The sequence below is a fragment of the Chenopodium quinoa genome, unplaced genomic scaffold (assembly GCF_001683475.1).
Source record: "Chenopodium quinoa cultivar QQ74 unplaced genomic scaffold, ASM168347v1, whole genome shotgun sequence".
Classification (NCBI taxonomy): Eukaryota; Viridiplantae; Streptophyta; class Magnoliopsida; order Caryophyllales; family Amaranthaceae; genus Chenopodium; species Chenopodium quinoa.
The window spans coordinates 9,493,707-9,565,795 of NW_018744239.1; the positions used below are offsets into that span (position 1 = coordinate 9,493,707).

General features: G+C 40.1%; 1 pseudogene; it reads left to right on the forward strand.

Moving 5' to 3' along the window:
- Window positions 1-30,678: 30,678 nt before the first annotated feature.
- On the forward strand, window positions 30,679-39,256 carry LOC110694473 (annotated as a pseudogene).
- The last annotated feature ends 32,833 nt before the right edge of the window (window positions 39,257-72,089 follow it).

Genomic DNA, 72,089 nt, shown 5'->3' on the forward strand with positions numbered 1-72,089 from the left:
TGCTAGCCCTCCCCGCACCAACGTGCTCGCAGCCACACTATCACATGCACACACGCACGCACCAAGCCTCGGCAGCAACATGTCGGGCTGTGCTGGTAGCCCATGCTAGCCGAGCTTGGTGCTCGAAGCTTAAAGCTTCGATTTTTTGTGCTCGTGCTTTGAAATTTTATTCTGATTTTTGTGTGACTCTAAATTAATTCTAAATTGGATTTTAGAACTAATATTCCAGAAATATTGAAATTAAAACAAGTGTAACTTAATTAAATTCAATTTTAGTGCACAAAACCGAAATTAATTCAAGAACCATTCTTTTAATTTTTTTGGCTCAACTTGATGCAATAAAAATTGAGGGCTAGTCTCATAATTAATTTAACCAACATAAATTAATAATGAGATTTGACAAAATTAGTTGAATAAAATAATCAATCATCCAATGAAATAATTTACCCAACACTTACTTATGCAATTTTTGACTATTACAACCTTCCAATATGAAGAATATTATTTCAAGCACAAGTATGAACATTTAAGATTTTAATCAACTTCCAAAATTATTAAAACCAAAATTTGTTCATTATGGATTTTAGCAAGTTAAGATTCAACCATTTAAACCATTAAAGATTGAATCTTTAACTCTTCTAGGGCTTCAAGAATCATATTCACCCTAAACTTTCACACTTCAAGCAATTTATTTGCAAGAATGAGAAACTCCAAGTTTATGTGAAATTAAGAGCTATCCAAATTAAGCAACCAATTTACAACATAAACATTCTTCGAAAGGAGTAAAATTGCAGAAGATTAATGGTATAATCAAACACATAATCCAACCATTGCATGCCATAATTAATCAAGGTTTAAAGATTTAAAAAATTTCGTTCCAAACGAAAAACCCCTCGAAAAACCACTTTCTAGACAGATTTTGGCCTTTGGAAGCCATTTTTTAACACTTCATGTGTAAAGGTTGATGTAGAACATCGATTCCACCCAAAATCCATTATTTTTGAGTCAAAATCTAGGTTTGAGTCATAAATTAGCAATAATACGATTTTAATCCAATTAAAACCGAGGTCCTAATCTAATTAGGTTGCTAATATAGAAATTTAAATCCATTTTAAATCACCTTAATTAATTTTTAGTTGTAAAAATTAAATGCAAGAAGCTCTTATACCGCTGTAGGGTTTTGCGTTGTCCTACACCGCACAAAAATAAAACCTGCAAAAGGATCGCAAGCATAATAATTACAACATAATAACATATCATGCAATTAAAGAAAGCATAAACACATAAAGGGAAGAGATCAGAGAAAGAAAGGATAAGAGTAGCTCACCCTTAACGCGTGCTTCGCTCGTATCACGAGCTCAGACTTGGAAAACTTCGAGACACGCAAGTGCAAGCTCTCCAACGTCTCACACCCCCGCGAACAAAACCGGCCCCTACCTTGTAGCTAAGACAAGGCTAGACCAAATAAAACTAAAGTTTTACGAACTAAAAGGCTTTCTCACTTTAGGGAGATACTTTATTGAGTTCAACTCAAGTGAGAAATCCCAATACCCAAGGTGGGTGTTTATAGGGAAATGCTCCCTAAAGTTTCCATCAACTTTCCATGTAGGAGAGTTGTAGAAATGAGAAAATGATGGATTAATTTAATTCCAAATTAAATTAACAATTACAATTAAATTAGCAATCAACAAGTCTCACAAGGAGAAGAGGAGGGTAGGTGAGGAATACAAGGCCTCCTTGTTCCCCAAGCCACCAAACCCACCAATCACAACAAGCCAAGATCGGTCAACATCCTTGAGCAACAAGGAAAAGGCCGGTTAAGGCCTTGTGGCTTCGGCATGGGCCTTCCAGTCGTACCAAGCCCACGCGGCCAGACGCTTGCTGCGAGCTCGGTGGGCTGGGCCAAAGCAAAATCACGCTAGCTTTTGCTTGATGTTGTGCCGCGGCTTGCTGCTGCTATTCCGCGCAAGGCCCATCGAGCTTCGCATGCTACTGGCCTTGCTTACGGGGTTGGCTGGTGCGTGCGGGCTGGTGCTGGCCCTTGCTAGCATGCATGCTTGCGGAGCTAGTGTTGCTAGCATGCGCGCTCGACCAACTCGCCCAACCAGCACACTGGCGTGGCTGTTGGGCTTGCGGCCAAGACATGCACATGGCTAGTAGCCTTGCTAGCCTAGCCTGCCTAGCCCTTGCATGGCTAGGCCATTGCGAGGCTAGGACTTTCGATCGTTGACTTATTCATTGACTAATTTTCTTGTCTCGTCGATTGCATTAATTGACTCGACTTTCGACGCTCTAAGCTCAGAATCCGACGTCTTAGTTCGTAAAATCTCTATTGACTCATTTAATCCTTCGGATTAATACGTCACCTTGGTTCGGTTACACGATTAGGTGTGACCTGAAGGGCTCAGTCAAGAGCAAGCTGTAATATTAATTATACATTAATATTACTGATCGGAAGCGGCCTCCTGCTAGGCATTCCGATCACTTGACCTCACTGAATAATTAGCTTTCCTAATTAATTCCGAACCCCCTATCGGAATAATACACTTGTTCGAAGGACACCATTCCTTTTACCTCCAAGCACAAGTTTTGAAGTTGCACGCGACTTTACCGCGCAACTCTGATTCTTGCTCGCGCCCATTGTTTGATGTTGACTTTGACTCGTTGTGAGCAATGTTATACGGAGAGAACGATAATACCGTTTCAAGGTTAATCATTAAGTAGGTACTAATAATATCTCTTTGGCTAACAAAGTTGTCTAACTTAGTTGGTTTTAGTTTGTTCATCTTTTCCTTTTAAAAAAAAATCCAAAAACATGCCTTTTTATCGTTCTCTTATTTTATTTTCGCAAAAAAAAAAAAAAAAAAAGAAAAAAAAATAAATAAATTAAAAAAAAATAAAATAAAAACTGCATGTGGTAGATGCAACTCCCAAATTGCACTCTCTACCTTAGCGCAAGACTGAAAATTGCACGCGATACTATTTTTTATTATGATGACTCGTTTACGTACTTTTTAATCGAACTAATGATATTACCTCTTATACGGTTCGTCATTAGAAGTTTGCATCCCCTAATAGGACGTCATCAATATTCCTATTCCTAAACGTGCCTATTTTCATGGTCATCATCTTTTAGTTATACTTAATTAACCTTGATTTAAAAATATAATTTATTTAACTCTTCTATGGTTTAAAAAAGAAAATCCCGAGAACCTTACATGGGATAATTGCCTCAAAAAAATAATAAAAAAAAGGAGGGAGAAAAAAAAATCGAGAAACCTTTTAAAAAAAGAGTATGATACCAAAAGAAAAACTCAAAAAATAAGAGGGAATAATGAATGATAAATCCGAGAAAATGATTTAATTATTTCTTGGATTTTACGTTTGGAGGCAACCATTCTATTTAAACCAATAGTAATTATCCTTTAAGGATGAGCAATATGAGAATCTTACAAAAAAATTAATAAATAAACATCTCTATTGAAATCTAAATGATCAACAAATACCACATTTTAGTATATTTGATCATTTTAAGGGGTTTATTTGGGTTGATCAATATTTCTAAAAATTTGATAAGCATTTTCAATCCAACTTTCCTTTTCTTCTCTTCTACCCTTTTCAAAAACAGTTCACCTAAAGTAAAATCCTTAGATGACTACCTTGTTAAAGTCAACACAAATCATGACATTCCATTAATGGTTGTTCGTGAATTTTCTGACATTTTTCATCAACTAACTTGCTTAAAGTGAATTCGTATTACAAGAATTAAAAAAACCAATCATTTTGACTTTTGTTCATTGTTTGAATGCTTGGCGGAATAGGTTTTAAGTGAATGCGCTCAATTTCTCGTGATACACATTACTAGATCCTATTCCACATTTGCATCCTAGTCCAATCATGGGTGACAAAGAAGCATTGGAGAAACTTAGAGAGGAACTCCAAAACCTAAAGGCCTTACGAGAAGAAGACGCCCAAATGAAGGATCATTAAAAAGCAGAAAAGGCTAAAATAAAAGCAGAGAAAGAAAAACAAAACATTTTTCAAGAAAAAGCAAGAGCCGAAAGATTAGAGGCCTTGGAGAAACTTGTCCTTCGAGCTAGCTCAAGGACTAAGTTCTTTGATTATGAGCTTGCACCACAACCTAGTGGCAAGACTAACCTAGAAAAGTTCTTAACTACGGATTTACCAACCTTTAAGGTTACGGATAATCCAAGGACTAAGTTCTTTGATTATGAGCTTTCTTGGAATGATGGCATTGAAAGGGGTCGAGCATAGCTTATATGCATGTACTTTCCCTCTTTCATTGGACCCAACTGCTAGATCATGGTTTTATAACCTCGATGCAAAACAAATTTCCACTTGGGAGGACATTGTAAAAGCGTTTCTAGCCCAATATGGAGATAACATCGAGCTCACAACTACCTTGCGCGATCTTGAATTACTCAAGCATGGGGATGAAGAAGGCTTTATTGACTTCTTTCCAAGTTGCGATCAAAGGTTGCTCTTCTTTCACAAAGACTTCTGGATCATGAACTTGTCCCAAAGTTAATAGACAATATGTCTCCACCATACAAGTGCTATTTACGATACCTTGGTTTAGATACATTTCGTAAAATCTATATTACGGGAACATTAATTGAAAAGGACTTGATAAATGAAACCATGAATCATATCAACGTACTAAATTTTTAGAGAGGATCTCACCTACATTGGAAACGGATAAAGCTCGAAGATGCGATATTAAGAAGTTGTCAATAATTCAAGATGTAGCACCCTAGGTCTTGTTTTGTTTTTTTCCTTTTTGTTTTCTCTATGATAGACTAAGAGATTCATGCTGTCAAATCTACTTATTATGTACTCTCATTAATTAATGAATAAAATTGTTTCTTTCCTTTTTGTTTTCTCTATGATAGACTAAGAGATTCATGGTGTCAAATCTACTTATTATGTAATCTCATTAATTAATGAATAAAAATTCTATTTTCAAGTATGTCTATCTTGTTTTCTTTTCAATCACTTTTTTGTTATTAGCTCGAATTAATTGAAATACACATACAAACAGGCAACATCAAAAAAAGGCATACGTATTCAACACTTTAAGAATCTTGATGAGCTTTGGCTTACAAGATTTATCGAATGAAAAAAGGCCTATCTTTTGGCCCACAAAGAAGGGATATGATGAATACACCAACACAGGATGCAACTTGAAACTCCGCGAAAATGATCCCATGTCTTTAACCTTAGAACAAATCCATCTTTTTGGCAGCCCTTTTGAGCCTTGTCAATTGAGCCTTACTTATTCAACCTACATTATTCCAAACCTTGGGATGGGAATGGTGCAAAGATATACAAATGAAAATTGGGGGAACGAAACATAAGAGTTGGACACAAAGTTAGTCTAAACCCAAAAAGGAAAAATCCAATTCGAAAGCAAAAAAAAAAATCGTTCTAAACCCAAAACCAAACTTGTCAAAAAAATAAAAGAAAGGAAAAAAAGAAAAAGCAAGAGAAAATCACCTAATGTAGAAGTGGTCAAACAGACTAGGGAGGTTTTAATTAGAGAAGCACCAAAAGTAAGGGATTAAGGGAGTATACTTTAGCCTGCCCATTTTTTTCAAACCCCGAGTCTAGCCACGTTACAACCTTCGAAAGGCCCTCCTTGAGGTAGACCATAACCATGTGCCACGAAAAATCATCATTCTACAAAAACATGGCCCACCTTAGGCCTTTTTGAACATATGGACCTACTGTTGAGTAGTTATGCCCATACATAAAGTGCATGAAGTGTTGAGCAATAATTACAAAATAAATAAAAAAAGAATGGGATGATTTGATAGCCATTGGCTTGATTACATCATTTTAGTAGAGTAATCGAATCAAATTTATTCGATATTTTCCATATCTTTTGCCAAGAAAATTAAGATGACTATCACTTTCAAAATAATCATCTTATTTTCTATTAATAATAGGGTTGTTTATTACCAAGGTATTCAAGTCCTATATACATTGCCTAGAAAGAAAACGAGTGAATACTGTTAATTGATTTGATGATATATTGACAGCCTCGATGTCAAATTTAGATGTCTCTTACAACTCTTGATAATTAGCCATCTCGTTTATCAGGGCCGCCTGCGTGGGATATATTTATCCTCTCTAAGTGAGAAACATTGATTGAACATAATCGCTACATAAAAAAATGATCGTTATTGCTATTATACATATACCTCACTACCAAGTCATCACGATAATTCAACTATTAAATCAATAATCCTTTCTTTTTGAAAACATGTCTAATTCTCTTTCTTTATTCTTCTATGGGAAAGTTGGATTCCTCTTCCCTTTTATGCAAATCCGTCTTTTTTGTTCATTTCTTTTTTAGGGGGTAAGTTGGGATGATCCCTCCCATTTTAACAATTAAAATACCCCAAAGATGGTATATTTCTTTCCCTCTTTGCCTCAAACTGGGGCTGACTATAGACATTTACCTTTGGTCCCCTATCCCGACCGGAAGTGCTATGACAATAAATAATTCCATCTTTGTGCTGGATTGGAGTAAGGAATGCTTATCGGCTCTTGATTAAAGCCTAAATGCATAAAAGTAGCTAGCTTGACCCAAACAAAATGAACTAAAGCTCATTAACACTAAGCCCGATCTGAAATTAAGCCTAATCATGAGATTAAACCTAATTTCGGACAGATTTAGAGCGCCTAGGATAAAATCAAGGGCTTTCAAAAGAAAATTCGTGCGCAACTCATGAAGTCGCACAGGCCTAGCGCACGTAATTCATAAGGTTGCGCGCAGCAGCCAGCGCAACCTTCAGAGATGCGCTTATGGAAGATTCAGAATTTCAAAAATATACTGAATCAAATCTTACCATAGATCCACGTGCAAGACTAAAGATCGCGTTGGCCAAGGCAGCGCAACTCTTTCACTTGCGAGCGGAAGCTGCGCGCAACCCTAACAGTTGCGCGCGCCACCTGCTGCGGAAAAATCTCTGAAACCCTAATCTTACCCATTCCCTGTAAATAGAGGTTCAATATGAGGTCAAAACAGACAAAAAAACAGCCTAAAGGTCAGCAGTAACATCTTTGTGAACTTATGCAATATTCAACCCTCTTGTCTTAAACACTCACCCTTTTAATTATTTTGTTCTTACGATGGAGGTTCCCCAACAAGAAGGTGTCCATAAACATTCCAAGCAAAGATCTATCAAGGAAACGTGGTAATTCCCAAGCGCTTAGATAAATCACAATACTTTTCTTGTCCTAAATCACTTAAATTAATTAGTGTTGTTTGACCACATTAAAATAAACATTTAATTAATTAATTTGACATAGTATTCTTTCATTAAAACAAAACCAGAATCGGACAAATTAATTGATTGTTTCATCGCTTAAGCCAAGGCGAATCTTGTTTACTTTTGTTCTTTCACGAATTTGGACTAAATAAGAATACCGACATTCGTGTAATGTTATCCTTATATGATTAACGTGTGTAGATAAAATAAAACTTAATTTTAGGTATCACGTTGCATATATTGTTTGGTGATGAAATTGTGAAAAAGGAAGAACTAGTAGAGGTCGTACTAGGGCTAGGATGGCAATTCCACCCTAAAGGAAACGTTATTTTTGTACCCTCGCTCCCGAACTCATTTCTGGTACAAGTAGACCAATTTGGGCATGGGTAAATTTATGATTCGTGCTAAATATCCCTTGAACTCTACTTGGGAGAAAGGCATGAACAAGGTTTATGAGTTTTCCTAAAACTCATTGGTGACTCTCTATTGGTTTCTTATAAAAAAAACGTAACGATAGAATCAATTCTAATTCAAGGTCCCCCATACAGTCAGGAATTCAAATCCTAATACACCTTCAAAAGTGTAAATTCCTAGGATTTTAAAGGGCCATGGGCATACAGGAAGTGGGATCCCCAACGACAGGCTACCCTCCTCACACTGAAAAAGCCAGGACATCCCCATTTCCCTCTATCTACATATTTGAACACGCTAACTGATTGCTAACTTGTATATTGCGAAATCAATGTCATGCAAAGGTTATTATGAACCATCTTAATGACTTTAAATGACAAAGGGAAGAGTTCTAATTCCTATTATTTGACCAAGATAATTATATTACTTGATCAAACAGTAATTCATGATAAACATATGCAAAATACCACAAATGGGAAACATAAATTTCAAGGGCATCGAATATGAGAAACATCCCCTAACATGTATACAAAGATATAGGTATATTCTAACTTTCGTTTTGTGCTAAGACCATAAATTGGACCCTCTCCAAATTTTAAATTCTAGTTTGAAATAACGTGTTTTCAACTCTCTCAAAAAATAATCTTCAAAATTCCCTTTTTGAATTTTGTTTCATTTTCTCAAAATAAATGAATTTTCAGATTTTCCATAACCTTTTGGGTAATACATGCATATACATATAAATTTCCAAAAGGGAAGAACTAAGATTCGACTTCTTCTTAACTCGAACTTGTTCTCGCCTAATCATCCTATGAATATTGGCTTAAGGATGGTAAATGAACCACCTACAAGACCAAAATCAAAGATTGATAAGAACGAAGAAAATATTTGATGTTCTAAATCAACTTTGAGAATAATATCACTGCAACGATCTCTACGAACGTTTTGACATTAGGTAAAGATTACTAAACCTTAACTACAAATGTTTTTGGTTTTTAAACTAGCAAAGAACTAACTTGCTTCCTTAAACATGACTTTAGCTAAAAATGCGTAAGCCATGTCATTATCCTAAAATATTCTCAAAATGCAAAACATGGGATACATAGGCCTATTCCCACATCACGATGATTCGAATGCCTTTAACAATAGCAAGTCATTAGAACTACCCCAAATTGGGGGCTCCAAGACTTGAGAAATAGCAAGAATGCACACAACCCAACACATGGGTGCTCCAATATCCATAACAAACAAAATGAAATATTCATGCCATTAAAGCTACTTTCGAGAATCGCCTAAACTATAAATGGTTTACATAGATCTCGAGCCTTACAATTTTCAAATGCATCACTATGATTTCATAATCATTTTGTTCCTTTGAAAACTAAGTTTGCAACCGAACTTGGCCATTGAACAAGCTACAAACACGAACATATCACATATTCGAGGCATTTGCAAGTTCAAATTCAAAAACTAATCTTAGTGCATAATTGTTATTTCAATACTTAAATTTACTCTAAAGATTATAGAGTATGACTAGTATAAGCAAAAGAAACAAAATCATGAGTATCAAAATAATTAAGAACTCAAATGCATACGACATGCTTACTCATACGAAAGTTTAATACTCAACCATTAATCATGAAAATAGTATTGAGACACTTCATTAACGTAAGACAATCATTTCATGAGTTAAAACACGAATCAAAGACTCCTAAGTTCAAAATTAAGGGGTCTTCATTTAAAATTCCCTATTGTCGCACGAATAATAAAATTGAAAACATTGGAATTTCGCAAAAGGGATGATATCTACTTTCTCAATTTCAATTGGTAACGAAATTTGAGCTCTAACGAAAGAACTCGAAAGTAGCGAGAATAGAGGAAAAATTTGAACAACTACATTTCATTTTCCCTTTTAATTTTTCTACAAATGACCAAAATTACTAGACTGAACAAGTTTTCTTTGTTAAAACTATAAATGGTCAAAAACGATTTAAATACACTCGTTTAATCGTCCTAAGATCCTAGTTGTTATCATAATAAGAAGAAACACAGGATTTCTAGACCCACTTCAGCAACATGAATGAAAGGGTCTAATGTTAAAAAAAATTAATTAGTCATCCAATATTGGGGGCTACAACACTCGAAAATATAAAATAGGGGCTCAAAAGCCCAAAATATAGCCAAACTATACTAGTTGGATGATGTCTTCAAGAATTTCCTAAACTAACTAGTTGTAGGGAATTTTTCAACTCTTTGAGCCCTACTGGGATTCATGCTTTTAGGCATGGCGGCATTCCAAGGAAAAGAAGCTAGAGAAAAAGAGTCGCTAACAAGTTTTAGGAACTTGTAAACCGTTAGCGGGTGTGAAGGTTACACCCCATTCACGATCACGGAGATCGCTAACTCCATAGTGGTCCGAACCATGACTGGATGTTTGAGGATGATGGTACGAATCCAACTTAAAAGTGATTGAACCCGCTCTAAATAGGCCTCTACTCAATTCTTAGGATATTCATGCGCGCTTTTCGATCAACATACATACATCAAGTTAATCCTAAACCTGTTTAATCTACGTTGGTTGATTATTAATGCACAATCAAATCTGTTATTGGTGATAACTTGAATTAAAATCATATTAAGCCTAAAATAAATTATTAATTATCTTATTAGGCGTGATTTCAAGTACAAATTCCCTTTGAACCTACAAGAAGGGCGTGATCAAGCAATAACAATAAATCAAGAATAATCAAGCAACATATGATTAATATAACAATCATCATCATAACAACATCATCAAAACATCGTTAATAGTAAGATCCTAGGCATGATACTTAATAACAAATTCTAGCATGTCACTAATAATGAGATCAAAGCGCTATCCTAAACATGATACTAGAAATCATAATAAAACATCCTAAACATTATTTCTACTCCCAAATAAAAAGAACAATTAAATAAGGATAATTAAATTACTCACTTGATGCATCAATCTTCTTGCTATTAAAACAATACGCACGTTAGTAAACTTCAAGAATGATTAAATCAATAAAGTAAATAAATCAAATATGAATTGAAATATAGATTTAGGACCAAATCCTCAAAACTATCAACCTTTCACGTCGAGGTCGAAGGCAACGTCGATGATGGCTTGGAGTATTCGAACCTCGTGAATAAGGTATTGTGACTGATTTGGGAGAGTATCGAGATATGTTTAGGTAAGGCTAAGAACATGGGAATTAAAGAATTCTGGGTTATGATGATGGGATTATGATGATTATGATGATTGTTGGTGATCTAAAACGGTGGAAAATGACATCTATTTATAGGGAAAAAAAAGAGTCGAAGCGATTAGAAAAGATCAGAATCCAAATTGGAATAAAGTAGCTCTTAACGCGGGGTGATAGACTTATCGCGGTGCGCCAATGTCCATCGCGACGCGTTGATTCTGTCGTTCTGCGATGATTTCTAAAGATAAAAAGTCGCACGGAGTTTGATCTCCAATAGAATTGGGTTAACGAAATATATCCGAACGTCTTTCAATTTGGACGGGATAAAGACTATCATATGAGAAGTTTTATTTGGCTCGAACTCTTTTGATCTATATCTTTTTCGAAAAGGATAAATTAGAACCTTCTAGAGACTTCTAGAAGCTCCTAAGAAATCCTAATGGGTTTAGGATTAGGAATATGGTGTTTAGACCCTCGCATGATCATTGGGTCGTAGTTAAGGTGGGCCTAGGCTTAGTTTGGGCTCGATTTAGTATTTTGGCCATAACTTATTCGTTTTAAGTTGGGTTTGGGCTTATAATATATCGTTAGAAATCTCTTTTCAAGCCTCATCCATCTAAACAATAATTGGACCAGGAATATGGACCAAAATAATCAAGTTTGGGCGTTTTTATGAGTTGGACACGAAATGAATGATTTTGGGTTTAAGGACACGAAATTAACGATTTTGGATTAAAAATTTTTAGGAAAGGTTAGAAATATGGTCAAGGCTAAAGGGAATTTCACGAGACTCTTCAACTCTTTACCGAACTCGTTAATCAAAGACATGAAAGGTACTCATCACTAGGTTTGGTTTTTAATAAGACACAATCAAGTGTCTACACTAGCTTTATACAAATCTTGAAATCATAGTTTTATAAGTGAATAATAATAACTATCGATTATTGTAATCATTGATAAAACCATTTTCACAACTTAAGCATGGCAAAAATAAACATGATTCGCAAGAACAGTTTCATGTCATTATCAAGTTCAAAATTTCAATCCTAATTTTAATGCATAGTTGTTGTACTAACACTTCAATTTACATTTAAATTAACAAGTATAGTCCATGTGAGCAAAAAAAAAAAAAAAAAAAAAAAAAAAAAAAAAAAAAAGCGAAATCAAATGAAGGAAAACACATATATGCTTGTATATGCTCAAACCAGACTCGATACTTGACCATTTCACATGAAATTTGTTGCAAGATATTCCTTAAACTTGTCACAATAACATAGAACAAACAAATTCATGAAAACAAGTCGAATTAAATACCCCCAATTTCAAAAATTAGGGTTCTTCTTTCGATTCCCCCATTTTGATGACCAAATTCAAAGTTTGGCACAATAAACAAGGAGCAAGATTTACTTTCCTAAGCTTCAAACGACAACGAAAATGGAGCTCTAGAGAAAGAGATCGAAAATGGAAAATGACGAAGAAAAGCACGAGCCGCGGATCGTGTTTCATCCAAAATTGTTCGTTGTTTAAGTTCAGCGTGCAACTCACAAAGTTGTGTGAGACAACTACGCGCAACTTCTAATATCACGCGCGAAACCCCAGTGCAACCCTCGAGGTTTCGCACAGATACTGGTCAGTTAAATGACAATTTCTCGATTTTTGTTTTGTCTTTCAAACCAAACGTTTTAGCTCGTTGAATTCGCGCCTCGACAGGCTTTCTCACGATGTTTTTAAAACCTTCAAAAACATTTTATTGCTTTGCATCTAGTAGTTTATTTCTTCTCTGATATTTTTTTGCATCATCCTGCATGCACACCGTGCTTGGTGCCTTCCTAAGCATACGTTTTGGATATTTTCTTGGAAGACGATGGAAAAATATCACGTAGTGGTGCTTTACGTAAAAGCTCTCATAGACAGTTTGACATTTTTCCTACACTTCCCTTTAAGAAATGCCACGTTTTTCGTATTTTTATCGTTACTTAACAAAAATTCCGCGTATATACAACGTAAAATTGTATAGCGTACATACCGCGTAAAATTGTATGGTGCACGTGCTGTGTAAAATTGCACTAGCAACGTGATTAGCCTCTCGTAAAAAACGGTAGAACCATTTTTTAGGCGTTAGCTTAACGAGTCGACAAAGCGCGCCGACCATCGGGGCATTGACTACCCCTGTTGGATGCAAATACGGTTAGCTTAAAAAAAGTCATGCTTTATCGGACAGTTAGGGTGTTCGTCCACCCCCAGTATAAAGAGCGGCCCTAACTAAAGCTGCGCCCCATTTAGACACGTGCCCCTAGAGACGCGTGTTTTCATCTTTTGGACAAAACTGCTGTGAGAGTTGCTGATTACTGGATTCAGATACATGCCTCCAGTCCTGAGATATATATTTCTATCTTGTGGACATCGAATCTTTGTTTTGGCAGCGTATGTCAATCTTTTATTCATGTGTTAGGCTACGAATGTCAAAGCGCCCCTATTTATCATCTTTTCTTTTGTTAAAATCATGGACTAAAGTTTCAATGACAAATTGAGGGACTTTAGACCGTCGATGCCATATTGAGAGGCTATCATCCTCTTTTAATCTTTTTTAAACCCGGTACCTTCTCATAACATGACATCATCCAGGAAAGCCTTTACTTGTAAAAGTGTTCTATACTTGCAAAGGGTCAACCTAGATTCTTTAGCGTGCTAAGTTCAAAATTACTTTGATCTTAGTAGCTACTTATCTTGAACATTTAGCGAACTGAGAATAGTTTCGACATTCTCAACACTACTAAAACTTTTTTTTAAAGAACTTCGAAGAATGAGTCTCGAATTTATTTCCTTGACTACTTTGATCTTCGCCTATTCTAGAATTGATCAAAGTGGGGGCTAACTGTAGACACCTACTTTTGGCCTCCTGTGACGGGAAGTGTGATGATGTTACAAAAACTCATCCTTCATGCTAGATCAAAGTTGAAGTATTTATGGACTCCGAAATGCATTATGAAGTAAGTTAGAACCCGTATTTGAGACCAAATTATCTTAGATCCTAGTCGAATCACTAATTAGGCCTAAAAGGTGTTTGTTCTGGGGTTTTTTTATGTCCTCTGGGAGAGTTACAATTTCAAGACTGAATTCTGGACGCCTGTACCTGCAAAACAACGGAGACTCAGGTGGGTGGGAGCTCCGCCTCCGACGATCAAGTTAGAACGTGTATGAGGAGTAAAGTGCGGAAATTAAAGGGTCTCTCTCGGATTCCAAGAGAGAATCTGCAATGTGTAATTGCTCAGCTCGAGGTGTCAGGTGTCTGACTTTCTCTAATGGAGTGTTAATGTGAATTGAATATTTCTGAATGGATGTTCCTCCGAGGGAAATATCTCCCCTTTATAGGGTGTTAGAACACGTGCCTAATACTAGTTTTCAGTAAACCTAGGGCTGATAGGGCTTTGCCTGGAACTTTGGGCCGTAAGAGGCCAGCTTTCTTGGTTGGCTATCTGTCTGCCACGTGTCGAGGCCTGATTGGTCCACCTTGGACCTCTCACAAGGTGACACGTGGAGGACTCTGACTGGTCCATGCGGATGACACGTGGCAGGATTTGAGTGGTCCACGTGGCGGGGGAAATCCCCTAATCATTTGCCCCTCACAGGGGTGACGTGGCATGCCACGTGGCGCCTGTGACAGATGTCACGCCATGACTGGATAACGGTTTTTACCGTTTTTTTTTTACCCTTGAAATTCCCCCCTATAAATAAGAGGTGTCCAAATCATTTGGACATTCTAGAAACATTTTAAGACAGAACTTTGGACGCTTGCTTTGACTATTTGGACGAGTGCCGCTTGTTTACAGACCGCCTGTTCCCAAACCGCCTGCTTCTTCAGCTGCTTAGTTTTTCAAAGGTTCCAAGACTTCTCTACTCAAAGGTAACCGCGTGTTCCCTTTTGCACTTTCTCTTTGTTTTTTCTTTTTTCAAAAATGGTAGCCCAAAAGCACCTGGCACGACCTAGGTTAGTGATCAGCCGGTCACCAGGGACGGATGAATCTAGAACTAGGAGTGCCGCCTGCCCTATGCTAGACCACCCTTTGTGAACTACCCAGAGTCCGACTGTCTATGTGTTTGTGCTGGACACCATGGCCAGAACGAAGAGAACGGCCAAGATAACAAATTCAGACGGCTCCTCATTCTACGCGCCCATTAGCGAGATCTCGGACGTGCCGACGGGCGACCCTAGCACCCCAAGTGATTCTATTTTGGCAGAATCAGGGGAGGAGGTTTAGAATGACCCTCTTATTATTGATCTATCCAGGCAGGCGACTGCTTTGCTCGAGAACTCGAGCGATGACTCTAAGCCCAGCACCTCCAGTCGGCACTCTGGCGACTCGGAGGAGAAGCACTCTCGGCTACATACAGCGAGAGAAAGCCATGAGGTGGAAAAAGGGGAGAGATGGGCAGAGCCGGCTGCCACCAAAAGGGAAATGTATACCCCCTATTTTTGCCATGTTCTTAAAGGCAGGCGCAAGGCCATGTCTGAAAAAATTGGGAGTTTTAGGGCTGATCGTGTAATGGGTCATGGTTACATTCTAATAGTGCCGGATGCCGAGGATACGGTAGTCTGGCCAGAGTCGTCCAACCACAAGGACGAGTGTTTTGGCTGCTATGAGGTGGCCATTAAAGCTGGTTTAAGATTTCCTCTACATCTGGCTGAAGAGAGGATTTTGGATGGGTACCAGCTGGGTCTCTGGCAACTGGCCCCAAACTCATGGTTCAACATCTTGGGCTATGTTGTCGGCTGCGAGATGTACGGGGTAGAGCCAAGCTTTGAAGCTTTTGCTCACATGAACTACCTCATTCGGACCCAAAAAACAAGCGGTACCGGCTGGTACCAACTGTCTAGCCATAAAGGATACATGATGACCATGGGAAAGGAGAACAAGTGGAAGGATTGGAGGAACACCTTCTACATAGTCTCCCACCCTGATAAGGTCAAGAGCAAGAAGTGCAACAGGTGGAACAAAGATCTACCTTACCTAACAGGCAGATTTGATCTGCCGCTTGTTCCTCAACAAGCTTAAGAAGAGATCCTAGACAGAGGACTGTTCAAAGTTTACATACAGGCAAACCCCGAGACTAGGGTGAGGGAGTTCATCCCTCAAAATTACATCCCAAAGTATAAATGGTTATACGACGGGAAATACCTGGCCGCCTGCGGCCTTAGCGAGGAGATGCCGAGAGGTAGTGGACCGCCTATTTAGAGTGTCTTGCTAGACTTGACTAATTTTGTGTCTAAACATTTGATTCATCTTTTGCAGATAAAGTTATGGAAAAAATCTCGGCCTCCAAGAAAGTAGCCGCCCAACTCCACGCAGCCATTCTTGGCAAGCAGTCCACTGAGGAGTCGCCTGCCAAACAGGCGCCTAGGGTGAGCTACTTTACCTTAGCATAATTTTCTCTCTCTCTATTTTTTTTTAATTTGTAGCCTGTTTTTGATTTAATGACTTGTTGCAGAGCGACACTGTCAGACCTTCCTCCTCTACCCAGCCGGACCACAAACGACAAAAATAGACGATTAGGGATGCGTCCACTCCTGGCAGCGCCAGGAGACAGACGACCGAGAGGCAAGGAAGGACTCCCCAAAGCTGGGCAAGGACTCCGGCCACCCCTAAGAGCAGCCGGCCTCCAAGAGAAAAGGAGGCGGCGAGAGGTATGACTTGCTCAAATCTTCGAAGTTTAATCAAGCAACCGACTCCTCTGATTTCAGGCGGCTGGCTTTCTGTTTTTATGCCGCGCATTAATCAGTCTTATCTGCAGATGCCCCTCAAGAGCTGGACCTAGTTCAGATGGCCAAGGCCATGCTGAAGGCCATCCTTGCTGGGGACAGGGAATCTATTAAGGGAGTCAGCACCCTTAACCTTGAAGCCATCATGGCTCTCCTTGCCGAGGTACACTTAGTAAAAAAGTTTTCTCTTTTTACTTAAACGTTTGCCTGGTCGCCTGTAACTAACGACTGTTTTTGGTCGGCTGCAGTCTATGCTACGAGTGTATGGTCTCCGCAAACGCATCACCGAGAAGAACAAAGAGGTAAAAGCTGCGAAGGCCATGGTCGCCTCTGATTCTGATAAAGCTATGTTCCAAATAGCTCAAAATGAGATTCTAACAACTGACATACTGTATTACCAAGCGTCCGCCACTTTGCAAGTCAAGAAGGAATTGGAGGCGGCCAGGAAAAAGATCTTGAAGCTGAGAAGTCTGTAAAGGACCTCAAGGCTGAGATGGCGCCTCTAAATGAGGCTGACAAGGAGGCCGAGGGACTCCACTCTCGGGTGAATAAACTCAAGGGCCGCCTGCAGAATCAAGAGGCTGACCTCACCCAGAAACTTAACGAGAAATCTGATAAGGAGAAGATGGCCCTTGTTCAGGACATGATGGACGACTGCAGCGCCATTATGAAGATGACCTGGGCGGCCCTCCTCCCTAATACCGGCTATGAAAAATGGGAGGGCCAATTCGCCGCCTGTTCTGATCAATACAACAAGAAGATCATGGAGCAAGCAGATGGCGAGGAGGAGGCGGATGATAAGGCGTCCGACTCCACTTCCAGGGAGTTGGACTAGGAAGAGGAGGACAAGCAGGAGGCGGATGGTGATGAGGAGCCGCCGCAGGAGGAGGTGGATGCCGATAAGGAAAAGGCGCTGGTTGATGATCCAAATCAAGCGGCTGTCAACACTGTAGGTCCTCCTCCAGCTGCTTGAATTCCAATTTTTTATATGTTAACTTTCTTCGGCCTGTGTGCCGCTTGTTCTGTATCTTTACCCGACCAAGGGGTCGGGGTGTATTGACAATTTTAAATATTAACTTTTCTAGTCGGTTACCTGGCCGACTGTTTATATCAATCATCCGGCTGTTTTTGCCGGTATTCTTCAAATTCTGAAGTTTTCAAATTTTTTTCTTTTCATGAATTTTGCCAAGTGTATGTGGCTTGCCTCTTGCTTTCATGAATGCTTTATATACCGACTGTTCTTTCCCTTGGGCGACTGGCGCTTGGTTTTCAAAGGTGAGTTGATTAACTTAGAATTTTTGATACTCTTGAGTATTACTAATACTAGGTCAATCAAATCACTATGGTGATTGCCCCAAACCAGGCGGTCAATCGGCCGTAGGACAGGCGAACCGCAATGTACTAAGTTTGTAAATAGTCCGTCTGCTTGGTGGTTGTATAGAACAGGCACCAATCTGGACGTTTGTAATCAAGGTAGCTTCTATGGTGCTAGCAAAAATAGGAACAGTGGCCGAAGGCCGTCTGTTTGCCAAAAAACAGGCGGTTTCATTCGTACCTTTTAGATTCCAAGTGTAGATTGTTGACTATGAACTTTTTAGGTTGATCAATCTCCGTCACTTGTACTTGAGTAATCAAAAGAAATAGTCGGCTGTGGCCGTCTGTTGTGTTTGCAACTTAGAGGAATAGTGGCTGAATACCGTCTGTTTGCCAAAAAACAGGCGGCTTGGTTCGTACCATTTAGGTTCCATCTTAAGTTCGCCGAAGTGACTATGAGAACCCTTGGGGTTAATCAATCTCTGTCACCTATTTGAGTGAGTAGAAGAATCATGCGGCTTTAGCCGCCTAGTACCCCTTTATTTGCCAAGTTTTGCTTAGCTATTTACTCAAATTATGCCGACTGTATTGTCCCAAGCAATAACAGGCGGTTTCTGACTTAGATTTTAACTGTCTACCGCGTGTTTACAGTATAGCGGTACGTTTATCTTTGTCTCAGGTCTAACGACTGCGAGGTTTTGTTATGAAACACTCGGCAGGGCCGTTTGTTTTTGTTTTATAGAGCAATGTGCCACCCAAATGGGAGACGCTCTCTGCGACGAATTCACCCGGATGGATGTCGCCGGACGCCTGCTCAAGTTTTGGGACAGACGTATTAGTTTAATTTTAAAAGGATCATCCGGCCATGGGCCTTAAGTTGATCATCCGGCCCGTGGCCTCATTATATTGTTTAGAAAAGAACAGATTGCTAAGTCGTCTAGACTTAACGTTTTTACTCAAGTACTTAAAAGAAGTAAGGCCAACTGTGTTCTGCACAGGCGGCTTGCCCCACTGAGGAGACTTGCACAATAATTGAAATAAATTGCAAACTTTATTGTTATGTTTACAAATATTTTACAAATCTCAGAAGTAGTACTTTTTTAAGTTGTCTACATTCCAAGTTCTGGCTAGCTGCCTGCCATCTGGTGTTTCCAAGCAGTAGGTGCCGCCTCTAACTTCTTAATAGATTCGGTAGGGGCCATCCCAGTTAGGAGTGAGCTTTCCCTGCTCGTTGGCCCTACCGACCGCTTCCATCTTTCGTAACACAAAGTCCCCTACTTTTAGGGGTCGCTTGTGCACTTTTTTATTGTAAGCTCTCGTCATTCTCAGACGATAGATCTCATGGTGCAAGGCTGCATTGCCCATGCTTTCTGTAAGTGAATCTAATGCTAGTTGCATGGCTTCCCAGTTGGCCTCTTCATCATAAAGCATGACTCGAAGAGTCGGCTCATAGTGCTCAATAGGCAAAACAACCTCTGCCCCATAAACCATGAGAAAGGGAGTTTCACCAGTCGCCCCTTTTTCAATCGTCCTGATGGCCCACAGAACATGCGGTGGCTCGTCAGCCCATAGGCCGCTGGCTCTTTCAATCTTCTTTTTGATGCCATCAGAGATTAACTTGTTGAATGCTTCAACCTGGCCGTTTTCTTAGGGACGGCCGACTGATGCAAAACTATGAGAGATCCCTTGGTCTCCCAACCAGTTTTTGAGAGCAGGCGTCTCGAATTGTGGTCCATTGTCAAAAACCATTGACATGGGTACTCCATACCGAGTGATGACATTTCTCCAAACGAAAGAGATGACATCTTTGGTTTTGATGCCTTTGACTGCCTCCGCTTCTACCCACTTGGTGAAGTAGTCGACTGCTACCAAAATATATCTTTTTCCGCCTGTAGCAGGCGTATAGGGACCCAGAATGTCCATGCCCCATTAAGCGAATGGTATTGGGCTATGGATAGTCGTCATGTCAGTGGCTAGACGATGGATGAGCTTGTCAAACCTTTGACACTTGTCACATTTTTTAACCATTTCAAGGGCGTCTGCTTCAAGGGTAGGCCAGAAATAGCCTTGTCGCCTGGCTCTCTTTGCTAGTGTCCTGCCGCCTATATGAGAGGCACAGAACCCTGAATGCAAATCTTTGAGGACCTCTCGGCCCTTCTCTGGGGTAACACACTTCAAAAGAGGTTGTAGATAAACTTTCTTGAAAAGTTCTCCTTTGTGAATCTCAATGTTAGACGTACGTTTTTTCATTACAATCATCTCTGGGTAAGTATCCGGCAAGGTGTCGTCTGTTAAGTATGCCCAGATGTCATCCATCCAGGTTGAGCTTCGATCAAGGACTCCAATTGGTTCCTCCTCAATGCTCCTTTTTTCCATCACCTCCCAGAAAACAGACCTTGGTGTGTCACAGGAGGCGGATGATGCCAATTTGGAGAGGGCATCTGCCTGGTTATTCTCGGACCTAGGCACTTGACTTAGGTGGAATTCTTAAAGTGTTCCGGCCTCTTCTTTTACCGTCTGTAGATACTTGATCATAGCTGAATGTGTGGATTCATAGTCACCATGGTATTGGCTAACAATTAGTTGTGAATCTGAACAGTCGTCCACTTTCTTTGCCCCAGCCGCCTTGCACATGCGAATGCCGGCTAGTAGGGCTTCATATTTTGCCTCATTGTTTGAGGCTTGGAACTTAAAACGCAGTGCATATTCATATTTGTCCCCTTCAGAAGACTGACATATGACGTCTGCACCATAGCCGTTCATTTTGGAGCTCCCGTCCACATATACCTTCCAAACTTAGTCAGGATTTTTCGGATCAACCGGCCTAGTCATTTCAACAATGAAGTCGGCAAGTGCCTACCCCTTCACTGCTTTCCTTTGCTCAAAAGTAATTTCTAAGCTTTGCATTTCAATTGCCCATTTAATCATTCGGCCGGATGATTCCATGGTTGTCAGTGGCCGCTTGATTGGTTGGTCAGTGTAGACCACGACCGGATGTGCCAAGAAATAAGGCTTCAGCTTCTTAACTGCCATGAAGAGGGCCAAGCCAAATTTTTCTACCATGGGGTACTGTAACTCAACATTCTTCAGGACATGGCTGATGAAATAGACAGGGAGCTGACAGCCGTCTCTTTCAGCAAGAAGAACGGCACTGAGAGCATGATCAGAGATGGCCAAGTACATGTATAACACTTCCTTTGACAAAGGGCTGACGAGCCTTGGCAAAGAGTGCAAGTGTTCCTTCAACTTATGGAAGGTCGCCTCTACATCCGTCCCCCATTCAAACATAGTCTTCTTCTAGATTGCTTGGAAGAAATAGAGGTACTTGTCACCTGACCGACTGAGGAATCTCCTCAATGCCGCCAGACAGCCTGTTAATTTTTTAACTTCCTTTACAGTATGTGGAGACTGCATGTCTATGACCGCCTGTATTTTTTCTAGATTGGCCTCTATCCCCCTTTGATCAATCAGAAATCCGAGGAACTTCCCAAACTCAACACCAAAAACACATTTCTTGGGATTGAGCATGACCTGGTGCCGCCTTAGTGTGGTGAATGTTTCTCGAAGATCTGTAAGATAGTCCGTCTAGAGTTTGGATTTGACAATCATATCATCAATATACGCCTCCACATTCCTTCCTATTTGATTAACGAAGACTGTATTAATCATTCTTTGGAAGGTAGCAGGCGCATTCTTCAAACCAAACGGCAACACAGTATAGCGGAATAACCCTTGATCAGTGACGAATGACGTCTTTTCTTGATCTTTCTTCCATAAGGGTATCTGGTGAAAGCTTGAATAGGCGTCCATGAAGCTCATCAAGGCATGGCCGGCTGTAGAGTCGACCAGACTATCAATCTTTGGGAGAGGATAGTTATCCTTCGGACATGCCTTGTTCAAGTTTGTGTAGTCTACACATATGCGCTAGGTTCCATTCGGCTTTTTTACTAGGACAACATTGGCAACCCAGACAGGGAAGTAGCATTGCCGAATGAAACCAGCATCTAACAAATTTTTTCACCTCAGCGGCTGCCGTCTGGCTTCTTTCTTTACCATGATTCCTCTTCTTTGTTCTTATCGGCTTCTTTTTAGGATCCACAACAAGTTTGTGGACGGCTAGATCCGGGCTGATGCTTGGATCTCGTCCACTTCAAAGGCAAAGATGTCTTTGAATTCTTTCAACAAGTGGTGCAAGTCTGCACCGAGTTCAACAAAAGCAGTCGTCCCGACCTTAACAGTCCGGTCAGGACGAGAGTCATCTAGGACAATGTCCATGTGTTCACCAGCTGGCTGGGGACGGAGTTCATATGGCCTTTGACCGGTCAGTGATTGCTATTGCATGTCTATCTTCTCGGCTATCATTTGGTTGGCCTTTCTCTTTTTGCCGGCTACTGTTGCAGCAGGCGCGACTTCCTTGACTTGGTCAAGGTCAGTAGTTTCTCCACCGGGGCCGGCTGCGACCACAGTGGGCTTGACATCAGAGAGGTAGCACTCCCTAGCCATCTTTAGGTCTCCCCTTAGGGAGCCAACTGTTCCATCATCCCTCTCAAACTTGAGAAGCATAAGAGAAGGGATGATAACAGCTTTGGATTCATTCAGGGTAGGGCACCCCAAAATCATGTTGTAGGCCATCAGTTCTTCAACAACTAAGAACCGGACCACCATGTGGCGTCCCTCCTCTTTATCGCCTAGACGAATGGGTAAGTTTATTCGTCCTACCGGATGTACCACACTACCCCCAAATCCCACTAAGGGATGAGAGACCTGGTGCATACTCTCAGGCTTGTACTTGAGCTTGGCCAGGCACTTGTGAATGATGAGATCAGACAAGCTCCTAGTGTCAATGAGGATCCGGCCAACTCTTTGGTTGGCCACTTTGCATTCGATGACAATAGGGTCATCATCCGGCCTCTTGATTTTGCCCTTGTCCTCCTCTGTAATAACGACTTCGGGGAAGTAGTCCTTGGACGCCTCTCCCTCGTCGACTGAGATAACATCGAGGCACCTGACATAGTCTTTATTGCCCCGGATGGTAGGGCCGCCTCCAGCGAAGCCGCCTGCTATTGTATAGATCGAAGTTTTATCTGTATCCGAGCTATTAGCAGAGTGGGGCTTCTTCTTGGACGACTGTCCAGGGTTAGTCTGCAAGGTAACCTTGGACCTCAAGATATAAGACTTGAGGACTCCTTTATCAGCCAGACGGTCCAACAGCCGCTTGAGGCTATAGCATTCGTTGGTGTCGTGGCCAATATCCTCATGATAGTGGCAGTATTTGTTTTTGTTCTGATTTTTCGCGGAACCCTTCATAGGAGTCGGCTTGTCAATAGAGACCCGGTCCTTAATCTCCATGAGAATGGAGTAACAGTCTTTACTGAATTCATACTTTGAGGAGTACGTCTTCGCTTCTCTCTTTTTCTTCTAGGACGGCTGTTCAGAGGATTCAGCCACCAAGACTTGTTTTCTTTTCTTTTCTTCTTTCTTAGCCGGCCTTGATGGCCGACTCTCTTTTTTGTCAGACCTCTTTGAGTCCGACTGCTTACTGATGTTGCAGAGCTCGGTCGCCTATATATAGGCGTCCGCCTCCATCAGTGCCTCTTGGAAGGTAGCCACCCTCTTTCTGACGAGGTAGAACTTGAAGGTCGACCCATCCTTCAGACCTTTGAAAAAGTCTGTGTAAGCTACCTCATCAGACAGCCCTTGAATCTGAATTTTCATCAGATTAAAGCTCCTGATATATGAGCGCAGCCCCTCCTTCTCTCCCTGATGTATGGCTCCCAAGTTAAGACTTGTCTTCTTTGCAGGGATATTCATAAAGAAGTTTGACGCAAACAAGTATGCCAGCGTCTTAAAGTTATTGATGCATCTGGCTGGCAGGTTGCCGAACCATTGTTGGGAGATGCCCTTCAATGTAGCCGGGAAGCATCTACACCACGTGGCATCGTCCAACCCTTGAAGATACATAAGGTTGGTGTATGTCATCAAGTGGTCTTCTGGGTTGGAGGTACCATCATAAGTGCCTAACAACACATTCTTCACCTTGGCCGGCTGTGTGGCCTCAGTTATTTCCTTGGAGAAAGCTGAAGGTTGTTCCCCAAGTTTTAGCAGTCGGAGCTGCCAATCTAAAGGTTGGATATTGGGTGCCGCCTGCCCCCCAAAGAGGGTAGGCTGTATATAAGGTGGTCCATACGGCATGTATGGCTGTTGAGGCGCATACGGGGCCGCCTGGAACATCCGAGGACTAGAATGGGCGGACATGCCGCCTGTATGGTTTTCTTGGTTTGATTGAGAATACCTTAGTGAGGCATTCTAAAAATTATCATTGAAGTTCGATATGGAGGTCGACTATGAGAGTTGCATATTCTTCTTTTGCTAGATTATCATCCGAGCATCGGAATATTTTTTCTTGGAACCATCTGGCTGTATATGCCGGATGGCCTTCCTCTTCCCTGGCTCAAGGAACCGAAGTCCGGCCAAATTTAACAAGGGCTTCTGTCCCTCCCTCGGTTTAGGGTAAGGAGTGGCCTCTCGGTCTTTGACCGACTTTTTCCTCCCAGAATAAGAGGACTTCTTGGCAAACTGTTCCTTGGTAGGGACAACCGTCCGTTTATCAATAAGATCCTTTATCTCCCCTTTGAAACATGTCATGAGGATCATGAGCTCGTTTCTAGTGATGGGGGTGGATCCTTCGGCCACTTGAGACTGACCTGTCAGCTGGTCGACTGTTTCACTGGGGCCTGCCTGGTCAGTGTTACGTTCCCTCCTTTTGGTGGGATGGATGCGGCGTGTCATGAGGGACCTGTTAGGGGCCGTATGGGTGGCGACTTCATAGTCATCATCCGTATCTTGGTCTGAGAAGACCTGGACGTCGGCCATAGGCCGTTTCTCATTAAGAGGTGGTACAGGTTCTTGTGAAGTCATCTTTGAAGTACTTTCTCAGTCTCTCCATAGACGGCGGCGCCAAATGTTTCGGGGTTTTTTTATGTCCTTCGGGAGAGTTACAATTCCAAGACTGACTTCTGGACGCCTGTACCTGCAAAACAACGGAGACTCCGGTGAGTGGGAGCTCCGCCTCCGACGATCAAGTTAGAACGTGTATGAGGAGTAAAGTGCAGAAATTAAAAGGTCTCTCTCGGATTCCAAGAGAGAATCTGCAATGTGTAATTGCTCAGCTTGAGGTGTCAGGTGTCTGACTTTCTCTAATGGAGTGTTAATGTGAATTGAATATTTCTGAATGGATGTTCCTCCGAGGGAAACATCTCCCTTTTATAGGGTGTTAGAAAACGTGCCCAATACTAGTTTTTAGTAAACCTAGGGCTAATTGGGCTTTGCCTGGAACTTTGGGCCGTAAGAGGCCAACTTTCCTGGTTGGCTATCTGTCTGCCACGTGTCGAGGCCTGATTGGTCCACCTTGGACCTCTCACAAGGTGACACGTGGCGGACTCTGATCGGTCCATGCGGATGACACGTGGCAGGATTTGAGTGGTCCACGTGGCGGGGAAAAATCCCCTAATCAGTGTTCATACATGTTTAGTCTGGATTAATAACGGACTTAAATGCGTCAAATGTAGTGATTGGATCAAATGGATCTTACATTGTTGAAAACAGAGCCAATCAGAACAATTAACCACCTAATATACATTCATGTCCTATACAAATGGGTAGCCCTTTCAAAGAGCTTTCCAACGGTATATTATAAGCCCAATTCCAAGTTAAAACGAAGAAGCTATCATCAAAATACTAAACCGGGCCCTAAAACCGACACCCTTGCACTCAAACGACCATATCTTTTGATGCATAACAAATTTTATTTTTAACGGCATTGGAAAGTAGACATTTAGAGCTTTCCAATGATATCTTATTTTCCTTAATCCAATTTCGTAATCAAAATTTGTGGAAGTTGTAAAAACGCGTTTTCGTATAAGGCAAACATCACCGCGCGCCACTTCCAAAGTTGCGTGCTCCACCCGTGCGCAAGTCCCAGAGTTGCGCTCGGCTCTCCAGCGCAACTTTGAAAGTTGCACGCACCTCCTGACGCCGCGGCTCTAAAACCCTAAACCTAGATTCCTACGCCTATAAATAGGGGTCTTCGTTAGCCCTAATTACGATAGAAAAATCAGAATTAAAACCGTAGAATTTTAAAAACCCTAATCTCTCAAGTTCTCTATTACTATCATACTACTTATCCCCTCTCTTCCCAAATACTCTTTAACCCTAATCCATTCCATTGAATTCCTTGGAGGTACGAAGAAGGAGGGAAGTCCATAAACGCCTAAATGGAGATCTAGCAAAAAAGGAGAATAGTTGGTTTCCTGAGCACTTAGTTAAATCACTTTTCTGTTCTTGTTTAAATAACTTTAATCAATTAATTAGTGTTGTTTGATCACTTTAAAGTTTAAACGGTTCTCTAATTAATTAATTTCACATAGTATCTTGCGTTAATTAAAGACTAGAATCGAATAATTAAATTATTGTTTTATTACCTAAGTCAGGCGAATATTATTTATTTCTTGTTCCTTTCACGAATTTAAATAAAAAGAATAATGACATTCGTTGCAATGTAGACTTTTTGTGATTAATGCTTGTAAATAAAAACAACTAATTTAGTTTTTAGGAATCGCGTTGCATATATTATTTGGTAATGAAATTGTGAAAAAGGAAGAGCTAGTAGAGGCCGCACTAGAGCTAAGTTTGCGATTCTCAAAGAGAACATTTTTCTAGTACCCTTGCTCCCGAACTAATTTCTAGTTTAATGGACCAATTTGGGCATGGGTAAATATATGATTCATGCTAATTATCCCTTGAACACTACTTGGGAGAAAGGTATGAACGAGGTTTATGAGTTTTTTCTAAAACTCATTGGTGACTCTCTATTGGTTTCTTATAAAAAAGCGTAATGATAAAATCAATTCTAATTCAAGGTTCCCCGAATAGACAGGAATTCAAATCCTAACACACCTTATAAAGTGTAAATTCCTAGGCTTTTAAAGGGCCATGGGCATAGAGGAAGTGGGATCCCCAACGACGGGCTACCCTCCTCACACTTAGCAGCTTCGGAAGCAGCTAAGGAGGCAGTTTGGATTCGAAAGTTCGTTGATGAGCTTGGTGTTGTGCCCTCAATCAAGCGACCAATAAACCTGTTTTGATACAATAATGGGGCTATTACTCAGGCTAGGGAGCCTAGGGGACATCAGATGGTCAAATATGTAATGAGGCGATTTCACCTAATAAGGGAGTGGACTACCGGAGGTGAAATTAAGCTTTGCAAAGTCGGAATGGACGACAATGTAGTCGATCCACTTACTAAACCTTTGCCTCAAGTAAAACACAACAAGCACGTTGAGGCAATGGGAATTAGGCACGTCGGAGAATGGCTCTAATTTCCTACTATATGTGTTTTAATTAAGCTTTCGACATCTTGATGTAAAACACTAAGTTAACCATTCATATATGGAGTAATTATAATTTTTGCAAAATTATAATTCCATGTCTATTTACTTATGGTTTAGAATAAAATAATGAGTCCATTCGATTTGACGATATTTAAAATAGGGTATTAAGACAATGTCTTGGATAAAGAAACACCTATTAATTAAGTGAACATTGAATGTCATATCGAAATTATCCCTAATCGAGATCATTTAAAGGTTGGATGACTAATGACCATATGAGATTAGTGTGTGGTATATGATTTATAGCACTGTTCTTGTGCTACAGGGACATGAATGTCATTAATCATTTGCACAGGTATTAGTTTGGAACTATGCCGAATCGACCTATGAGAATACTTTAAGAGATTTAAAAATCGTCATAAGTATATTTGTCATTATGGCTATCGGTACCTTTTTCCTCAACCATGAGTATTGTAAGTTGAGTACTAGTCTGTTTTGATGTTGTCAAACGTCAGCCGTAAAAGAGGATTATAAAGGAAACACTTAGGCGACTAGGCCTCTTAGTGAGAGAAGCTTGAAAATACAAGACTGGGAATGTCCTCCTATTAACAATAGAAAATATGTCTTTGTTGTTTACAAGGCCTCTCGAAGAGCGAGATTGTGAAAAGGCATGGTCGTGCTCAGATGGATTTTAAAAATCATCTGTACTTGACAATCTAACTCGGAATTTCGGGAAACACTTCTAGACGTAATAAGGATGACGATGATCTTACCTTATAGTTCATGAAGAGGAATTAAGTGACATAGGAAAAGGGCAATACACATACAACACACTTGTTCGGAAGGACGAGAGGGAGATTGAAAAGAATGGTGTCCTTTGAACAAGTAGTGTACTCCGATAGAGGGTTTGGAATTAATTAGGAAAACTAATTATTCGGTGAAGTCAAGTGATCGGAATGTAAATAATCTTATAGCTTGCTCTTGACTGAACCCTGCGGGTCACAGTACACCCAATCGTGTAACCGAACTAAGGTGACGAATTAATCTAAAGGGTTAAATACGTCGATAAAGATTGTGAATCGTACTAAGGAAATTAAACAACAACAACAATAGAAATTATATCAACCGAAATTAAATATTGAATTATATGAACAAGTCTTTTTAAATTAGCTAAAAAGTATAAATTATATCAACAAACAACAACAATAGAAATTAATAACAGAAATTTAAAGTGTATTAAACTATTAACATGAATAATAAATAAAATCTAAAAAGCAAAACAAAACAAAAACGTATAAGAAAGATTCGAATTTAGCAAGCTACCTTAAATGGATGAAGTTTGAACACTTGCAAGTAGAACGACCTTGATGTACGATTGTTCGTCAGGGGAGGAAGGCGTGGAGAGGGAAAGGATTTTAGGTTGGTTTGATTGTTTGAATTGTTGAGAGTTGAAAGGAGAGAAAATGAATGAGAGTGATGAGGGAGAAAGAGAGCTTCTATCATGCTGTTGTAGGGAGTGAGTGAGAGGATTTTAGGGTTTTAGTTTATATAAGGACCTATATTTGGGCTTGAGCTGATTTCATTAGGTTTCTTTAGGGTTTTTTTTTCTCCATTTTAAATTTTCTATTTAACTTATATGAGTTCGGGTTATCAGGTTGGGTTCAGGTTGACCCAACCTGATTTTGACCCTAAAATTTTTTTGGATTAGAATTTCAATCTTAACCTAACCCATTTAATCATTAGGTCAAGTTCCTGTCGACCCATTTAAGTTTTCTGGTCAAAAATCTCAACCCAAACTTGCTATTTTCGGGTCGAGTTTTCGGGTTGTGTCAGCTTTTGCCAGCCCTAATATCAACCCCGTAGGGAAAGCTATTATTTCGTGGTGACATTGTAGAAGGAGGAAGAAGGAAAATTTTTGAAGCCTTAGAGCCATGGATCTACAGTTGTGAGCTAGTTTGGTAGGAGAAGGAAGAAGAAAAATAATTTGGGCCTGACTATTTTACCTACCCCTAACTTACACACCGAAATGACCTCCGTATCCCTTGAGTAACATTCATCGTAATACAAATTGAGTAACTTGTATTTCCTCGTTTTCTCAGCTTGAGGAAATTGTATCTTTCTAAACTCTTTTAACTAGAGTGCATCTGTGCTAACGCACGAGGATACGTATGTATAGTTAGAATGAAGAAAATAGTAGAAGGGAAAGTTATAGATTTTTTTTTTCTTAAATTTTTTTTTGGAGAAAGGAAGTTATTTGGAGTGCACAAAATTGCGGGATTGTAATTTTGGAGGAATTTGGTGAGAAGTTAGAGAAAAAACTTTAATTATAAAGGAAATTTTTTAAATTACCACCCAAAATGTATCTATTTTCAAAATAACCACCCGTTTAATTTTTTTTTTAAATTACCACCCCTTAAAATAAATAATCGCTCAGATTACCACCCATTTCAAAACTAATGTGGGCCCCACCTACCTTATTTCCCTCCTTTTTTTTGTTCTTTATCTCGACTTCGCTCTCTCTCTATGCTATTGAACTCAACCAAACCCCTTCCTCATTCAATTTCTTCATTAATTTTCTGAACAATCCACTTTCTTCTCCTTCTTTCTTCATAAATTCTCAACAACTCTTTAAATTAGTAAACTAAAACCCTAATTTTTTGTTTGTTTTGCAAATGAGTTACTGTTGGGTAATTGATTGCAAAGGAGTCACTTTCTCTCTGCTCCTTTTTACCTGAAACCACCATGGGAGGCAGAGGAAGGAGCCGCACTCAACGGAAACACTTCAAGCAAAGGGGAAAGAGGAAGGAACCCTAATTTCATAACAACCCCAATTTAATTGAAGTAGGAACCCTAATTCCAGAAAACCCCCAATTCAATTAAAATAGGAACCCTAATTTCAGAAAACCCCCAATTCAACTGAAGCATGAACCCTAATTTCATAAAACCCCTAATTTTACCTATTTACCCCAATTATAGTGCAATTTGGTGAAGGAAATGCAAATTGAAGTTGGGAGAGCTATTATAAAGAGAAAAATCGGGGGGGGGGGGGAATAAGTCAAAAGGGTCAAAATAGCAGTTAATAGCCGTTAGGTGGGGCTCACAGACAGAAAGCCCACCGAAATTTTGAATAGGTAGTAGTAATATGAGTAATTATTTAATTTAAGGGGTAGTAATTTAAAAAAAAATAAAAAATTAAACCGATGGTTATTTTGAAAATGGATACATTTTTGGGTGGTAATTTAAAAAATTTTCTTATACGAAGTATAAAAGATTACAAAAAGAAAAAAAAAAAAAAAAAAATCCTCGTGCATCTTCAAAGATTAAAGTAAACGAAGCAGAAGACGAGACCCTGTTATTCCATTCTTGCGAAGAATAAAAAAAATGGAGAAACGAACAATATACCTTTGGATAATTGCAGTTCTAACCTTCGTTGTGTTGATGATCGTTACCCTACGATTCCTCAATCTCAAGAGTACCACAACTTTGCTGATCAGCGTCAATTTTTGGGTCAGTCTTAATTACTTTGATTTTGTATGAATTTTAAATTAAATTATCTAATCAAACTTGCTTCATAGTTTTGAATCTATTTTAAGGGTGAAATTGCATAATTTATGCTCTTGTTATGTCTTTAAGAATTTAATTTATCCATTATTGTGATTAAGTAGTGTTAAATTGTGATTATTGTCTTTGAATAAGAACTATTAAATTTCTTGGTTTAATCAATTGGGCGAATTTTAAGGGTAATGAACATATTAGTGGGTCAGTTGACTTTAATTGCAATGATATTTCCAATAATTGTATCTACTTAATTGTCAATTTGGTCATAAGAATGGTTCTATAATGTAATATTATGGCTTTTGTACTCGACCGAATACTGATGAATATCTCAATTTAGTCGTTCAGGGGGGTTGGAGCGAGGTTCAATGACTGATGTTGATAATTATAGTGTAGTGATATGGGTAGTGTAAATATGTTGGGGACATGAAGCCATGAAGGCAGAGGAATTTAGGTTGAATAGCTTTGATTTTGTGTTTTTGGGGTTTATGTTTAAAAGTTTAAGAATGTGCTTCAATGTTATGTCGGCGAAAATTAGATTAGAAGGTGTGTGCATATTTCCTTGCTTCGAATTTTTAGTTATGGTATAGAGAGAGACAGGCCAACTTATGAGGATGACATGATATCAATTTTTCAGGTTTTAGTAGTGACATTTACGGATTACACTATTAACATGGTCATTTATTTTAAATAGAAGAAATGCAAATGTGCAAGCTGTGTGAGCTGGAGAATTGCTCGTACTATCTTAGAAACCCTTTTTTTACTACACAGATGAACATATAAGCTAAGTTGTACTGTTAGAAATCATTGTTTATCTTAAAATTCTCAAGCCCTTGGAAAAATATCCTTGTGGGACTTGAGATAAATATGGATTTAGAAGGAGTATTAAATTAAAAAAAAAAAAAAGTTATTAAGATGTAATAAGGATTTACTAGTTGAGTTTGGTACGTGGTAATTGGGTTATTGTTGTTGGTATTTCATTAATGATGTAATCTATATCGTTGCTTCTCTCAACCTTAACATGCTTGTGTGTGGGTGCTTGTTAATTTGTGTTCTTGAAACCCAAAAGATACTTTTACTCGGATAGTTGGATCATTACAACTTCCATGAAATCACATGACACTGACTTTTTTAATCTGTTACCAGGTAACTAAAATCAAGCTAAAAGATATTAATCTGTTGTATATTAGGCACAACCTTGCAATAAAAGATTCAAGTGAAATAGAACCCTTCTTGGCAATAACTAAATTCATGATCTTATCATTAGGATTTATATACTAGCCAAGTTTGCTTTAATGTTGTTTAAAAAATGCAACTTTGGTTAAACGATTATAAGGATCATCTTTCTCCTTTTTGTCGAAAATTCATGATCTTATTATTAGGATTTATATACTAGCCAAGTTTGCTTTAATGTTATTAAACAATGCAATTTCGGTTAAACGATTATAAGGATCATCTTTCTCCTTTGCTTGTCATCGTTTTTACCTTTTTACATTTTTTGATGATGTTTAATGTTTTTCATCTCAGATTCAGGGCTTCTATTATTACTTTATTATGAAATTAATCTGTTTCGGAGTACTTTCAGGAATCCCCAATATGCTCAATGTCATTTCCAATGTCCCTTTTCTTGTCATTGGCATTATAGGGCTGATACTTTGTCACTATGGAAATTATTTTAAACTGAGGTACTTGTTTGTGGCTTCTATCATGTACTTTTATTTTCTTTAATCTTGTGCTTTAAAGCTGTATTGCTATCAGATATGAATGAAGTCTTATTTTTTTAAAGCCTGCAAGGTGAAGTTTGGGGTTGGACCTTTTTCTACATTGGTGTTGCAGCTGTTGGTTTTGGTTCATCTTACTATCATCTCCAACCAAATGATGCTCGACTGGTGTGGGATCGCTTGCCAGTGAGTTTTTCTGTTTAATAATCTAGCATGATATGATCTATCCATATGGCACTTTTATGATTACTAGTACTAGTATGCTCGGCCACCCGCAATGCGCGCGATGTTGATTAGCCCTTCAGCGTGCGGATGCGTATTGATTGATTGTTCGTTATGAAATTGCAGTTGTAACTTAAACATATTTGTGTCGAAGATGTATTTTGCCATTTGTAATGTGAATTCTGGAAAATTAATGAATCTGGTGTTAAAATGGGATAAAAATGAGCCAATAAGTAATGTTGTGGTCCAAAGAGCTATTTAAGTCCAATTTACATCTACAAAAACAATAGATAAGTTTAATTAAATACAATCAGTGCAAATATGTGAAAATCGAGTTAAGAGAAATACACCCTTTTTGAGTATAGAATAAGAAAACATGGCTACATGCATAATTGAAAGTTATTAAAAATCTAATTGCAAAGCAGATTCATTTTAATCAACATATTAACTTCATTTATATGGTGTTCTGTTCTAGTGGGACCTTATTAGAGACTTAGGAGTATTTATTAAACTAATTGAGCCGTTTTTCTCATCATTTTTTACTGTTAGTTGATTTAACCACTCAGACTCCATTCAGTTCGGAGAGTGAATAAAATCTAACATGTTTAGACAAGGGTTAATAAGAGCTACCCACATTCAATTTTCAACTAAAATAAATAATACATTTAGATAAGTTTAATTCAATTCAAAAAAGTTGTGATAATTTCATGTAAACACTAATTATGAGTAAAGATTAAACTTTTGGTTTAGTTAAGTTCAAACAATATCATCTTCCAAGGAATTTGAATTAAAGCATTATCTATTTCCAAATAGGGCCTTCATCTACTGATGGTACTTTTGCTACTCAATTTCCTCGTTTCCTCGCTTCAGTAAATGAAAATCTTTCTTACCATTTTACAAAATTCCCTGCACAAGTCAATAAAAATAGCTTACATCATGCTTTTAATTGGTAATGTTTTGTAAGACCATAAGAATAATTGTCGTAGTTCACTTTTTTTTTTTTTTTTTTGAAAGAATTGTCATAGTTCACTTACTGCCACAGATCATTCTACTAGCATCATATCACCTTCACCATCGGTGAAAACAACTCACTTATTTTTGGTTATAATTGAACTTTCACTAAAGATTAAGATTACTATACCCATCTTCTCAGGAATAAATCTAGGCCAAGAATTTAAAGCTAAAATCAAACAATGCTAAAAAACGAAGGCAATGAAAAGAAATTTAGAAGCAAGTAGAAATTTTAATTAAAAAAAAGGAAATGGTGGTACCTGGGATTATTCAAGGGTCAACTTTGTTGGAAAAAATAGGGATTTGATCACCCACATTGTAGTGGTGATTGAGGGAAGAAACAGAGGGAAAACCCAGTAATTAATTACTACCTCGGTTTCTTATTATTTGCAATAAAGGAATATTTTATATATCACAAATAATACCCATTTGTTGCAAATAATAAGAAATGGAGGTAGTAATATAAATAGCAACAAATTTGAGATCTTTGACATGGCTAATTAGCTGCTTTGATCTTACTGATTTGGGGGTAACAGTAGAATGACGTTCATAGAAATAAATTTTAACTGATTTGTAGTTCAAATGTCTCAAATTTTACACTATTCAAAATCCTACACTCGTTTTCAAATTAATCTGATTTACCATTTGAAAAAGAGAGAAAACTTCTATAAAAAATTTAAAGATGACTTACTAACCAATGATGATTGAAAAAGAATATCAATATAACACTTTGTTTGGATAGAAGAAAATGGAAGGAAAAGAAGGGAAGAGAAAGAGAAGGGGGACAAACTCTCTTGTTAGGGTAAGGGATTGGGGGAAGGAAGGGAAAGGAGAGGGAGGGATCCATTTTCCTATCTCTTTAATAAGCATAATCTCTCCAAATTTGGAGAGATTTGGAGGGAAAATGGAGCTCACCTCCCCCTCCCTTTCTTTTCCCTTCCCTTCCCCCCTTTTCCCTCCCCTTCCTTTCCTTCTGTATTTACTATCCAAACAAAGCGTAAGCGATCTATAGAAAATATTATACCTTTTGATAATTTTATTAATGTTCTCGTTTTTAGTATGCTTGATCTCCGTCCTCTGTATTCCCATTTCACTTGATCCGGTGATTCCACTATCTCTAACTCCTTCCGGTTTGACTCAGAAGCTCCGGTTCCTGCCTATCATTGCGTTATGTTTGATTTTACGGCGAGGATGGTGAATCTGAAATTCAAAAACCCTAGATAATTGCTCTGCTATAAATTTTTATAAATTGAGTAACTACCATCAATAGCTGAATAATCCTCCATATTAGAACCCTAAATTGTCCATGCTTACAATTAATATAACAATAGTGTGAAATTGAACTCCCAATTCCCAAATGAAATTCATATTTGATGATAAAAACCAAAAAAAAAAAAAAAAAACACCTTACCGCAACAACGGGCTTCAATGGAGGAGAAAGAGCAAAACATGGAGAACTCAAATTTTCAATGGTGGTGATGAAAGAGGAAAGAGAAGAAAGAGGAAGGGGTAAGCAGATAATCTCACTGAAAAGAGAGGGGTAAGAGGAGGAGATGAAGTTGTCATTGTGGTGAGTACTCAGCAAACAAGAGTAGATGATCGAAGGAATGGGCAAAAATTTATTTGAACTTTTTTAGATGTATTTTCATTCGAACACTGTAGATAAGGAATTTAGGGGCAAGGTTGTGGCTTTTTAAGATTTATAGATTGTGCTCCATTTATCCTTTCTCTGACTTATTCATTACCTGTATCTTACAACTTTTTATACTCTGATGCAACTAGAGGATGCTTACATATTATGTAGAAATTAATAACTCTGAGCATATCTTTCATATTTGCATATAGATGACTGTTGCATTCACGTCACTAGTTGCAATTTTTATTATGGAGAGGATTGATGAGCAGAAGGGGACTGCATCTATTATACCTTTGCTTCTAGCAGGCATTATCAGCATACTGTATTGGCGGTGAGACCTCTTTTATTTTATTTTTTTCTTCTGTTTTTTCCAAATTAATTGATTCTGTTTTTGTGTTTTTAAGTGTTTCAACGTCAATGCTGAAATGAAGGTTAAGAGACACATTAATGGTTTCTGTAGGCAAGTGTAGACTAGGAAACAACTCTGGCAAAAAAGGTGGAGGGATTTTTTTTTTTCGCCACCTTTTTCCATCTTCATTTACAATTGTAACTGCACCTTACTAAAAAAAATTTCTAGCTTCCTCTGGTTACGTTAAGTAGTATCATAGAGTTTTAGAATGATTTTTTTTAAGCCTTAAATGTTGGATAGAGCTAACTGATCTATCATTCCTTCATTACTTTGATGAAAAAGACTTGTTTTTTCATCTGCTGTAGTTGTGGCTTCAGGCCTTCAGTAGATAGGGTAGAAGTTTACAAATTTCTAATCCTTCTTTACTCACACATCTGTACAGGTTTTTTGATGATCTTCGTCCTTATGCAGTTGTGCAGTTCGTGCCTTGCATAGCCTTGCCCTTGATGGCCATTCTATTGCCTCCCATGTACACACATTCCACTTACTGGCTTTGGGCTGCAGGTTTGTGGTATTGACCATGATGCTTTTAATTTTGTAGAGATTATATCAAGATCTATATCCTGCTTTACTTTTGCTTTTCTTTTCTATGTGCAGCTTTCTATCTGCTTGCAAAGATATTAGAAGCTGAAGATAAACCTGTTTATGAGTTGACTCATCATGTTGTCAGTGGACACACTCTGAAGCATTTATCTGCTGCTGTTGTTCCAGTGTTCCTGACACTCATGCTTGCAAAAAGAACCATTGAAACAGAGAGGTAATTTTGCTTTCGTTCAGCTAATACAAGCAGCTATCCTCTATTTTCCTTTTCTGTATCATTATTCGAAGGGGGACAAACCAGTTTTGGCAAGTTCAATTTATCATTTATACAAGCTGTATTGCTTGTGAATACACCTTTAAAAATTTAAAACTGTACAAGTCTATGGAGAAGGGAAATGCAGTACAAGGAGTTTGGTCTCCCGCTTGGTATACTAGCAGTTTAAGTAGCCGGTAGCTGTTTAATTAATGATTTATTTTCAGATAGATTTTTTAGCCGTTGAAATGTTGAATGATAAAAGTGCGAATGCTAGCTTTAAGCTGTGAAGATTTCTTTTATTGGGCATGTTCAACAATATTAGCTGTTGTAGTAGCTTGTAGCTTTGTGAGTATTTGTTAGCTTTGAGAGTAGATGTCAGGAATAAACTAGTAGCTATTAGATATTGCTAAACATTACTATTTGGATTAAGTAGTGTTTTTTACTACTACTACTAGGTCTACACTACTTGTGTGACTAAGCTCTGTTCAAGGAGTATTAATACATTAACACTTTGTTTGGATAGAAGGAAATGGAAGGAAAAGAAGGGAAGAGAAAAGGAGGGGGACAAACTCTCTTGTTTGGGTAAAGGATTGAGGTAAGGAAGGGAAAGGAGAGGGAGGGATCCATTTTCCCTCTCTCTTTAATAAGCATAATCCCTCCAAAATTGGAGAGATTTGGAGGGAAAATGGAGTTCACCTCCCCCTCCCTTTCTTCTTTCCCCTTCCCTTCCTCCTATTTCTCTCTCCTTCCTTTCCTTCCTTATTTGCTATCCAAACAAAGCGTAAGTTTTAATTGTGAGCTTTATTTTTATTTTTTTTTCATCATTTTAGCTATGATATTTAGATACATAATGTTAATCCATTCCCTTCCCTTGAAAAGTTGGAAAACAGAAAATTAAATCGGGTTATAACCTGATATGGATGAATTGAGATAGCCTTGGACCTCACCACAGTTGTCCATCAATGCACTCTCTAGTTTCCTTAGATAAATGTTCTCTTGCCTTAACTTTAATACTATGATAAAAGTCAATTGAAGCCATTAACTCTAATCCCTGATTTGATAATCAGGAAAGGGTGCAGAATCTATACAACCATAAAAAAAAGAAAATAAAGAAATAAAAAAAATTCTTTCAAAAAAAAAAAAAAAAACTTTAAAAATAAATAAAAATTTAATAACCATGGGAAAACTTACTAGCATCAGCTAGACTATTATTCCTGCTGGTTCATTTCTGGCACTACTTTGTTGTAACCATATAATTTGTAAAACATGAAGAGATTATAAATATTCTTGAATGAAAAAAGCAATGAAAAAAATGATCAAGGAGGCAAACTACATGAACATTCTTTCCTCGAGTTATCCCCCAAAGTGAGATTACCCCATTGCAAGAGTGTGAGTAGTTGGAGTTCCAAGGCCATTCACTTCCATGCTTGTGTTCTAGTGCTTTTCTCTTACATGTCAACACTAAGGATTTTTAGTGAATTTTCTGCCCAGAGAAGATGACAGCAAGGTTTTTTTTTTTTACAATCTGCTTATCTTTAACCATTAAAACATATAATGCGTCAAAAAATATAAAATTAAATTAAATAAATAAAACCATTGAAACATATAAGGTGTAGATACGAGATTTTATTTATATATTATGGGCAATCAGTTACCTGTGAACAGGTTAGCTCATGGGTTCTTTGATAGATCCTATTATCCTGATATTCATGACTGCCCATCACATGCCTTCGTAAAACTCCACTTTGCATGTCTCCCTACCCTTCATTCTCCACCATTCTTGAGACGTGGCACTGCAGTAGTACAACACGGAAGCCTTTTAGGTTGTTGGGTAGAGATTTGTTGTTTGAGGCATTTTACCTGAAATTGAGGTTGAGCAACATTTGTCCCCCATCTCCAGTAATTAGTGTTCTTTAAGCCATCTGTGAAGAAGCTGTGCAAAATAGCAACTTCACTCTTATCAGGAGAGTTTTTATCTATCTACATTGATAATTCTACTAGCTAGTTGTTTCAGTAGCATCTGCTCTCTCATGTGATTTTGTTGTAATTTTACAATGTAGGGTGAGTTTGTTCATGGTATGGAGAAGTTCATGGACTAAAGTAAGGAAAGACGAGATCAGAGTACAGAGTTCTGAATACCATGTGGTTTCAAATCAAGAATGATACTGGATTTGTTCATTATTGGACGAGTATCAACATCTGAATGCAAAGTGATGCAGAACTGGTCAACAGGTACTGCTTAATTCTATGGTGAATAAGGCTAATTGGTGATGTCTCTTATATTCGTCCTTCTGTGTAATCTCTTTCTTGTTTCTTTGCTCTAGGCCTGTATTAAAATTGTATTGTAAAATGTAAACAGAACAGTCTTTCATATAAATTGTAACGAGCTGTGCAGGAACTATTTTTCTTTTCGTTTCCAACTTTTCCTCAACTAATCAATGTTTGAGCTATGCTCAGATTTTAAATTAATACGAAATTCGGAGTACATGGTTAAATAAATTGGAATCAATACAAGTGTTGTATCCAGCTTAGGAAATCCTTTGTATAATAAAGAGAAATATATATATTTTTTAAGAAATGCTTTATAATTCTTATTATTGGTACTAATTTTACTGAAAATAGGTTAAATTTGTTAATATTTGCTTTTAATTGCTGTTTAAGAATTCATTTGATGTTTTTCTTTTTCATGAAATTTGCTTTGTTAATTTGCTCATTAATGAGTCATTAATTGTACACTGTTTGGGTATGGAAAGGTTTTTTTTTTTTGTTTTTGTTTTTGTTTTTTAATGCAGTATTTGCTATTTATTTCATTGTGTTTATTTTGTGGAATTCATGTGTTGAATTCTTGATTAAAATAGTTACCATTTCTCATATTTGACACAAAAAGCTCAGATTCTAAGCCATGAACAATACAGATTACAATGAGCCTAAGTGTAGATTCAATAAAATACAATTACATTAAGCCAGCAAACTTTATACAATACATGAGCCTCTGCCATACTAAATTGCACTCATACAATCCTGGATAGCTTCATTAACTCTTCCAATCTCCTTATATATGTATTTATCCTGTTGAGTAGCGCATTGGCGCCATCGGATCAATTGGAAGAACTTCTGTGTAGCAAGTCAGAGCATCCGCATAATTGCCTTGATGCAAAAATGGGCAGATATGAATATATAGTTTAATGACCAAAAACAAAATCCATGTGTCCCCTAAGCATCAATCTATGTCACCATGTATTATAAAGAAAAACCTTCTAGAAACTATGTTATATTATACGAAGTACTAAGAACTAGACATTAAACAGTGAAATCAACTTCATAGAAACTAAAGCAGCAGTCCCATAATGCATCACGAGAGGCAAGTAGCTAAGGTGGAAGCTTAAGCAACCTACCACTCCATATAGATGTTGCCAAGATTAGTCGGCGTTTGTGGATGGTTAGGTTGCAGTGAGAGACATTGCTGCATATATCAAACAATGCGTTAGTTTAGATGTTAACGGGATAGAAAAACATAAGGTCGTACATACAGGACACATAATTAGCACATACATGATAGTACTGAGCAGTGAGCACCATCCTCAACTCGGCCAGCATCTTTCAGTGCATTACACAAATATGGAATTCAAGAACAATCATATAGCACCAAAAAAAAAAAAAAAAAAAAAAAAGGTAACACAGCAACAATGAGAACCAATTGTGACACCAGGTTCGAGAATGAGCAAACGACTACTCAGAAATACAGTGGCAGTACCAGGCAAAGGATGAGTAGGATGAAAAGGCATTCCCCTGAAGAAAACTTTATTGTCCACCAGAAAACAGCACCAGGTTTAGGAAATAAACAATAATCTTTGATAGATCAGTTGAGCCACAACAAGGTAACATCAGAATCAGTGAAGTTATTTCTTCCAAATTAATCAATAACACTTGCCAAGGATTTGATAGAACTATAGCCCTACAAGTGTGTGGGCTCATGAAGACAGTATTAATTGGCTGAACCCAGCCTCAAAAGACAAACGCCTACTGCTCCATTTGCTGATTCATGCTGTTATTTTATTTATCAGTTGCTCACACTTACCAGCCTTCAATTTCTGTGAGCTATAGATATCCCTGGAATTTATCTTCTTAAAAACCTGACAATTCCTTAATGCTTGGAGTCTCATCTTCTTGCATACCACAAATATACATTTTAGTCTTTTATTTCTTTGGTTGCAGACCTGAAGTATCAGCAAATTATTGAAATGAATTCTTGCTGAACTTTTTTCCTATTACTCAATATTTTGCCAAATGTTGTTTATAGTATTGAATAAAAGCTTCAATGACAGCGCTCATTAGGTTCAAACTTCAGAGTACCAAGCCCCAACTATTCTGTTATGAGTTTGCCTAGCCAATAGACATTGAATTGGTGCGTGGAAAGTTTTTGTATTGCCGTCTACATCCAATGTCCAACAACATTTAGCTTTTTGCTGACGGAAACTCCCTTATTGATTATGAATTTCAATGTGATCCTGCCTTTTCAGCTTCTCAATAGTGGCTAAGTAAGGCATCTCCATGGTGTTGATGCATATACAGCTTTATGTGCAGCAAGCACACCATGCAAAGCCTTATTACCAACCCTACTAAATTGAAATTTGAATTTGTGAGTTGGTAATAACATGTTAGAAGTTAATTGATTTCAAAAGTACAAAAATATTGTCTATTCAACAACTCAAGTTCATTAATTACAAAAGATACTAGCTGTGACACTATTGCTATAGGCTTTTGCACAGATTTACAGTCTATAATCGTGACTGCAGTTCAGTTTTCCGATAGAGTTGGTTTACACCTTAACCCACCAATAGCTAGAGTTATGAAAAAGTAGATTTTTCATTTCTATGAATAAATCTTTGATCAAAGTGGTTCTTTTCAATTTTGTTATCTCACCTTCTTTTATATAGGCATAGGGCGAATACAGGGTTGGGCAGGATCAACACTGAAAGATACGATACAAACGGTAAGGATCGGATAAGAAAAGGGAGTGAGAGAGAGGGATAGGCAACTAGACAACCAATAGTTGGGTACATACACAACATAAAGCTCTAATATTGGGGGTTGTTAAATGTCGCTCCCAATTTACTAGGCGTCGCTCGCATTTTTTACATGAAATTCCGTATTTACCCCTCGTATATAAATAATCGCAACACTCACTCACGAAACTTACAACGCATTTCACGCTCTCATACTTCTCTATCTAAAATTTTATCTCTCTAAAAATCTCTCCTAAAAGTAAAAAATCAGAAATTTGTAAAAAAAAAAAAAAAAAAAAAAAAAAAAAACCAGAAAATTCAAAAGAAAAACACCCACAACCCACCACCAATCCAAGGAGGGTAAAAGAAATCCGGCGATGGCGGACCCTTGGCGAATCAGGGTGACGTACAGTGGTCGTGGCGGTGGCATTGGAGGAGGTGAACAGGTTAGTTTTCGGAAATCTGGTGGTTGAAATTGGGAAAAAAAATATTTGAAATTTGGGACATCCGCCTGAAATTTCCGGATGTCCCAAGGAGGATTCGGAAATTTCAGGCGGATCCTCCTTGGTTTTTCGGAAATTTCAGGCGGATCTAATTTTTTTTTTCGTGATTAATGTTTCGGGGTTTTCTGATGTCCTGCGGGAGAGTTACAATTCCGAGACTAGAACCGGACGCCTGTACCTGCAAAACAAACGGATGCTCCGGATGATTGGAGATCCGCCTCCGACGGTCAAGTTAGTACTTGATTAAGGAGTAATTAATGCGGAAATTAAAGTGATTGGGTCTCTCCAGGTGAGAGTGCTTAATGTGCGTAATCCCCCTTAATGAGGATTAAGGGAGGTATTTATAACCTCGGGAAACGTGCCAATCCTAGGTTTAGGTTAACCTTGGGCTGATTGGGCTTCCCTCGGAAGTTGGGCCTAGGTGGCCGGTTTCTCCATTAGGCATGGAGTATGCCACGTGTCATGACATAATAGGTCCAGGGTGGACGAATAAGCGTGTGCCACGTGGCAAGCCCTGACAGTTCCAACTGGGGGACACTTGGCAGGACCTGATTGGCCCACGTGGCGCATTCCAATTGGTGGGAGCAAAATCCCCTAATCATTTGCCCCTCACAGGTGGCACGTGACTGGTCAAGTGTTACCTGTGACAGGTGTCGCCCTGTAACAGGCGACGGCCTGCTACAGGTGTCACTCGGCGAAAGGCCGAGAGATTCTCCTGCCAAAATTTTGAATTCTGGAAGTGACCCTTTGCCTTCTCACTTCGCCTATATAAGGGAGTGTTGACTTCGGTCATTTTCACACTTGAGAACTTTTTGAGAGAACATTCGGACCCCTGAACTTGCTCTGACATTTTGGACCCTTTCTGCCTACCGCCTGCTCTGACAAGCCGACTGCAAAGGATTTTCAGAACTCCATCAACGTCACTCGTTTAGGTAACCGTCGGTTCTCTTACTCTTAATTTTCTCTTTATTTTATTCTTTTTTGAAATGGCACCACGGAAGCACACGACACGACCTAGGTTAGTGATCAGCCGGTCACCGGGGACGGCTGAATCTAGGACTAGGAGTGTCGCCTGCCCTTTTCCGGACCCATCTTTGCCCTTTATACAAAGTCCGACTGTCTCTGTGTCTATGCAGAACATGATGCCCAGAACAAAAAGAACTGCTAGGATTTCAAACTCAGACGGCTCCTCCCACAGGGTGCCGATTAGTGAAACATCTGAACAGGCGCCAGATGTGGAAGTGAACCAGAGCGGCTTGAAAGCCGACAGTTCTGAGGGAGGAGTCAAAGTGACCCCTTTCAATTTTACAGTTGACAAATCTACATTCTCTCCTGCTCCTTTTAAAGGAGAGGAGGCGGGCCCCTCTGGGAGAGGGGAGGAGTCGTCCTCTTCGGACTCGTCAGAGGACGAATCCGATTCTAGCTCTTCTAGCCATGCTTCTCTGGACACAGAAGAGAAAAACAGTCGCCTACAAGAGGCGAGGCTTTCTCACGCAGTTGAGAAGGGGGACAATTGGGCGGAGCCATCCGCCTCTTACCGAGAGCAAAATACCCCCTACTACTGCACTGTCCCTCGGGGCTGGATCACGGCCATGCAAGAGAAAGTGGGGAGCTTTATTGCAAACCATACAATGGGCCCCGGCTTTTTAGTGTTCGTGCCGGATCCAGAAGACACAGTCGTCTGGCCGGCTGGTACTAGCTATGATGGCGCCTGCTTTGGTTGCTACGAGGCGACAATCAAGGCTGGGCTGCGCTTCCCACTACATCCGGCTGTTCAGCGGATCTTGGATGGGTATGAATTGGGGTTATGGCAGTTAGCCCCGAACTCCTGGGTCAACGTACTCGACTATGTGGCCGGGTGCGAACTGCACGGGGTGGAGCCAAACTTCGGGGCTTTCGCCCACATGAATTACCTCAGCCGGACCCCTAAGGCAGGCGGTACCGGCTGGTATCAATTGACAAGCCACAGAGGCTACCTCATGACAAGGGGTAAAGCAAACAAGTGGAAGGACTGGCGAAGCACCTTCCTTATCATTGAGAGTTCAGACACAGAGCTGAACAAGCGCTTCAACAGGTGGAATAGGAATCCGCCTCTTCTTGCAGGCGGCCGCAGCATGCCGCTTGTTCCCTCCAAAGCTAAGAAAGAGATCCTGGATAAAGGACTCTTTAAAGTAGAGTCGAGGGTTGACTCTACTTCAGGGGTACGAGAGCAAGTACCCCTGCACTGCGTCCCGAGCTTCAAATGGCTCTACGACGAGTACTTTTTGGCCGCCTGTGGCCTCAGCAGTCGGTGCTCAAGAGGTAGCCGGCCTGACGAATACTCTGTTTTTCCATGCATTTCTGTTATGACTTTTTATTAACTTGCTATTTGTTTTTGCAGCGGACGCCATGAGAAAAATTACCGCCTCCAAGACTGCGGCGGCCATGTTGCGGGCCTCCATCATGCAACAGTCTTCAACCGACTCCCCCAACAAGGGGGCACCCTTGGTGAGCTTCGAACCTTTCACTCTCTTTTTTGGAGTTAGGTTTATGCATATACTGACCGAGTGTTTGTTTTGTTTTTATTTGTTGTTTTTTTTTTTTTTTTTTTTTTTTTTTTTTTTTTTTTTTTTTTTAGACGAGCGCTCCAAGAGCTTCTTCTTCCCAACAGCCGGACTCCAAGGCCCGGAGGACGACTGTTGCAAGCTCTCCTGGTTCTGCCAGGAAACATGCGGCGGCTGAGAAACAGCCGACCACTCCTTCTAAAACTCCAATTGGGCCGCCTAGAAGTATGAAGCTGTCTTTGTGAATTTAGACTTGCTCTCTTCTTTACTAGGTCTAACTAGTTTGTTTATGGTTGATGAAGCCGGCCCTCAGGAGCCTGACTTGGTCGAGGTGGCCAAGTCTATGATCAAGGCCGTTCCTCCAGCTGAAAGGGAGGCGGTCAGGGGTGTCAGCACCCTTGACCTAGACGGGATTGCAGGGTTCCTTGCTGAGGTATACTTAGCATATTTTTGAGTATTTGAATTCCAGGACGCCTGTTTTTTGTTTGGAAACTGACGCCTGTTCCCTTATTACTTAGGCCCTGCTCCGAGTGAACGGCCTCCGTAAGCCGCTTGACAGGAAGAACAAAGAGGTAAAGGCTGCAAAAGCTATGGCCGCCTCTGACCGTGATAAGACAATGTTTCAAATTGCCCAAAATGAGGTTCTGACAATTGACATTCTTTATTATCAGGCGCAGGCTACTTCTGCCCTCCGGGCTCAGTTAGAGGCGGCCCAGAAGAGAAATAGCGAGCTGGAGGCGACCATCAACAATCTCAAGGCCGAGCTGAGACCTCTTCGCCAAAAGATGTCCTCATACGACACCTTGGAGAAATCCTTGGCGCGCGTTAAGGAATGCCTGGTGACCCAGGAGAAGAGTCTTACTCAGGAGCTCTCGGAAAAGGCCGAGCAAGAAAAGAAAGAGCTGGTCCGAGAGATGATGGAAGACTCTGCTCAAATCCAGCGCATGACCTGGGGCCGCCTCTTCCCCAATGCCGACTATTCCTCCTAGGAAAAAACGTACCGCCAGTGTTCAGATAGATATAATCAAGAGATCCTGGCGGCTGCTGAGGACGAGGCGTTGGAGGAGGAGGAGCCGGTAGTGGCGCTTGTGCCGCTTGGGGGTAATGCATCGAAGAAGGATGCAGCTAAAGCCGAGTACAGCAAAAAGAGTGCTGACCAGGCGGCAGCTGCTAATATTGAAGATCTGCCCCCTACTTAAGCTTTATGTCGTCTTTTCATAGCCTGCGTGCCGTTTGTTTATATTTACTCGGCCAGGGGGCCGGGGTTCTGAATATTTGGCCGGTCTTTAATGACCGGCTTCTTTTTATGCCAAAATATTTCATTTTTGTTTTGTTTCAAATTTGTTTAAGTATCGAATATTCTGATATCCAATTGCACACTATACCGACTGTTTTGCATGGCCGATAGTTGCGGACAGGTACGAGATAGTTAGTCACGCCACCTATGCCCCTGGACGACTGGTTGTCTGTTTCCAGGCTAAGCGATCAGTCGGCCACTTTAAAGAATGGATTTCCTTCAACCAAGTAGGAAGGTGGTTTAAGCTAGAAACTCTAGTCGGTCCAGGCCGACTGTTCCCCGCCACTTTTAATCTAGTGTGAACAGGCGCTGTATGAACACCTTTTTAGCTTCATACTAAATTTTTTAAAGAGTGACCATGGAAACATAATTGTTACCTAGTCGCCAAGTGACTGAGTAGTAGAGGTATCAAGCGGTGGGTACCGGTTGTTCCCCTTTATTCGCCAATGTTTGTTGGCTATTAACTCATAAGATACCAACTGTTCTTATCCCAAGTAGTTCAGTCGGTCGGTTGGCACGGATGGTTACTGCGAACAGTTGTTTGACCTGATTAGTCAGTTAAGTGAGAGGTATCCTTGTCTGGGAAACGGCTACGTGGTTGTCTTGGTTAGACAGTCGTATAGGTACCGTGTAATGATTTTATAGAACAATGTTCCACCCAAAAGGGAGCTGCTCTCTGCGACGAATTTCATCTGGATGGATGCCGTCGGACGCCTGCTATAACGTTGGGACAGGTCGAATTGAATTTTAATATTTGGATCAGTTGGCTTGGCGCCTGGTCTTATCATTTTAGCCATGAGCCTTTGATAGTTCTTGGTGAACTGTGTTCTGGGAGAGTAACCGGTTGTGTGGAACAAGCAGCGTGCCCCTCTTAAGTAAAAATTAAATATGGAGAGTAGCCGACTGTTTGTCAGTAGGCATGCCCCTCTTAGGTAAAAATGAAAATTAAACATGGAGAGTAGCCGACTGTTTGTCAGTAGGCATGCCCCTCTTAGTACAGAATTGAATGAAACATCAAACTTTTATTAAGTAGCCCTCGACTATTTACATCATTCAAAAGAAATATTTCTTAAGATTATCTACATTCCAGGTTCGAGGCAACGGTTGGCCGTCTGGTGTTTCCAGACGGTAGGTACCGTCCCTGACCTCTTCATAGATTCGGTAGGGTCCTTCCCAGTTGGGAGTTAGTTTGCCAGACTCATTAGCCCTACCAACTGCTTCCATTTTTCTAAGTACAAAGTCCCTCACTTTGAGTGGACGCCTGTGTACTTTTTTGTTGTATGATCTAGTCATTCTCAGGCGGTAAATTTCATGGCGCAAGACAGCATTGCCCCTCCTTTCTGGGAGTGAGTCTAATGCCAGGCGCATGGCTTCCCAGTTTGCCTCTTCGTCATATAGCATTACTCGAAGAGTCGGCTCGTGGTGTTCTATTGGAAGAATAGCTTCCGCACCATAAGTTAGGAGGAATGGAGTTTCTCCAGTCGCCCCTTTTTCAGTCGTCCTAACGGCCCAGAGGACATGTGGCAATTCATCCGCCCATAGGCCGCCTGCTCGTTCAATATTTTTCTTGAGACCGTCTGAGATGATTTTATTAAAAGCTTCTACCTGGCCGTTTGCTTGTGGACGGCTGACTGATGCAAAGTGGTGTGCAATTCCTTGGTCACCCAACCAGCTTTTGAGAACTGGCGTCTCAAATTGGGGACCATTATTAAAGACCATAGACATGGGAACCCCGAACCGAGTGATGACATTTTTCCAGATGAATGAAATTACATCCTTCGTCTTGATTCCCTTTACAGCTTCCGCCTCCACCCATTTAGTGAAGTAGTCAACTGCAACAAGTATGTACCTCCTTTCGCCTGTTGCAGGCGTATAGGGACCCAGAATATCCATGCCCCACTTAGCAAACGGTAGTGGGCTATGAATGGTAGTGAGGTCAGTAGCCGGACGGTGAATTAGTTTGCCAAACCTTTGGCACTTGTCACATTTTTTCACCATCTCCATTGCATCTGTTTCTAAAGTAGGCCAAAAGTAGCCCTGCCGCCTTGCCCGTTGAGCAAGCGTCCTACCGCCTATATGGGAAGCGTAGTAACCAGAGTGAAGATCGTCTAGTATCTCTCGCCCCTTTTCTGGAGTAACACACTTTAAGTAGGGTTGAAGGTACCCTCTTTTGTGAAGTTCTCCCTTTATCATTTCAAAACTGGCTGCTCGTTTTTTCAGCGTTGCGGCCTGGTGATGATCATCCGGCAGGGTACCGTCTGTCATATATGCCCTGATTGGATCCATCCAGGTTGAGCTTCTGTCTAGGATTCCAATAGGGTCTTCCTCGATGCTTCTCTTCTCCATTACTTCCCAAAAAACAGTTCGAGGAGTATCACAAGAGGCGGACGATGCTAATTTTGAAAGTGCATCCGCCTGGTTGTTTTCTGATCTCGGCACTTGAGTCAGATGGAAATCTTCAAGGGAACCAACTGCCTGTCGTACCGCCTGTAAATACTTGATCATGGCCGGATGGGTTTCTTCGTATTCGCCATTATACTGACTCACTATCAATTGTGAATCGGAAATGGCGTTTATCTTTCGTGCCCCTGCCGCCTTGCACATGCGGATTCCGGCTAGTAAAGCTTCATATTCTGCCTCATTGTTTGAAGCCTGAAAACTGAAGCGTAGAGCGTACTCGAACCTGTCGCCACTCTGGCGACTGACATATGATGCCTGCTCCACAACCATTTGAAGTGGAGCTTCCATCCACATATACCTTCCAGACTTGGTCTGGATCTCGAGAATCAGGGGGACGAGTCATTTCAACAATAAAGTCAGCAAAGGCTTGCCCCTTTACTGCTTTTCTAGGCTCGAAAGTAACTTCGAGGCTCTGTATTTCTATGGCCCATTTGATCATCCGGCCTGACGACTCCATGGTGGTCAGTGGCCGCTTGATAGGTTGATCTGTATAAACGACGACTGCATGCGCCAAAAAGTAGGTCTTTAATTTTTTGACAGCCATGAAGAGTGCAAGACCAAATTTCTCCACTAAGGGATACCTCAACTCGGCATTTTTGAATACATGACTGACAAAGTAGACCGGGAGCTGACAGCCGTCTCTTTCCGCAAGAAGAACAGCGCTTAACGCATGATCAGAGACGGCCAGGTACATGTAGAGTACTTCTTTGGGCAAAGGGCTGACCAGCCTTGGCAAGGAATGCAAGTGAACTTTCAATTTCTAGAAGGCCGCCTCAGCATCCGGCCCCCATTCAAAACTTGCCTTCTTCTTAATGGCCTGGAAGAAGTATAAGCATTTGTCGCCTGATCGGCTTAGAAATCTTCCCAAGGCCGCCAGACAACCTGTTAACTTTTGAACCTCTCGGACGGTACGAGGCGACTGCATGTCGATGACCGCCTGTACCTTCTCAGGGTTCGCCTCTATTCCTCTCTGATTGATAAGGAATCCGAGAAATTTCCCAGACTCAACTCCAAATACACATTTCTTGGGATTGAGCATGACACGGTGCCGCCTGAGTGTGGCGAAAGTTTCTCGGAGGTCCGACAGATGATCTATCTGAAGTTTAGATTTGACAATCATATCATCAATGTATGCCTCGACATTTCTCCCAATCTGATCAAAGAACACAGTGTTTATCATTCGCTGGAAGGTGGCCGGGGCATTCTTAAGACCGAACGGCATGACCGTGTAACAGTATAACCCTTTATCAGTGACAAAGGCCTTCTTCTCCTGATCTTTTTTCCATAAAGGAATTTGATGGAAACCAGAGTAGGCGTCCATAAAGCTCATCAAAGCATGACCGACTGTTGAGTCGACCAGGTTATCATTTTTAGGCAGAGGGTAACTGTCTTTGGGGCACGCCTTGTTTAAGTCTGTGTAGTCTACACACATTCGCCAGGTGCCATTCGGCTTTTTAACAAGCACCACATTTGCAACCCAGTCTGGGAAGTAACATTGCCGAATGAACCCTGCATCAAGTAGTTTTTTTACTTCAGCAGCTGTCGCCTGACTTCTTTCTTCGCCATGGTTCCGCTTTTTCTGCCTTACCGGGTTCTTTTTCGGATCCACAGCCAGTTTATGTACCGCCAGGTCAGGACTAATGCCTGGCATTTCGTGGACTTCGAATGCAAAGATGTCCTTGTATTCTTTCAATAGTTTGTGCAAATCGTCACCCAGGATCTTCAGAGCAGTCGTCCCAACTTTGACTGTTCGGACAGGACGTGAGTCGTCTAAGATCAGGTCCGTATGCTCACCAGCCGGCTGAGGGCGGAATTCGTCCGACCGCTCCTCTGCCAATGATTGCTATTTTCTGTCTTTTCTTGCGGCCCCCGTCTGGGCTGCCTTTCTCTTCTTGCCGCCTGCTTCTTGAACAGGCGCACTCTCCTTGACATTGTCAAGGTCTGTTTTTCCACCATTTGATCCAGCGGACATAACAGTGGGCTTGATATCCGAGAGATAGCACTCTCGGGCCATCCTCTGATCTCCCCTTAGGGACCCGACTGTTCCATTATCCCTCTCAAACTTGAGCAACATAAGAGATGGGATTATAATAGCCTTGGAATTATTCAGGGTTGGTCGTCCCAGAATCATGTTGTAGGCCGAGAGCTCTTCTACTACCAGGAACCGGACTACCATGTGTCGTCCTTCCCCTTTTTCACCCAGGTGGATGGGTAAATCCACTCGTCCCACTGGGTGGACGACTCCTCCTCCAAACCCTACTAAAGGGTGGGATGCCGGATGTATGCAATCAGTCTGATATTTTAATTTTGACAGACATTTGCTACTGATAAGATCTGAGGAGCTTCCAATATCTATAAGGATTCGGCCAAGTCTTTGGTTGGCCACTTTACACTCCAATAACGATAGGGTCGTCATGCGGCCCCCTTACCCCTCCTAGATCTTCTTCAGTGATGACAATCTCAGGAAATGAATATTCGGAGGGTCGTTCTTGGTGAACGGAATTTACATCTAACCGCCTGATATTGTCTTTGTTGCCCCTAATAGTGGGACCGCCTCCTGCGAAGCCGCCTGCAATGGTGTAGACGACTGCATCATCTGTATCAGAGCTGTCGGCCTGTTGACTCTTTTTGGCTGACTTCTTTTTCGAGGAAGTGTTCCCCGTGGATTTCTTGACATAAGAGTCAAGATCACCTTGCTCAGCCAGGCGGTCCAGATACCGCATAAGACTGATGCATTCGTTGGTGTGATGACCAACATCTTCATGATAATCACAGAATTTTCCATGGTTCCGGTTGCTTGCAGAACCCTTCATGGGGACCGGCTTCTCAATTGGGATCCGTCCCTTAATTTCCTTTAGGATAGCTTGGCTATCCTTGTTAAACGCATACTTTGGAGAGTATGGTTTGAATTCTTTTTTCTTCTTCTGGGCCGGCTGTTTAGAGGAATCAGCCGCCCAGACCTCTTTTCTTTTCTTCTCCTCTTTGTTCGACAACTGTTTCTGTCGCCCTTCTTTTTTGTCGAACCTTTTCCCGTCCGACTGTTTTGTACTACAAAGATCAGTCGCCTGTATATAGGCTTCTGCTTCAATCAAGGCCTCTTGAAGAGTCGCCACCCTCTTTCGGACCAAATCAAATTTGAATGTCGATCCGTCTTTGAGGCCTCTGAAAAAGTCAGTATAGGCTACCTCATCCGGTAACCCTTGAATCTGTATTCTCATCAGGTTAAACCGCCTGATGTAAGAACGAAGCCCCTCCTTCTCGCCCTGCTGAATCGCTCCTAAATCAAGGGTCGTCTTCTTCGCAGGGATGTTCATGGCAAAGTTGGAGGTGAATAAGTAAGCAAGCGTCCTGAACTTATTCACACAACCAGTCGACAGGTTGCCGAACCATTGTTGTGCGATTCCTTTGAGAGTCGCTGGGAAACACTTGCACCAAGTGGGATCATCCAACCCTTGAAGGTACATCAGGTTGGTGAATGCCATCAAATGGTCTTCTGGGTTAGTAGTGCCATCATAGGCGCCTACTAATACATTTTTCACTTTGGCCGGCTGAGCGGCTTCAGCAATTTCCTTGGAGAAGGCCGACGGCTGTTCCCCAAGTCTAAGCAACCGTAGCTGCCAGTCCATAGGTTGGACATTCTTTGCTGCATGCCCACCAAACAGAGGGGGCTGCAAAAAATATTGTTGTTGCGGTACAAATGGTAAGTTTGGTACCGCCTGGTCACTATGAAAGCCAGACTGACGGGAGGTACCGCCTGACTGACTCTCATGATGCGACTGAGTATGTCTCATCGAGGTATTGCGCAGACTGTCTTGGAAGTTTGAAGTAGAGGTCGAATCTGACAATCGGTCATTCTTCTTCTGTTCTAGCAATAACCGAGCATCTGTGTATGTTTTCTTCGACCCGTCTGCCTGAATATGACAAACAAGTTTCCTCTTTCCTGGAGTAGGAAAACGGTATTTTGTGAAATCAAGGGCAGGCGTCTCCCACTTCCTAGAGTTAGGATGAGGGGTCGCCTCTCGCCCTTGAACTGGCTTCCTCTTCCCTGAAGTGGAAGGTTTCTTAGCCGACTGCTCCTTGGCCAGAGCAGGCTTCTTGTTGAGCAACTCTTGAATCTCTCCCTTGAAGCCCCTCATGAAGGTCATGAGTTCGTTTCTTGTAATGGGAGCAAACCCATCAGTCGGCTGCTGCTGAACAGGCGGTGCGCCTGCTGGATCACTGAGTCCAGTTTGATGATGTTCCCGTTCCCTCCTTTCGGTATGACGGGTGCGTCGGGCCCTTAGGGTCCCGTCTGAAGCTGTGTGAGCTTCAACTTCAAATTCTTCCTTAGTATCATGGTCCGACTGAACTTGAGGGTCGTTCAGGGGACGCCTCTCTTCAGGAGTCGGTACAGACGTGGATGCCATCTCAGAAGTACTGTCCCCACAGACGGCGCCAAAATGTTTCGGGGTTTTCTGATGTCCTACGGGAGAGTTACAATTCCGAGACTGGAACCGGACGCCTGTACCTGCAAAACAAACGGATGCTCCGGATGATTGGAGATCCGCCTCTGACGGTCAAGTTAGTACTTGATTAAGGAGTAATTAATGCGGAAATTAAAGTGATTGGGTCTCTCCAGGTGAGAGTGCTTAATGTGCGTAATCCCCCTTAATGAGGTTTAAGGGAGGTATTTATAACCTTGGGAAACGTGCCAATCCTAGGTTTAGGTTAACCTTGGGCTGATTGGGCTTCCCTCGGAAGTTGGGCCTAGGTGGCCGGTTTCTCCATTAGGCATGGAGTATGCCACGTGTCATGACATAATAGGTCCAGGGTGGACGAATAAGCGTGTGCCACGTGGCAAGCCCTGACAGTTCCAACTGGGGGACACTTGGCAGGACCTGATTGGCCCACGTGGCGCATTCCAATTGGTGGGAGCAAAATCCCCTAATCAATTAATATATTTTTTTTTTCATGATTATTATTTTTTAAATAACCCATTATTATTATTATTATTATTATTATTATTATTATTATTATTATTATTATTATTATTATTATTATTATTATTAGTAATGTTATTAGTATTAGGATTGTTATTATTGTCATTGTTGTTGTTATTATTATTGTTGTTGGGAATATTATTATTATTATTATATTATTATTATTATTACTATTATTATTACTGTTATTGTTACTGTTATTGTTATTATTATTATTATTATTATTATTATTATTATTATTGCTATTGTTATTAGTATTATTATCATTATTATTATTGTTGTTGTTATTATTATTATTGTTGTTGTTGTTGTTTTGTAATATTGTTAGTAGTATGTTGTTATTGTTATTGTTATTAGTATTATTATCATTATTATTATTGTTGTTGTTGTTGTTGTTGTTGTTGTTGTTGTTGTTGTTGTTGTTGTTGTTGTTGTTTTGTAATATCTTTAGTAGTATGTTGCGAAATTTTTGGTTTATAATTATTATTATTATTGTTATTATTGTTAGTTGTAATTATTATGATTTTTGTTTTTTTTTGAAATTATTTTTTTGAATTTGAATATTAGTTGTTCAACTTTAATATCATAGTTATATTTGTAATTATTACTGATATTTGATTTTGTACTTATTTAATGTAGATTGAGGGTTCGAGTGCTTGTCATTTAATATCAAGACGTTTAAATGCGTCTATTAGGAGGGAATCAGGTCGTTCGGTAGCTACGGGGACACCGTTTCATCATGAGCAACAATATGGGTCTCATGGTACTTGGTCGGGAGAGCATCATCAGTCACAAGGGAGCCTCCCCATGTACTCGTCGGGTGGAGTGCCTACATCTGATGATGAGAACGAAGAGCGGGCAAGTCATGCTGATCGAGATGAAGAGTATGACCCTCAGGATTATCATACGGTATATAGGGGTCAGCATGGGAGATTTATTAGTAGTAGTCAAGCGAGTCAACCTTCTACCAGCTTAGCAGAGACATGGTTAGTCCAGCAGCCGATGCCAGGTGGTCCTGAGGATGGTACTGTTATCCCTAGTTTCGGTGGTCACGTGGCATCATATATATGGGGCGGGCAGGAGCGTAATGTTTTGCACTGTTTGAGCAGGACACAGTTGTGTTCTGAATTGGTTTACTGGCGAGGTCGTCTTGCACAGGAGCACCTAGAATTGATTGATGGCAGTGGTTTGTCTCACTTACCCGGGATCATGTTTAGGCGTTTTGACTGGCCGTTGATTTCTGCATTTGTTGAGAGATGGCAGCCAGATACGAACACGTTCCATATGCCATTTGGGGAGATCACGGTCATGCTGCACGATGAGTACCATATTCTTGGGCTTCGGGTTGATGGTTCCATGGTTTCCACTACTCCTAGCACGGACGTCATACGGGACGCGTGCTCGGTTACCATGGATATGACCGCGAAAGAGTTGAATGAGAAGTGCGGTACTAAAACCATTTGGCAGGGTAGTGGGGTGATGACCGAAAGGATTTTGGATACGACTTTGGAGGCGCAGAGGCCCTTCAGTGTCCATTACAGTGCCTACATGTGGTTAGTACTAGGCGGAGCACTGTTTTTGGACAAGAGTGGTAACCGCACTCATCCTTCCTTCCTCAACGAGCTTGTTGTTGATGATCTCCCGATTAATGAGTACTCTTGGGGTTTAGCTACTCTAGCCTATCTGTATCGGCAGTTGGGTACGGCATCACGAAAAGATGCTGATTCGATCGCTAGTTGTCTCACGCTTCTGCAAGCGTGGATCTACGAGTACTTTCCGTATTTTCGGCCTCAGCAGGATACCTTCACGAGGAAGCTTAGTATTCCTCGTACGACTGCGTGGGATGTTGGACCGGGGTGCCCTAACAAGTGCATGGAGCGCCTCCTCGCTTTTCGTGCTAGACTGGATCAACAAACTGACCTTGAGGTTAACTGTCTCCCGTACGGAGTTGATCTTGCACGACACGTGCCACCCACTCTATTTATTGGATGCATTCAGTACTGTAGCATCATTGAGCCATACATGCCTAATCGAGTGGTTTGACAACTTGGATTCGTCCAGGACATTCTAAGGACCATTATCAAGCCTGAAAAGGCTAAGAGACCGACAAACTTGAAGATGTATCAGATAGACTTTCCGATCGAGATGACATCTATGATGTGGACTCTGTTTGTCCCTGGTTTGTCTTTCGGTGTTGTTTTAGGTGCCCTCACCAGACTTGATGGTCGAGCTCCTACGGTCGCTCCTGGTTACATGCAGTGGCTGTACAGATTTTCTCATCCTCGTCTATCTCCTGGGGGGTCATCAGCTGGGAGTAGCAGTCTACCTGAGAGGACTAACACGGATTACATAAGTAGTTGTGTTTTATTATACTATTAATACGACTTCCAAAAATTGTAATTTCTATAATATATTGTTTTCTTATTTGTAGTGGATGGGTCGGTCCATGGAGTTTATCAACAGAGCACTGGAGGAGTATCCCAACATGTCGCGTGGAACAAGGGCAATTGCTGAGCAGCTCCGAGATGACTGGGAGGCGATGATGGGGTTGTGAATTACTTGTCTTTCAGTTTTATATTACTTGTCCTCATTTGTTTTATATTACTTTGTATTCGGCATGTAATGTAAGAACTGGACACTTTCATATTTGGTTTTGTTGGAACTTTGTTTAATCTCTTTTATTATTTTATATTACATAGTTACAACTGTTCAATCTTAGTGAAAGTACATAGATGAGTTCACTACCTAATTAATGCATCCTACATGTTCCTTCTAACTTCATACTACTGATCCCATCCATTAACACTGGGCTCGTGGTGCTCGGTCCACCAACCTGCAATCGGGGGAAGAGGTGAATCTTGTGCAAGATCAAGACGGATGAAATGTGACCCACCAACTGTAGCGATCACGGACTCTCGAGCGGGTGCCCTGACCGTGTTTTGTGCCCGCAACGATAACACCGTGAGGCTTAGGTAGTAGCAGGTCGGTACGGTGCCTACACCGAGAATAATCACCCGTGCATTAAACCAAGTAGCAATAGGAAATAAATCCTAAATTGCAACCATCCAATGCTGTGAATCAATCGCCCCACCATCCCATCGAATACGTTCTACATTCATCTAAACCCTTCCAATCTTGTAAATCCTTTCGTACAACGTTGGGTGAGCGGCGACCTCGTTTGCTATTGTTTCCCGAGCGTTAAACCATTGCGCTTGATCACCGAAGAAGAAGTCAGCCACACAACGAAAGCCACAGTTACCATCACCAATGACATCCTTCCATGCCGTGATGTAAGGCAACATCGGTCTAGGAAGCAAGTGCAAATACCTGCATTGGCGGATGTCACATGGATCTTCTGCACAAAATTAATGTTCAGTTATAAGTACGCTACAAGATGAAATACGTGTAAATCACAATAGGCGTGTACTTCACAAGTGCAAATATATTGACTTACCTGAGGTCGCTCTTGTTTGTTGTGTACCACGTTGAGTGTTTTGACGGTTGACATGTTCGAAATAACAAGGATCACGTCTTGTATCATTATTCCTTCGTCGACCTCGAACGTTGTGGTTTACATGTGGTTCTTCAAGGTTTGAATGATCGGGATGCAGCTCCTCCTTAATGATGCGAGATACATTTAGAAGTACAACAGGATCACTACCAATGACCTCATCAACCAGGGAACGAAAATGTGCAGCTTCCTCGGTGAGTCGTTAACGAACACAGGTACATCAACACCATCGCCAATAACCAAGGTCTTCCTGAATGGATGAATTTGCCTGATATACAAGCCTGACTGCGCAACTAGAGAATCATGCATCTGGCAAGCACCTGGCAAACCGTGAGTCACACGCATTGCACATCCACAACGCTCATACATCTGGTAACTCAACTCCCTCATCCTTCTTGTCTCATCATCGAGAACTTTCAAACAATGTCGAGACACCTTGTCCTTTATACGTGACAGTGGCAATTGTCTGTACTTCTCACCAATCTTCGACCTTAAAGCCTCCAAACCATTACGAATTGCAAAGAACCTGCCGTAGATTCAAATTATAAAAAACGTTATAAAAATTTATAATTAAAATAACAAAGACGAAGTAAATGCAACATATACAACATTATAACAACGAACCTGTCGATGATTTAAACCACGACTTCACGGTCGGATGTTGGCTCTCAACTCTACAAGTACTCGTGTTACCAAAGTAAAGAACTTGGTTCGTCCAAAATGTCACAAATTTGGTTTTATGACAAAGCCATGTTCTCTCAACGTAACTAATCACTGCCGGATAACTTGCCCACCGAGATTTCATTGTATCTACAACAACATTATAATCCGCCTCGGTTGCAGCATCCATGATATGTTTCCATTTTCCGTTTTTAAAACTCGCACCGATCCTCTTGTTTTTGAACATATCCGTCACCCTAGCCTCACATATTTGTTAATGTGCCATCGTCAAAGAAAATGCGACATCCTTGGAAACACTTCTCTCAAAGTCCACAGAGGCCAAGCTCACGGTCTGTCAAAAATACCGACGATTCTCTATCATACCCAATCAACTCCCTTAATCTCTGCAAGTCCCACCGATAGCTTGCCGTGCACTCGTTGCGCATGAACACATAACCGACGAGGAAATTCTTATTTGTCGGTGTCACACCTACTATCTCAAAGAACGGCATCCCGTATCGGTTGGTCTTGTATGTCGAATCCTTACCGATCACGTGTGGGTACGTGTGTAGTATGTTTACCGTGATTGGGTGCACCATAAATGCATGTTGTAGAACGCCGAGGTCATCAGCCATGACATAGTAAATATACTGACTCTGTTTCGTCAATTCAAGAAAGGGGGTTGTTAAACGTCGCTCCCATTTTACTAGGCGTTGCTCGCATTTTTTGCTTGAAATTCCGTATTTACCCCTCGTACATAAATACTTACGACACTCACAACACATTTTACGCTCATACTTCACTCTCATTTTACCTCTCTAAAATTTAAAAATCTGAAAAAAAAAAAAAAATCTAAAAAAAAAAAAAAAAAAAAACAGAAAAAAAGTATACATCCGCCTGAAATTTCCGGATGAACCAAGGAGGATCCGGAAATTTCAGATGGATCCTCCTTGGTTCATCTGGAAATTTTAGGCGGATGTACCTAAGGCCACAGGCGCGGCTATTCGTGGCTTTGTTTGCAGGGAGCCGCGGGTGCGGGTGTCTAAGCCGCGAGCGCGGACAAGGTGAATTGGAGCTCATCTTTTGAACTTGTAGAAAGTTAGCCGCGCCCTTGGAGAGTAAGAAAATGAGTAAAAAAAGAAAAGAAAAGGAAATAGAAAAGAAAATAAAATAAATAAAATGAAATTAAAAAGAAAAATGAGAAAATGAGAAAAAAGAGAAAAAGTATAAGAGGAAAAAAAAGAAGAAAAAGAGAAAAGATGAGCTGGCATTAGCTCTTGAGATGATCCCGCCTTTCCCTTGTGATGATTTGGGGTCACAAGGAGTAATATGTCCTAAGCTTGGGGGCATCTACGATTCCACCTATGGGCTAAAGAAGGTGGAATTCTTCGATCCACCTTGACTGAGGTGAAGGGTCAAGCTAGAGACCCTAAACAAACGTTTCTCGGGAGGCAACCCGGAGGATTTCTAACCCTTTTCTATATTTTCTTTCTTTTTCTCTTTCTTTGATCTCTTTTAATTTTTTCTTTTGTGTCTTGTCTTTCCTTGTAGGTCGCCTTTTGGAAGCTTAGAGCGGGGTTACATTTGGTGAATTCTATTTTATGCTCCTTTGTTCTTTAAGCCAACCTCCCGATGAGACCTTTCTTATTTTTCCTTTTTCTTTCTTGGCGTGCTTAGTTTAGATTTTTACGTAGATTAGAGTTGAACGGTTCAAGGTTGTATGCATTTGATTTTTAGGAATCTAGTTATCGTTGGTATTTATGCCGAACGATCCTTGTTTGACGATTGGGAATTAATTTCTTGCATGCCTTTCTTCCTTTTATGCTCCCTTCTTTTGTATAGGATTTTCTTTTGTTCAAGACAAACCACATGAACTTTTGTTTGTTTCATTTTCAAGTTGAGCATAATAATAGATGGATTTGTATGTTTGAATGCCTCTATTCCTAAGAATTAAGTATTTGCACGCTTTTGGATTTCCATTGGTTGGTTCTAGGATATGCCTATGCTAAAGTAGTTGTGCTAGAACTCCTAAGGCCCACCAATCCTAATTTCACTTGTTTGTGGTAAGATGGTGTTGCTCTCATTAGGGAATTTGAAGCCCTAGAGGTAGTTATTGTAGCCCGATGTGAGTTTCATTGTTCAAGCCTTCAACATTGTTGTATGTGTGGCATAGGATCCTTACCAAGGCATGCTTTGATCGAGAACTTGATGTCTAGCTACCAAGATCGCGACCGAACTAAATCTAGGGAGGACAAAGGCGTTTTCTTTTGGTAAACTTTTTATTATTTTTTTATTCTTTAGGACTAGCTTTTCTTTTGTTGTTTTTACGTTTGCATTTGCCTCTTGCTAGCCATGTTGAGCCTATCCCTCCTTGTTTATGAGCACATGACAAACCTCAAGGCCTTTTTTTTTTTTTTCATTTTTCACCTTTAGAATTGTGAAGCTTTTGGGTCACAAAAGTTTGTTTTCGTCTTGGTTTGAAAAGTTGGAAAGGTGATGGGTTAGAATGGAATGCAAGGTTGTGTTTTGTGAATTTTTGTTTAATAAAAGCAAGTGTGAATTCAAGAAAAATCCGTCCATAGTTATAAAAGGCAAAGACAATGCAATAAAAGTTGAAAAAAGCAAAAGCTCAAAAAAAAAAAGGAAAAGAATGAAAATTCGTCAAAAGATTTTAATGTAGTGTCTTTCCTAGTTTAAGCACTGAGGACAATGCTCAATTCAAGCTTGGGGAAGGGCTCTGTGATACTTGTTTATTCTTCAGCCTATAAATAGAACTTATGCAATAATCAAACCATCTTATCCTTAACACTCACCCTTTAATTGTTTTGTCCTTACGGTGGAGATTCCCGAACAAGAAGGTGTCCATTTGCATTCTAAACGAAGATCTAGCAAGGAAAAGTGGTAATTTTCGAGCGCTTAGATAAATCACCTCTTTTTTCTTGTCTTAAATCACCTAAAACGATTAATTAGTGTTGCTTGATCACGTTAAAATAAACCTTTAACTAATCAATTCGACATAGTATTGTTTCATTAAATAAGACTAGAATTGAACAAATTAATTGTTTGTTTTATCACTTATGCCAAGGCGAATCTTGTTTATTTTTGTTATTTCACGAATTTGAATTAAATAAGAATAACAAAATTCGTTGTAATGTAATCCTTTTGTGATTGACGCGTGTGAATAAAATCTACTAACTTAGTTTTAGGTATCATGTTGCATATATTGTTTGGCGATGAAATTGTGAAAAAGGAAGAGCTAGTAGAGGCCGCACTAGGGCTAAGATGGTGATTCCCCTAAAAAAGGAACGTTATCTTAGTACCCTCGCTCCTGAACTCATTTCTGGTACAAGTAGACCAATGTGGGTATGGGTAAACTTATGATTCGTTCTAAATTTCCCATAAACTCTACTTGGGAGAAAGACATGAACTAGGTTTATGAGTTTTCCTAAAACTCATTGGCAACTCTCTATTGGTTTCTAATAAAAAAAGATAATAATAGACTCAATTGTAATTCAAGGTCCCCCAAACAGCAAGAAATTCAAATCCTAACACACCCTAAAAGGTGTAAAGTCCTAGGCTTTTAAAGGGCCATGGGCATAGAGGAAATGAGATCCCCAATGACGGGCTACCCTTCTCACTGCACAGTGGCGACTCCGCTAGGGACTTAGAGGTTACATGATTAGCTTTTTGTTATGGTTCAAGGTTTCCCACTTAGGTTACCTGTGAGTTGTAATGAAAGGCTAACTTGGATAATATCTAGTTAGAGAGTGAGGCTTGAACGCATAATATCTTCCTTTTTCACAAAAGTAAAATCCAAACAAGCAACATTGCATCATGCATAATCATAGCACACTTTAAACAATGGGGATTGGCTCATTTATTAGGGGTCGCCAACACTAGGCTTCTATCTAGAAATTAATAACAATCATCTCACCCATATCGCCAACAAAATGTTGGGAAAACTATGTCATGGGTCAACACATTGAGTGATTGATTCGTACATCACTTCTTAAGATGGTACCTTTTAGACACCCAAGTCTTGACCTTAGAATGGCATTGCATGCTTTGATGGTTCCTCTTGTATGCTTACGTGATTGCATAATTATATGTGACGTGTATAGGATATCTAACCCCTTTTGGGAAGAACCCACTTGGATTAGCTCATTTATGTCCCGTGACATGGGTGAATTAATTTGGGTTGGTCAAGGAATGTACTAGTTTGGTGCTTTAAGTAGAACTTTGTTAGTGCGATCCCTCTTCTTAAAAGTTTTTCTTTTCTTCTTAGCTTAGGTTCCCAACTACGAAATTTTCCCTCCGTAGTTTTGAGTCACGTTCTAAGGATATCATATAAAAAAAAAAAAGTTCATAGATTCAAAAAAAAAAATGAAAAAAAAACCGTTCGGAAAAAAAAATCATTCAAAACAGGAGGTATGAGTTGCGCGACCCCGTCAAGAGCAAGTTCAGAAGTTGCGCGTGCCTTCTGCTACGAGGCCATTTTGATTCTTCGTGAACTAATGGCTCTTCATACAATATCATTCTTTATGAATTGTTGAAAGGTGAGGGTATCCCTTTGAATATAGTTTTGCGTCTTTTCTTTCTTTTTTCTTTTATTCTTCTTTTTATTTTTTTAAAGGCAAGCGTGCCAGCTTTCTTAATTTCTTGTACTTCCTTTAGGGCTGGTTACCAAGATAAGGAACGAAGACACCCGGGTGCTTGCATTCTACGTTTACCATCTAACAATCCATCCCTTTCAATCCATCTCACTTTATCAACTTATCCTAGTCCAACAATGTCAACCATCGAACAACTCCAAGAAGAAATTGCTCGCATGAGGGAAGAAAAGGCTCAAGAGGCCGAGCAAAGAAGAATTAAGAAACTTGAAATGGCTGAAAGAAGGAGGTCGAGGCTTTAGCCATAAAACAAAAGATTGAGGCTTTAGCCGAATGAGAAAAGACGTTGGAGAAGCTTGTTCTTCGTTCTACTATGGGGAACAAGTACTTTGACGTAGAAAAGTTTGCTCCTCCTGTAGGACTTTGACAAGGGTTAAATCGGTCGCTACAATCTAACTCTTACTCAAAAAATACTTATACGAACACCCTATAACCAGTATAATGGCAAATAAAGGTTCGGTCCACGAAGAACGGGAGTAACTGCTAATCAATCCTAAAACCTAAGCTAGTTCGAAATCAATGGAAGATGGTGTTCTAAAATACTACTAATAAGATGAAATAATCAATAAACTAAGACACTACGGAGAACGGGAATCCGCCTAACCATTGGTAACTAAGCAACAAGGAATCACAGAGACAAACGGGATATGCAAAGACTACATGTCTGATCATTATCATGTGGTAGGAAGACAACGGGCAATACTAAGCTTGGATTTCTCATGCACTTAACATTACTCGATACATAATCAAACCACATTCAACAATGAAATACTCAATTCACAATATCTTGTTCAAATCAAGAATATCATGCAATCAAATTCAAGATTCTAGGTTAGCTACTCCTATTATAATGAATTAACATGCAATCGCATATAATCAATTTAATAACAATCCGTTTATCAAAATCAACCCTCAATTACATAGATTACCTAGGCCGGGTTTCATCCCGAAACCCTAGCTAGGAGACTACTCACACGTATTCATAATCAAAGCAATAATGAATTCCAAAAGCATAATAGATCTAAACATGAATTCTGATTAAGGAATAATAAAGCTTGATTAATAAAAAAGAATGAATAATACCAATTGTATTGATGCGAATCAATGCAAAGTTTGGAACTTTGATATCCGATGTCAATGAATAATACAAAGAATCTTCACAAATCTTGCTTCGAATCAATCCGAGAAACAAAAATCGCTAGAATAATCATTAAGAAAACAAATGAATCTCTAATACCAAGAATGTTCTCCAATAACTCTCTACAAAGGCTCTCAAAAACTATCTCTAAATCTGCCACTCTTAACCCTTACAATCGGGCTATATATATGTGTTTTAAATCGGAAAGTAAATCGCAGGCTGCCCTTTTTAAATCCGCACGGTCGTGCTAGAAGTGGCACGGCCGTCCAAACATGGCAGTAGCTGATCCGGAATATCTTCAATTTTGGCACGGTCGTGCTGAATCTGGCACGGCCGTGCTAATGCCTGGCACGACCGTGCTAAATCTGGCACGACCGTGCTGAATCTGGCACGGCCGTGCTGATTCATTGAAAATGGCACGGCCGTGCTAATGCCTGGCACGGTCGTGCTGAATCTGGCATGGCCGTGCTGATGCATGGAAAATGGCACGGGCGTGCAAGCATAGGCAGGAAGGTTGCAGGCACTTTGGTCTTCTTAAAACAGTCACAACTTCTTATCCAGAGCTCCGTTTGAGGCGTGCAATATATCGTTGGAAAGCACTTCAAATCTACTTCCCAATGCAATTATAATCACTCCATTATCATTTGTATATCGAAAGTTATGATCAAAATAGTGAACAAGTGTCATATTTGTGAACTGTTCTGCCTTGCCTGCTACTTAACTTGCCTTTCAAGGCCTTGAGAACCGCAGCAAAGCCTTAGCTTGGTGGACTAGGATCCATTATAGCCTGATTACGCACCAATGGTTCGGGATTCGACATAACTTGGTCAACTATACCTGTTAACACACCAAAAACAGACCAAAACCCGTGAAGCACGTAATATGAAGGAAACGAGTGTAACAAGGAAATAAACGACCAAAACGGGCCTAAATACATCCAAAATCACCTATTTATATGCCTTAAAGTGCGCCCTAACGTGCGCTTGTCAAAACCCCCCAAGCTACACTTTTGCTAGTCCTCGAGCAAAACTAAGGGATAAACACACACACAAGATCAAATAAACTATTGCCATTACATATAAGTTAAGTTTAAGCACAGAATAAAGTGAACGGATCCTACTTAAAACAACCATGTATGGAATAAAAACTCACTCAAACAAGCAACGAGACACACAATCCAAGGTATCGTTGATCAAAATGTGAACAAGACCTAAGCCAAGCATAGAGAACAAAGGAATCATGCTTCCCTCTAAGCCCAACCAAAACAGCCACGTCCTCCCCTTTTGCTTCAAATCACCACCCTAATTGGCCCCTCGTGATTCCTCGAAGGAACCGAAAAAAGTGATATTTTGAGGAAATAACAAAGGTATCCCGACATCTCAATTACGCATAATCTTTCCATAGGGTTGAAAGGTATCTCCCTCCACCGTTTGAAAACCGAACACCTCTATAGTCTAAGGGTCTTAAAAGGTTGTAATGTATTGGCAATGGGTAAGGTAGGTGAAAACAATTTAAAATGTGGAGTTAAATCCTAAATGAAGCGCAAGAATCACGATTCTCAAAAACAAAGCTCAAGAGATGCAATTCACATTCCACAATAAACATTGATCACACTCTTACACATCTTAAACTCTCTATGTTATACACACTCAAATCACCTTTTCCAAACTTCAAAGCTTTAATTCATATGTCCTCGCCTTTTTCACAATTCAGACGACTTTTCTCTTTTTTTTTTTATTTTGATTTCCTTTTCTTTTTTTTTTTCTTCTTTTTTTTTTCAAAAACAAACTTTCATATTACATCTTTACAATTAAGCTCACTTTCAAACTTGCTCAAACCAACTATCGATCATTATTCTTGATTTATACACAATAAGCTCAAACAAACCTTGCGAGGTAAACGCTTCACAACTAAGGGTTGGTAAAACATCGGCCATCGGATTTGTAACATGGGTAACCAAGAATGGAATTAAAGGCTCAACACGGTTAGCAAGTAGGATGATGTAAAAAGAAAATTAATTTGTAACAAAACAAAAGGAACAAGAATAAGAAAAATGAAAAAGGTGCCCTCTTCCTCCCTTAAAAGTGTCAAGTCGGTCTTGGGAGCTACAAGTTAACACAAAGATCGAAACATGCATAATCAAGGATCCAAATATGCCAGTCAAGAAGAATGATGAAGGCTAGAACAATAAAACCTCACGGGATTTGAAAACAAAGCAACTACCAATCAAGGGGTTCAAATCCACAAAGGGAAGCGACTCCATCTTACCACAATTCAATGGCTTAGACGTTCTAACCAACTACCTTCGCCTAGACTTGTCTAAATTGATCAACAATAGACTCAAACTGTGTATTCATTACTGGCTTAAATAGAAATAGACATTCCACACACATTCATTCACGTTTCAAATCCAAATATGGACATTATTCCAAAAGTTTTTGCAAATAGGCAAGTTTATCACGATCCAAAAGTATAGGAAAAGACTATGAGGCAAATCATATAAACTAGACTACACATCCTTATAACAGAAGCTTTTCCTATATTGCACACATATATACACAACTAAGTAATCTAAACAAGCTAAATGGCTCATAAAGAGGCATGAAAATCACATAATAATCCTAATCGACAAACAAGTGATCAATTGATATCAACATCAATGATCCCAGGTTCTTTAGAACCGATCAAACATCCTCGAACCATTCAACTTCTTCCTAAACTAAACTATCCTAAGCACACAAAAACAAAAAAACTAAAGGAGAAAGGGAAAGATTTCACTGGATGCTTCTTGAAAACACACTAAGACAACATGAGATGCGGCGAAGCTCCTAATGCTACCTCCATGAGTCTTCATATCTGTACAGGTTAGATAAAAACAAACCAAAACAAAACAAATAAAAAACTCATTTTATTTTATTTTATTTTTATTATAGGAAAATGAAGAAAAACAGGGGAAAATCAACTAGGAAACCATTCACCTCCCCAAGCTAGTATAGACATTGTCCTCAATGTCAGGCATCGAGAGACTACCTAGAAGGCAAAAAGGGAAAGAGAAAAGTACCTCATTGACTGGGTCTCGGGTTGCCTCCCAGAAGCACTTCTTTAAAGTCATTAGCTTGACGCAACACATGGATTACAGGTTACCCATAATCAATACTTGCCATTGCAGTGGAGATAAGCTCACCATTCTTATTCTTGAAAATAGTCACCGCCCCTTTCTTGGGTACTACAAACACAGGGGAAACCCTTCCTTGATGTGTTGGAAGAGGTTTAAGCTTTACCTTTGGTGCTTCATTAGCCTCCTTTGCAGTGGCCACATCTAATGCATCTAGAAATAACTCCTCCATGGCCCTGTTTTCCTTATTCTCATTCAACTCAAAATCATGATTAGTATAGAATAATTCTTTACGCATATCAGAGACAATGGAATCAATAGTGTCAACCATCATGCAGTTATCAGAATTAGAACAAGGATATTTCATAGTTTTATTTAAATCAAAATCTAAAACCTCCTTTCCTACTTTCAATGAAATCTTGGCACCCTTTACATCAATAAGGGCACCAAAAGTAGCTAGGAAAGGACGTCCTAGAATTATAGGTATATGAACATCCTCATCCATATCTAGGACCACAAAGTCAACAGGTATGACAAACTTCCCCACCTTTAGGGGAACATCTTCCACCTTACCCTTTGGAAATTTGATCGATCGATTGGCTAATTGAAGGGATATGTTAGTGGGAAGAAGTTCTCCTATATTTAATCGTTGATAAACAGAATATGGCATGAGACTAACACTAGCTCCAAGATCACACAAAGAATTATCAATATTCATTTTGTTTATAGCACAAGGGATTGAAAAGCTACCCGGATCTCCTAACTTAGGAGGCATTTTGTTCATTATTATAACACTACAGTGTTCAGTGAGGTTAATAGTTTGTACCCCTTCACAGTTTCTTCTACCACTCAATATATCTTTTAAAAACCTAGCATAGTTAGGCATTTGCTTAATAGCATCAGTGAATGGTATAGAAAGGTGGACTTCTCTCAAAGTCTTCAAAAACTTCCCGAATTGGGCATCTAGCTTATGTCTCACATGTTTTTGGGGGTAGGGGAGTCTATGTAATAGGTCAGGTTCATTGGTCTGTGCTCCCACCTGTTCCTCTGGGACCTCATTAATTTTATCTTTTTCCCCGGCCCTCTTTTCCTCACCTTTGATTACTTTTTCAACGATAGGTGGAGTCTTAGGTTGACTCTCATTAGTTTTTACTTTTTCGTTCCCTATCAGAGGCTTTCCACTTCTAGTTGATACGGCATTTACTGTGTGTTTAGGGTCAATCCCCTGGGGTGGGAGTTTAGAAATAACAACTCCATCTTTTATTGCTCCGGCCAACTGGGAAATTTGGGTTTCCAACATTTTATTGTGAGTCATCACTTCATTAAACTTTTTATCAGTGGTGGACATAAAAGTGTTGAACATTTTAGCCTGGGACTCCATCATTTCCTCCAAGCTAGATCTCTATGGTGGTCCTTGAGCATAATAATTATCATTTGTAGCTCGGGAATCACGCACATTAGATTGTTGGGGATTTTGATTAGAGTACCCCTTATTATTATTCCAGTTTCCCCTGTTATTAATGCCGTTTCCCCCTTGATTGAATTGCTCTTGGGAATTATGATTCATTTGATTACCCTGTTGGTATTGGTTTTGATTTCCAAAACCACCATGTTGATTATAGGGTCCTTGGGGATTTTGGTCCCTTTGGCCCCTATTTCCCCACTGGTTTTGATAATCAAAATCATTACCTCCCTGATTATAATTGTTCCCTCTTTGATTAGGTGGCAGATATCTATTATTGTCATTCCTAGGTCCGTTATCATAAGACATAGCATTGACCTGTTCATTATTATATCTATTACCATCATTATTATTAGGATCATATGAGGGATCAAAATTACAGGCATTAGTATAATGATCATAAGACCCACAGTTTTCACAGAAAATACATCCTACAGGCATATTAGAAATGGAAGGATTAGGATTCATACCTCTCCCCTTAGATTGGGAGGGACGATCTTCCAATGGTACGTAATCGAGCTTGGCTTTAATCGCTGACATCTCCTTCCCGAGGTTCATAATTTGTGATGTCAGGTTGCTAATGGCATAGAGGTGGTCCACTGAATAGACCGCTCCTCCACTCTTGTTCACAGAATCTCGCTCATCGTCTTGCCAATCCATGTTGTGTCGTACCACATTTCGATAATATCTATGACCTGCTCTTCAGTTTTGTTCATTATTGGGCCACCTGCTCCCGCATCCAAACTGGTTTTCCCTTGAGGACTTAATCCTCCATAGAATATCTGTAGCACCTAGTATGTTGGAATTCCGTTATGCGGACACTCTCTCTGGTACTCCTTGTACCTTTCCCATGCTTCATAGATCGACTCCCCACTCCTTTGCCGAAACCCTTGAATCAAGGCTCTAGCATCGGCCGTCTTCTTTTGAGAATAGAATCTTCCCAAAAATGCTGTCGTGACATCATCCCAAGTGTGTAGAGTATTTGGTTTTACCTCCTTCTCTAACCATTCGAGGGCTCTCCCGATGAGTGAAAATGGGAAAAGCTTTAATCTCACGAACTCTTGGTTCACCCCATTGACTTTGATAGTGTTGCAGTACTTCTCAAATTCATTTAGATGAGCCAAAGAGCTCTCATGCTTGGCACCACTAAACTGCCTTCGCTCGATGAGGGTGATCATGGCCGGCCGGATCTCGAAGTTATTGGCTTCAGTAGTGGGTGGAGCAATCCCACATGAAGCTCTATACGCCCCAAGGGTTCCCAACTCCTTAAGGGGTCGTGGTGCTGGCCGATTTTCTGTCATTGGAACTGGTTGTGTGCTTGGGCCGGTTTCCTTTCCTTGAGAGTTTGATGATTTTGATCGGGATTTTCGATTGCTTTTCAAAGTCCTTTCGATTTCGGGATTGAAGGGTATTAACTCTCCCTGTTTAGACCTGCGCATACACACTAACCAAACCAATCAAATAGCAGGGCTACAAGTGTAGCCAACAAGAAAAATCTTTTTGTATTTTTGTTTGAAGAACTAGACTCAAGAAATCAAAAAGCAATTAACAAACACCGTTCCCCGGCAACGGCGCCATTTTGAGAAGGGTTAAATCGATCGCTACAATCTAACTCTTACTCAAACAATACTTATACGAACACCCTATAACCAGTATAATGGCAAATAAAGGTTCGGTCCACGAAGAACGGGAGTAACTGCTAATCAATCCTAAAACCTAAGCTAGTTTGAAATCAATGGAAGATGGTGTTCTAAAATACTACTAATAAGATGAAATAATCAATAAACTAAGACACTAGGGAGAACGGGAATCCGCCTAACCATTGGTAACTAAGCAACAAGGAATCACAGAGACAAACGGGATATGCAAAGACTACATGTCTGATCGATATCATGTGGTAGGAAGACAACGGGCTATACTAAGCTTGGATTTCTCATGCACTTAACATTACTCGATACATAATCAAACCACATTCAACAATGAAATACTCAATTCACAATCTCTTGTTCAAATCAAGAATATCATGCAATCAAATTCAAGATTCTAGGTTAGCTACTCCTATTATAATGAATTAACATGCAATCGCATATAATCAATTTAATAACAATCCGTTTATCAAAATCAACCCTCAATTACATAGATTACCAAGGCCGGGTTTCATCCCGAAACCATAGCTAGGAGACTACTTACACATATTCATAATCAAAGCAATAATGAATTCTTAAAGCATATTAGATCTAAACATGAATTCTGATTAAGGAATAATAAAGCTTGATTAATAAAAAAGAATGAATAATACCAATTGTATTGAAGCGAATCAATGACAAAGTTTGGAACTTTGATATCCGATGTCAATGAATAATACAAAGAATCTTCACAAATCTTGCTTCAAATCAATCCGAGAAACTAAAATCGCTAGAATAATCTTTAAGAAAACTAATTAATCTCTAATACCAAGAACGTTCTCTAATAACTCTCTACAAAGGCTCTCAAAAACTATCTCTAAATCTGTCTCTCTTAACCCTTACAATCGTTCTATATATATGTGTTTTAAATCGAAAAGTAAATCGCAGGGTGCCCTTCGTAAATCAGCACGGCCGTGCTAGAAGTGGCACGGCCGTGAAAACGTGGCAGTAGCTGATCCGCAAAATCTTCAATTTTGGCACGGTCGTGCCGAATCTGGCACGGCCGTGCTGAATCTGGCACGGCCGTGCTGATGCATGGAAAATGGCACGGCCGTGCTAATGCATGGAAAATGGCACGGCCGTGCAAGCATAGGCAGGAAGGTTGCAGGCACTTTGGTCTTCTTAAAACAGTCACAACTTCTTATCCAGAGCTCCGTTTGAGGCGTGCAATATATCGTTGGAAATCTCTTCAAGTCTACTTTCTAATGCAATTATAGTCACTCCATTATCATTTGTATATCGAAAGTTATGAGAAAAATAGTGAACAGGTGTCATATTTGTGAACTGTTCTGCCTTGCCTGCTACTTAACTTGCCTTTCAAGGCCTTGAGAACCGCAGCAAAGCCTTAGCTCGGTGGACGAGGATCGATAATAGCCTGATTACGCACCAATGGTTTGGGACTCCACATAACTTGATCAACTATACCTGTTAACACACGAAAAACAGACCAAAACCCGTGAAGTACGTAATATGAAGGAAACGAGTGTAACAAGGCAATAAACGACCAAAACGGGCCTAAATACATCCAAAATCACCCATTTATATGCCTTAAAGCGCGCCCTAATGTGCGCTTGTCAAAACCCCCCAAGCTACACTTTTGCTAGTCCTCGAGCAAAACTAAGGGATAAACACACACACAAGATCAAATAAACTATTGCCATTACATATAAGTCAAGTTTAAGCACAGAATAAAGTCAACGGATCCTACTTAAAACAACCATGTATGGAATAAAAACTAACTCAAACAAGCAACGAGACACACAATCCAAGGTATCGTTGATCAAAATGTGAACAAGACCTAAGCCAAGCATAGAGAATAAAGGAATCATGCTTCCCTCTAAGCCCAACCAAAACAGCCACGTCCTCCCCTTTTGCTTCAAATCACCACCCTAATTGGCCCCTCGTGATTCCTCGAAGGAACCGGAAAAAGTGATATTTTGAGGAAATAACAAAGGTATCCCGACATCTCAGTTACGCATAATCTTTCCATAGGGTTGAAAGGTATCTCCCTCCACCGTTTGAAAACCGAACACCTCTAAAGTCTAAGGGTCTTAAAAGGTTGTAATGTATTGGCAATGGGTAAGGTAGGTGAAAACAATTTAAAATGTGGAGTTAAATCCTAAATGAAGCGCAAGAATCACGATTCTCAAAAACAAAGCTCAAGAGATGCAATTCACATTCCACAATAAACATTGATCACACTCTTACACATCCCAAACTCTCTATGTTATACACACTCAAATCACCTTTTTCAAACTTCAAAGCTTTTATTCATATGTCCTCGCCTTTTTCACAATTCGGACGACTTTTCTC